Source organism: Haliotis asinina, chromosome 3, assembly GCF_037392515.1.
Source record: "Haliotis asinina isolate JCU_RB_2024 chromosome 3, JCU_Hal_asi_v2, whole genome shotgun sequence".
NCBI classification, from domain to species: domain Eukaryota; kingdom Metazoa; phylum Mollusca; class Gastropoda; order Lepetellida; family Haliotidae; genus Haliotis; species Haliotis asinina.
Window position 1 is genome coordinate 31,328,254 of NC_090282.1, and position 72,089 is coordinate 31,400,342.

General features: G+C 39.6%; 3 protein-coding genes across 5 annotated transcripts; 2 read left to right on the forward strand and 1 right to left on the reverse strand.

Moving 5' to 3' along the window:
• Positions 1-824: 824 nt before the first annotated feature.
• On the forward strand, positions 825-4,700 carry LOC137276725 (large ribosomal subunit protein mL65-like). The gene is made up of 4 exons (XM_067808357.1): positions 825-1,822; positions 2,493-2,607; positions 3,052-3,219; positions 3,644-4,700. Exons 1-4 carry the CDS (start codon positions 992-994, stop codon positions 4,021-4,023), a joined length of 1,494 nt encoding a protein of 497 aa, XP_067664458.1. The 5' UTR covers positions 825-991; the 3' UTR covers positions 4,024-4,700.
• Positions 4,701-7,151: 2,451 nt separating this feature from the next.
• LOC137276727 (coiled-coil domain-containing protein 87-like) lies at positions 7,152-26,929 on the reverse strand. Its single transcript, XM_067808358.1, has 31 exons — positions 26,780-26,929; positions 25,168-25,374; positions 24,666-24,738; positions 24,441-24,490; positions 24,214-24,327; positions 23,745-23,816; positions 23,488-23,584; positions 22,833-22,914; positions 22,455-22,608; positions 21,739-21,810; positions 21,246-21,336; positions 20,993-21,044; positions 20,691-20,733; positions 20,212-20,349; positions 17,633-17,761; positions 17,353-17,453; positions 17,126-17,189; positions 16,888-16,989; positions 16,484-16,600; positions 15,795-15,955; positions 15,613-15,664; positions 14,605-14,793; positions 13,274-13,464; positions 12,003-12,118; positions 11,541-11,658; positions 11,175-11,241; positions 10,838-10,972; positions 10,506-10,620; positions 9,578-9,639; positions 8,763-8,843; positions 7,152-8,293 (listed from the first exon to the last, which is right to left on the reverse strand). The coding sequence occupies exons 2-31, from the start codon at positions 25,312-25,314 to the stop codon at positions 8,135-8,137; spliced, it is 3,144 nt and encodes a 1,047-aa protein (XP_067664459.1). The 5' UTR covers positions 25,315-25,374; positions 26,780-26,929; the 3' UTR covers positions 7,152-8,134.
• Positions 26,930-27,124: 195 nt separating this feature from the next.
• LOC137276728 (tRNA (adenine(37)-N6)-methyltransferase-like) lies at positions 27,125-32,385 on the forward strand. Of its 3 annotated transcripts, XM_067808360.1 has the most exons (5): positions 27,143-27,212; positions 28,095-28,161; positions 28,929-29,103; positions 29,754-29,911; positions 30,084-32,385. In XM_067808360.1, exons 2-5 carry the CDS (start codon positions 28,155-28,157, stop codon positions 30,899-30,901), a joined length of 1,158 nt encoding a protein of 385 aa, XP_067664461.1. In that variant the 5' UTR covers positions 27,143-27,212; positions 28,095-28,154; the 3' UTR covers positions 30,902-32,385. The 3 variants fall into 3 exon arrangements, with proteins under 3 accessions (XP_067664463.1, XP_067664460.1, XP_067664461.1); XM_067808362.1 differs by lacking the exon at positions 28,095-28,161 and having other exon boundaries at positions 27,125-28,019; XM_067808359.1 differs by lacking the exon at positions 28,095-28,161 and having other exon boundaries at positions 27,130-27,212.
• Positions 32,386-72,089: the final 39,704 nt, after the last annotated feature.

Below are 72,089 nucleotides of genomic sequence, written 5' to 3' on the forward strand. Positions count from 1 at the left end.
TATTTTTCAAGAGAAATGTGATTGAAAGGACATTGTTTTTACTGCGTCGTTGACTAAAAGATAATCACTCCAGAATGTGCAATTTACAAGCTAACACATTGAATGAGGTCCATATTAATTATCTTATTCCATATGTTAACAAACTTCTTTCCGTATACACTGATCTTTCCATCTTTCTATTGGAGAAGTGTGATTAGACGGACTATGACTAAGTTGATTGGTATGTTTTTCCAAGACAGTCAGTGAGTTTTGGTGTACGCCGCTTTTAGCAATTTTCCGCAATATGGCATGGTGTACCCATATGGGAGCATCGAACCCGTGTGATCGGTGTTAACTGTTAACCACTAATCTACCCCTCCGCCCCATTTTCAACACATGTATGCCTACTGGAATCTATTATTTAAATACAACTATTTTCAGAAATATGTTTTCAGCTATTCTGGATCTTTAAATGGCACATATCTACCTAAACAATATTTTCATGAAAATCATGGAATATCTGTTCTTCTTCTTCTTTTTGTTTTTGTTTATTTGCAAAGAGGGTACATGTAAGCCATCGACCCATGGTACTTTGGTCACTGTCCACAGTTTGTTATCATGTTCCATTATATTATAAATACAAACATACAACGTTCCCCACACCGTTTCAATTTGGTCGCACGGTGTGTGCTCGGTGAGATAAGTTTCATAATTTTAACATTAGTAGACATATATCATTAATCAACAGAGCTTCAGTATTTTCTCGCAGACAGTACAATCATTGCAGCACGTTTCATAATTCCAACATTGGTATAGGCCATGGTACATACATCATAGACCACACTAGGGACAGTACATAAATCATATATCACAACGAATGATGCCTATTTGTTATGGTGCCTTTTTATATATTTGTAAACACCTGCGCGCCAGCTCTAAGGCGGTTTGGCAAGAAATGGGATAATGTTTCTGTACAAGCAAAGCTCATGTAGTTGATACTAATATTTGGGAGATGTCTGAGAGGGTAAATCATGTAGACCAATCAAAGCATTTGCTGTATTCACATCGGAGATGCAAAATGGCGGCGGCCATGTGTAGTCGTGTTGATTCGGCTTCGAGGATTTGTAAACGTCTGTTGAAGGTGTCTCGCAGATACAGTAGTCTGGTTCACCAGAATGTAGTAGTCGAGCATGAAAGCCGAGACCTTTATCCACCTGTCAGACCCAAGTTCCCCGAGGGTAGCTGGGGAGCAATGGATAGGCGACAGGCATGGGCCTGGCGGACCAAAAAAGAAAAGTTATCAAATGTCACGTCAGTGAAAGACAGGATAGACATGATAACCAAGAAGAAAATGACGATGTGGAAATATAAGGTAGCGGAGAAATACCCCCGTGTTTTGCCGTATCAACAGTATGCAACAAAAACTCACCTTGTGAAGGGAATGCCAACTGTGTACACTTCACTTGAAGTGGATGAAGTTGTGAATAAATTAAAACCAGTTGTTATTGACACTATTTGTTTAGAAAAGGAGATACTTGCCAGGGACAAATTAGTTACAAAGGCTCTTCCCTGGGATCGGCCGGCACTTAGCTCACAAGTACTACTGAAAAGCTTGTTTAATGCTCTCACAACCTGTCTGTCGGCTCACTGTGATCATTTAACCACTGCACAGTTTGATGAAAACGTTCGTGTGGAAGCCTTCTGGGATCGACATGGATTTAGTCGTCAGAAAATACTTGACAATGATGAGGATAACAAGAAATATGTGACAGTTAATGAAAGTCGATTACAGGCATGTCAGCAAGCAGATTTTGTCATCAGGAGTGAAAACCCACTGCCGGAGGTACTTTGACAGTTTAGTTTGTCTTAGGACAATTTGATTATCAATAATTATCTGTTGAAAAACTTCCACCTGTATCTACCCATAAATGTCATTCTACTGAAATCATAGTAAGACTTCCGCCCGTATCCCCACTTGAATTTGATGGTAAGGAAATTTATGTTTGAGTGGTATTTCAGACGTTCAGATGTTTCAGTATGTTCAGATACAGTTAAGGAAACACCTTAAAACTCATCCTTACCATATGAAGAATGAACATGGTGAATTATAGGGGAATGCGAGTGGAAGTCTTTCCCAAATCATACCTCATCTGATAAGTAGTTTTAACACGTTTCTTTAACTGTAATAGAGCATACTGAAAGATATATCCAACTTCTGAAAATGCCACTAAAAGAAATTTGTTCTTGTTAAAGTCTAGTGCAGATATGGGTGGAATTCTCACTGCATCTGTTAAGTGGTGTATTGCATGTCAGTTAAATAAATGATTGTGATTGTCATCATGGTAATATCAAAATGACATGCTGATGCCATTGAAACTGTATTGATAACACTTGCATATTTCTATTGTTAGTGGTTGTGTATTCTTTGTAACATCAGAAATATATGGGTTCGTGTGCATGGCATATCCTTTGTAAAATTTACTACATTTGTGAAGTGTTGCTTTTTGTTTCAGTTTTTACCCCAGGATGATGAATTTTGCAAGACAGCAACCTATCCTGAGCTGGAGTATCACCCTCTTACATATGGTCAGAACTTCCAGAGGAAACTTCAGCCTTCAGTTGTTGCTGGTAAGTTTCTTTCACATTTTTAGTTTGTATATTGTCAACTGAAAACAGTGCTCATATCCATGTTGACTACTAGTTACTATTCACTAACCGTGACTAGTATCAATATATTGAGCATTTGACTGTTTTCAAGCTCAGTGCTTGTTAATGTTCTTAACATTATAACATGGTTATTCAAACAAATACTCTGTCATCCAATTCATTATTATGATTATTGTGTATCATAATTAAAACATGCCACTAATCGTTTATAATTTTTATGACATATGCCACGTTCAGATAATTCAGTATGGACAAACTGCAATTACCTGCTCCCAATACTGATGATGCAGGTTAAAGCTCCCAGCATCTTAATGAACAAGATATGACCCCAGCTGCAAAATCTTCAGATTACAGATGATGTGTCCCTTGCCACCACTATCATACAGTTATACAATGTTTCTACAGGGCATTGGGTTGGTGATCCATGTGAGTTTGGCTTGCTGACAGTATGTACATCAAACGAGGTGCGTGAGGATGGCCAACAGTTTAATGATGTTCAGCAGCAGCAGCTGTTGACAGGCATGGGGATGAACACTTCATTTACAAGACTTGTTGCTGAAGCTCACTACCAAGGTAATATAGTTCACCTGACAATTGGGAAGAAATATTGTGTTATCTGTGTCAGGATATACTAATTGCTAGCATAAGTCAGTTAATGGCGATGACCATATGTGTATATGTTCACCAGTTCGGAATACTTCCAAAAAACTTTTCCATTTTTCGTTTAATGAACCTGTGAGACCCAGTGTCTTGAAAAAGTTTCATGCACCAATCCCGAAGATTCTTTTAGTATCTGGAAATGGTGGCAGTCAGTTCACATAATCATCGTGCAGGTTGACATGGCTGGAGTGTTGTTACATAACTGTCAGCGTTGCAAAGAATCTTTGACATTAGAAATATGTACTGTTCCGGTTAGAGGCAAGAGTAAATCAGCTTATCACCAACATGAACTACACGTAATTACTATTCATACAAATCTCTCTATTTCCTTTCACAGGTTTCAGCTCTGCAATAGATATCACCTACCCATTCACAACCCAAACGATTTTAAGTGATGGCCAACGTTTCACATTTTTCGCCTACCAGCTAAACACATTAGAGCTATGGAAGGATGATGATGGCAACCCCCTGAGGAACATCTGTTGGCACACTCCAGAGATGAAACTGTACGAGACTGTGGAGGCAGGAGAAGTGAAAGGTTTCAATGACAATGCTCTTAAACACATAGTCAAGTTTCTTATGTTAAAGCCTGGGAGACCGGGTGTAGATCTGCGACCGACATTACCAAGAGAGGAGCCTGCACCCAGGGAGGCCACCACATACATTAATGATAAACCCGTGGTGGTGGTTGTGGAGGAGGAGGAGAAATATGTGTAACTTCTGTGCTGTCATCATCTGTCAAACTGGGTGGAAACCTTCATGAAAGCCTGTTAATGTATACAGTTACAACCTTACAAAAATGAACACGATGAAAACCCAAGTTATAAACAGTGTTCAGAGGGAATAAAAATAATAATTCTTTCAACAGATTAGTGTACTATTGCTGCAGTTTCCTTCAGTTAAAGTGCTTCAGAGCAAGAAATAAGAAACAGAGTGAAATGTTGCATTCACTACATTCTAATTACATCTAGAATCAAAAGATTCCCTTTAATCTTTTCTTCTATATTTCATTCTGCCGGTACATTGTTGGTATGCTTTTGATAATGTGGAAAAAACTACTACAATTAATGACTTTCTGTCCATCGCTCTGGTAAGTGAAGAATTCAATGTGAGAAAATGTTCTGGACATGAGTGAGTCATTTTCACCTAGGTATCAAAGTTGTCCTGGTTGCCAGTCACGTGTTTCAGGATGGGTAGAAGTGTGCACTGGTGTTAGACACGTAATCCTGTTACATGGGTCTCTTCAGCAGTCATAATAGTTAGGGTGTTGTAGTCAGGAGTTACTTGATCTATGAGAGTTGAGTGTACATCTGTAATGTTGAGTGATAGTGCCATATTATGAGGATCAACTTGTGTGTTTGTATATGACTTAATAAACAAGCTATTAAAACAAAGTTTGATTTACTTCAGAACAGCAAAGACATGAAAAGGGAGCTGGGTTAATGTCTAACAGCTTCACTCTCAGAGCATGCTGAAAAAACTTACTTAAAAACTTACCACAACCAACAGAACAGTGAAAACACCAGTGCAGACACATGAATCTCAAAACATGCTTACATCAAACAGATAGACAGTGAAAGGGCCAGTGTGTGGAGTTATCTCCCTTAAAGGCACAATGTCATGCTTTACAACAGTATGTTGTTATACATACATAATAGTGTATATCATAAACAATATTTTTGTCTATAGTATATAAATATTGGGGCATATGCAATCACTTTAGCTTCCTATTGATACAGTAAGACCCTTATTATCTCTTACAACTTGCCTGAAATCGGTGTCCTCCCAATACGACTACTCTCCAACTGGACTACTTCCCAACTCGACTACTGTTGAAATACTCATTTCAATTAGGCACCCTTTATAATAATGGACTCATTCCACTGACTTAGTTAAGTAAAGAACATAACATTTAAAAAAAAATAATTAAATAACCAGGAAACAGGACGGATTGATAATCCTCACTTGTTTGATCAGCTATTTGTTTATACAAACATTAGTTTTATCTGATTGCATCTTTAAAGTTGTGTTTGTGATGATCCTTAAAAGAACTGATCAAAGTATTCTTGTATAAACAAACAAACAAGCTTCAATGCAAAACAAAGGAGTAGTAGCAAGAGGTAGTAGAGAGTTAAATGTCTCAACGTCTCAGTTTTTCAAAACTTAACTATATAAGATTGGAATGGAAATTTCATGTTATAACTATGGCGAATGTTCAGAGAGCAGAGTTTGTGATATCACAGAGAGGAGCCCGGCAGGTTATACATCAGAGCTATAGATACAAGCTGAACCGCACTGGAGATACTGCAGTCTACTGGAGATGTGCTCAGACTGGATGCAAAGGAAACATCTCTACAGTTGGCGAATTCATTCGTACTGTTACAGGAGCACACAACCACCCACCAGAAGATGAGACATCAATGAAGTTGATCAGCAACCTCCGCAAGCGCTCCCGTGAAGAAACGACTGCAATTCAACAAATCTACAACGACGAAATCAACAACATCCCTGTAGAAGCTGCCGCCACTGTCCCGCCCTTGTGCTCTGTGAAGTCTGGACTGTATCGTCACCGACGCAAGACAACGCCTGCACTTCCAAAGGACCAATGGCAACACTGCATTACATGCAACATATGTTAAATTTAAGACCACCCTTTCTCAGTTGTGATTCTATTACCATGATTACGTTTTTGTCTTGAGTCCCATCCGGGATTCAAATCCATAATCTCAGAGTGAGGCATGCAATCGCCAGCACATAAGGTTAGTGATCGAACCCTGTTAGTCACAGTTGCAAAAATGGAAGCCTGACAACTGGTTGTCCAGATCACATACTTTGTGTAGCTCCCTGACAAGTGTGAATTGGCATGACTCACATGACATAAGCTACAGGTACACAATGCGTTACTGAAAGCCTTCAAATACAACATATGTTATATGTGTAATTATCGTTTCTCAGTGGTAGTTTCATTGCAAAGACAAAATTTGTCTTCAGATCTGTGTAAGAAGTGATACATGGAGCAGACATGAGGTTGGTGTGTTATCTTCTTGGACTGAACTAGCCAAATTTAGTGCTAATTATTGATGCTTGATGGGCAGGCTATGTCCACATGTACATGGACTGACTGTTGGAAGCTTGTTTTCTATTTGGTTTGAGAGTAGCAAAAGATGTCTGTGGGTAAGCATTAAGTTGTGAGCAAGTGAATATTTGAGGTAATCCTTCTCATGTCAAAGAATAACATTGTAAATAAACATGGCTCTTTTTCACAATTTGTTCCATGTAATGCCAACTTGGTTTAACCTGTGCTTGTCGTAAGAGGCAACTAACAGGATCAAGTGGTCAGACTCGCTGATTTGGTTGGCACATGTCATTGGTTCCCAATTGTGCAGATCAATGCTTATGCTGTTGATCACTGGATTGTCTGTTCCAGGCTTGATTGTTTACAGACAGTTGCCATATAGCTCGAATATTGCAGAGTGTTGCGTAAAACTAAAGTCACTCCAGCCTGATTTGTGGGTTGTTTAAGGTGCACCATTTTATACAGATAATCTGGTCTGGACCAGACAATCCAGTGACTGACATCGACAGCACTGATCCTGGCAAATGTGAAACAGTGACAAGCAAGCAATCAAGATACCAGGTGTCACTCCTGATTCTTTTGTCACTACTAGGTTGCTTGGGATCTATATTCTTAAGAGAATCCCAACAGGTGTTGCATGCTGTAAAATATTTGTACCTCAACTTTATGACATGACATGCAACTACAAGTGTCTCTGGATATTGTGGTGTCACAAGATGACGATGTTAAGACCCTACTACAGAAAAGTTCTTGAAATGAGAAGAATCTGTTTATCTGTTCAGTGATTTATTCAGACGTGTAAATCAACATATCTATTACAATAAATTGAATAATATGTAACTGTACAAATACTGTTTGACCATATAACAAGAAAACTCTAAACAAAATAAACTTTTAAAAACTCAGCAGTGATGTAAATATTAATTTTATCACAGTTCATACATTCTTGGACGGTTGATCATATGTACTTGCATGTAAGAGTGCAAGTAAACTTTTCACATTATGTTATAACTGGTTTCCTTCGAAGTTTAGGAATAGTCACTAACCCTTCCATATATGGTTTAAGGCAAGACTCTTCTCCTGGAATGTTTCAAATTTTCAAGAGAATATGCAGGTGCGTATGAAGATTATATCACATTTCTACTAATCAACATAAAAAAACAATGCATTCAAACCACAATCACTTCAAGCAAACAATGTAATGTTGATTTCTTTTCAAAAGAAATTGTGAACTGTAAAACCATATATACAGTTCTATAGTTTAAAAAATAATGGTAGCAGATACACCAAAGATGTTGTTATTTGAAATACCATACATAACATACCGGCTCTCTTTTTCTCTGAAATAAGTAAATTCAGCTGGCAATGTTAACCTACTTTGACAGAAACAGGAATATTTTCCTCTTTTAAAAATATTGAAATTCATCAATGTTCATATCACCTGACTTACCAATGCACAAAAAAACATTCTAGATATTAGCATTTATTGGTTGGCATTAAGAATTTTCAAGGCTTTTTGTAAACCTATAAATACAAAAACTAATCAAGCCTTCTTGTGAATATAAGGATTAATAAATTAATCATGTATCAAATACCTTCTTGCTGCACACACAAATACTAGGGTTCAGAGTCAGTGTGGCAGTAATGCCCAATATACACATTTGACCATCACTTGCAGAACACGTGTGTAAGCCAGGTATGCATGTAATTCTGCCCGACAAGGTGAAGGATACAGCAGTATGGCCCTGTCCTTTACTTGGCCTGCAGCTGTATGGGCTCCAGCTGGGCATGTTTGAGTGGCAGCTGTCGTGTGAGAGCCTCGTATTGGATGGCATGCTGCTTCCTCTCCTCTTGCAGCCAGTACAACATTTCTACACGGTCCCACTTCATCTTGTCTTCATATGGTCGACCCTGACAAATAAAAAGACATTGAAGTATCCTTGTTTCTAACTAGCTTACAGTTCTATTTACTTGTCACCTGTGAAGGTCCAGGGTAGAATAGGCCTTCAGCGACCCATGCTTGAAATAAAAGGCGATTAAGCTTGTCATAAGAGGCAACTAACGGAATTGGGAGGTCAGGCTTGCTGACTTGGTTGGTACATGGCATCAGTTCCCAAATGCGCAGATCCATGTTCATGCTGCTGATCACTGGATTGTCTGGTCCAGACTTGATTATTTACAGACTGCCACCATATGGCTGGTTATTGTTGTGGCGTAAAACTAAACTCACTCACTCTATTTACTTGTTCAGTCTACAAATTTAGATGTTGCGAGATAAACATATCTCATAATAATTTTATCATGATAATGATCTGTGTATTCATCTAAAATCAATCAAAGTACTACCAGTAGTTGGGACTCATTGCTACTATTCACCCACCTGAAATGTTATGCTGTCCTGGAACTTTTCCTTGACATAGTCAAGTTCAACTTTAATTTCAACTTCCAGGGCATCAATACTCTGAAAGAAATAATGTAAAAATGTTTTTAGATTATGGCCCCTGAAAAGTGGTACAACCCCATCTAGGATGCCAGTGTACCCTTGTCCATTCAGATTTTGTCTGACCGACAAGACAGGTCACAGTCAAGTGATGGGCACTCCCATACCATCAGCGAAGCCCTGCCTAAGGCAACCTGCTCCAAGATATTTTGATGTGCGTTAGCAGTGTTTCTTTGTTGCCAAACATAAGCACAGCCATCAGTTATGAACAAAACAAATCAATGTTGTCTGACCAGAATACCCTTCCCCATTACGTAAATTTCACTCATGTCAGGCTAGTCATGATACCTAAATATAGACAATTTCAGACAGTTCTGTAGCACAAACGATGATGTGGTAGATACTTTGTTTTTGATAAACCACTTGATGCTGAAGTCGTGTGATTCTGAAAAGGGCTATATCCTAAGAGACAAGAAGCATATCCTGCAATTGCCCTCAATGACGTACCTGCATTCTGCACACCATACTGCAATATTTAAGCCTTTGTCAGTATTTGCTTATCAACAACAAAATCAAATTAATTTTCCAATTCTTGAGCAATCAGAACAGTTTACTAAAACCTGGTATGTGCTTAATGACAGGTACACTCCTTGCATGTGATGCTTGCCTCACATCATAGAATTATGCATCAATGTATAATGTGCCCAAAGGGTTAAAATAATAACTGCCTGCGCAATGGCCATTACAAGTGTTACCTTGTAGTAGAAGCTCCTCTGTCTGGCCTCCTCCAGCCTCAGCACTGAGCTGCCCTTGTGTCCTGCATTATCCCAGATTAGACATTTTATCTTGTGAGTTGAGCAAGCGAGTGAGCGAGTGAGATTTTATGCAGCTCTTAGCGATCTTCCAGTAATATCATGGCAGGGGATGCCAGAAATGGACTTAATACATTGCACCCATGTGGGGATTGAACCCAGGGCCCTTATTTTGCAATGTTGGTTGCCCTAGAAATTCTTTACTTTGATGTGTCAATGTGTTAAGAATGGGCTCAAGAAGTTCGTAGAGCTACGAACATTTCAAGAATAGGTAGTCAAGTCTTCAGCAAGATGAGCTAATGCTTGAAGCACTAGGCTACCCCACTGTCTCTTGTCTTGTGCTATCATGCATAACCTGTGTTATCATTCATAGGTTGGTGCCAATCATAAAGAGGTATTGGTAAGAGAAGTCTTACTTCTTTCAAACAGTCTCTTTACATCATGAGAAATATTAATACTAGACTTAATAAAGTCCTTTAGGCAAATAACATTAACACAAAAATGTTTTATTGTTTCACTGAAGATAACCTTTCACATTATTCCGTTTAAATCACATAAAACATCCTAAAATCTCTTTCCATACTAGAGCCATGTTTGGTCAGACTTAAGGAGGCATAAAAAGAGATCTGTTAAAGTGTCTGGGGTGCCCAGTAGTGTTAAGATGGTTTGGTATAGTGTTGTACTTTGTGTTGAACAGTCAATATCAAAAGGACAACAGAGGTCCAGTAAAAATCAGTGATAAATGACAGAAACACTTGTATTCCTGCTCAACCAATGACGTTTTCCTTCCTACCACCTCAGTTGGAAACTTTTTAAGTAAAACATTGACAACATAATCCCCATGACATACATGCACCTAACATACTCTAACCTTTCTCAAAGAATCTGTTGGGGTCAGAGGCCCTTCGTTCAAAGTTTTCCAACTTCTCCAGCAGAGCCTCTCGTTTGAGAATCAGATCTGCTGCTGTCTCCCACTTCTCCATAACCTGGTGACCCAAGAATAAAATCGATCACGATTTATTTTTCCTTGTTTGGATTTAGAACTGTCATACAAAGCATTCTTTTTAAATCAACATATTTCGAATAGAACTTAAACCAATTAATCTCATAAATGTTTTGAACTTGATAAGAAGAAGTAAATGCCACATATAGATAGATACAGATACTGTATTGCTACTAAATGATAAAAAAAAGAGTTCTTACCTCATTAAGTCTGTCAAAGAACTCATTACAGCTATACTTGATGGCCATATCAAGTTTCATGCTGTCAGTCATCTTCAGACACGCCCACACATGCTCCAGGCGTTCTTGTGGTGTTGCTGGCTTCTGGAACTCTGCCTGCATGTGTAACAATCCAGAAAAAAATATTTGTCAGGATTCTATACATCAGACTTTGAAACAAACAAAGAGAAGAAAAAGTAACATTGATGTAAACTACATCTTTCAAAATCTTGACAAGACTTACACAATGTTGTGATGGTGATATGTACATGATAATTTTGTTAATAGCTTATCTATGTTTAACTGATAATTGTCCTACCTCAGATGACTTGGATGTTGCAGAGTGGGTTGTGCTTGATAGTCTTCCTGATGCTTGAGATGTCACTCTAAATAGAAACAAAGGGACAGAATTATGTGCAGTTTTTTATTTCATGATGTCCTAACCTGTCAATTCTCACATCTTTGGTGGGAGTCTCACATTCCTTTAATGAAAATCATGTTCTCATGGCCAAATTCTCACATTTTTTCGTAAAAGTGCTTTCTAAATATCACTATATAATGATTTTACTTCGATTAATGACCAAATTACAGTAGAAAATAACAAAAACTAAAGATTCTAAAGGGAGGACGCTGTTGCAGGAACAGATTATGGATTGACTGTAGCAGACATATTATGGTAGCTCACCTTGACTTCTCACGTATCAAGCGAGCCTGTCTGGCCTGTGCTGCCCTCTCAGCCAGTGTCTTGGCCGATTTACTTGCTTCAACAGGCTTTTGTGTCTTGTTAGCTTCTTCCTCATCAACTAAAAAAAGATGCAGAACACCAGTGTACCAATCCCCCACACATAGTCTGTAGAATATGTCAGACTGCTGATAACAAACCTACCTTAGAGTGAGAATATACTAACTCAGAGTGTGGCCCTGTTTGCTTGTTATACTTCAGTGAATGTAATAACAAATCTGTAAACACTGATTGTCTCTCATGCTGTCAACCACTTGTTTGTCTGGCCCTGACTATTATTAAAAGTCTGCTGTGATACTACAGAAATAATATTTGGCTCATGAAACATGTTCACTTCCACTTCTTGAATATGAAAAGGGCAACATACATTCTGACATCATTAAAAAGGATGGAACTACATTTTACCTTCTAAACCTGGGTCTTTGCCAAGGCCACCAAGGAGGACAGAGTTAACATTCCAGAAGCCTTCCTTGTACTCTGTCTTGAGAGCCTTCAATTCTTGGACCTTCTTGTCTCGCTCTCTGGCAGCAGAACAACATCATATTAGTTATAAATGTATTACATACCTCATACTACACTCACCGACCCAGTAAAGACTAAAGGCAGAGTTGAGTGAGTGAGAGAGTGAGTTTTACGCTGCTTTTAGCAATATTCCAGCAATATCATGGCAGGGGACACCAGAAATGGGTTTAAGATATTGTACCCATGGTCTTCAGCGTGGCAAGCAAATGCTTTAACCACCAGGCTACCCCACCACCCTTAAAGAGTAAAAACTCCCATAATACATATCTAAAGTGTGCTTCTCACTATATATTAGGTCAACCGCCTTTGAGGTTTTTGTTCTGGAGGGACAGGTTTTACTTTTCGTTAGTAAGAACCGCAGTTCTCTCATCCGTAGACAGACGCTCTACCGCACAGCCACCGGGCCAACGAAAGTGGTGGGGTTAAATTATCTACTTATTGTTACTGTCAATAAATTTATTTTACGAGTGCTTCAGTCATTGTTACGTAGCTTCATTAAATGATCATCTACATTATAAGTTATCACATCGTGTCAAGGGAAATACGGGGTTTTATCAGTCCCTCGTAAGGTTGTATTCCCCAAGCCGTATTTCCCTCGATACGATGTGAAAAAGCATTTATCTAGCTGAATGTTTTCACTAAATCAAAACAAAACAACACGCATCGAATTGATTTGCAGCCATGTTGACATCAGCTGTTCGTTTGACCTCAATGCACCACCATCCTGGGATTTCCCTCCCCCTCCGGTTTTACACTGTCTACCAAAACCTCAGAGGTGTGTTTTCTCCTATACATAAAACATTACAATAATATGATGCTGTTGTGATAATGTGGCATTCTCTTCCAGCAAACTGATGTAACTGTAGGCTATTACCCAATATTACAGAGAAACTATGTTTCTGCCATATTGCTCCACTGATTCTACTCATAAAAACATAACATAAAATGTTCATTTCTTTCAATTACATAGTTATTTCTCTTGTAACTCAAGATTAAAGTACTTGTTTGTCTCCAGAACTTCCAATAATGTAGGCATTACATGGCTTTTTCTTTGATGTGAACACTTCAAATAAGGGCAATGAAACTAAAAGATGTTGGAAAAAGTTAGAAACAGAAAACACTTTAACATCAGTAGGAACCTGTCTCTACTTCACCTTTGTTCTGTAGCTTTGATGGAGTGAGAGGACCTTGTGTTGTTCCGCCTTGGGGGGCGTGGCCTGTTTCTGATTCCTATGGTTGACCCTCCCCCTGTCCCTCCTCCAGAATCGCCATCATCATTTTCATCTTCACCATCATCATCCTCAGAGTCATAGAAATGGAACAGCACTCCCATGAAATCTGTCTCCTGTAACGGAATGAAACTAACTGAACACTACATAATTAGAGAATATTATATTAGTGCCTAATTGTTAGTATTTCACGAGCAAGAGTGAAAGTGAGGCATATACCGATATTTAGGCATGAGTGTTGTAAACATAGTACAGGCTCAAACATAATATTCTATTTATTTCTGACGTCAAATTGAGGAAAGTAAACCCAAATTTACTTTCAAACAGAGGCTTGAGGAACTGATTCCCTGAGACTCAAAGTTATGATGTCCTTTGTGATTACAGCTTTACTGGTGTACCAAAATGGAGAGAACACAGTCTTGGATTTTGATTTTGATTTTTTGCCAAAACTAGACATATGACACGTCATCACTGTCAGCATGCCCCTATACTGTCATCAGCAATTGCTCCATTCTAGACGGTGTACAGCAACAGTCCTACATGAAACCCATGGGATGACCTTTGGCACATGGACACTGTCTAGGTTTCTCTGCTGAAGATGGGATATGAAATACCTGAGGACAGAGTTAACCTTGACCTACAAAACTAGATGTCCAGTGGCATCCCAAATTACTAATTCAAGTGGCCATACAGGAAATATTAGTGTCTGGTAAAGAGTGAGTGAGTGAGTTTAGTTTTACGCCGCACTCAGTAATATTCCAGCTATATGGTGGCGGTCTGTAAATAATCAAGTCTGGACCAGATAATCCAGTGGTCAACAGCATGAGCATTGTTCTGCACAACTGGGAACCAATGACCTGTGTCAACCAAGTCAGTGAGCCTGACCACCTGATCCCGTTAGTCGCCTCTTACGAGAAGCATAGTCGCCTTTTGTGGCAAGCATGGGTTTGTGAAGGCCTATTCTACCCCAGGATCTTCACGGGTCTGTCTGGTGAATTCAAATGGTGTAGCATACAGTGCTGTAAGATGTTATGATTACTTTAATTACAGGAACTTTATTTTTCTTGTCAAAAAAATGATACATTGAATATGTTTGTTTCCTATATCCTATACTATAAGCGTCCTACAACAAAGTGTGTACAGGACAGACTTGTCTGCATACAAGCCTGTCTCCAGATTATACTGACAGCACAAAGGGAAACAGTTATAAAGTATCATTTGAAACAGACACAAATAATAAAGGTAAAACAACTAACCTGTGTGGAGAGGAACTTCATGTAGTCATCACTGGTGACGGTACTCTTCCACCACTGCAGCCACGATGCATATGTCCTGGCCATTTTGTCTGCCACCACACTCGGCATGTTCTCGGATGATGTCAGCGGCTGAGATGTCTTCGACGGTTGGTTGTTGAAGGCTGCATGGATCTTATCTGGGTTTGGAGTCTGATATGAAGCAGATTATTACCAATAGTTACAATGAACTGTTAACTTCAGTACTCATTGATGCATATGATACAAACATCAGAACATATAGTCACGGTTCTCACAAACTCATGCTTACAGTGTAGACAGAAACATGAAGACATCAACATCCACCACAATGGCAAATTCTCTCCATGATTATGTCAACTAGTCATGACTATGTCAAATGTTTTAGTGAATGAGTTTAGTTTCCTGCCACAGTGCAGTCTGCAAGTAATAGAATCTGGACCAGATAATCCAGTGATCAACAGCATGAGCATTGATCTACACAGTTGGGATACACTGACATGTGTTAACCAAGTCTGTGACTATATTACAAAAGTGGGATGAGGGTACTGAAAGGGTATTCTGTTCTGGAAAAGAGCACATCCAGCAATTTCAGTCAAAGACAAACTTGTTGCCATGGACAAATATTTTATTCACTCATCCAGAACTACCAAAAGGCACCAGTTCACCACCAGACCTATCTATGTGCTAATTTGGTGAAGAAATACTGAACGTTTTAAAGTTCTGCTCCGGAAAAGACAAATGTGCACAGATGAAGGGACAAACAAGCTTTCATGTTGCATAAGTATAGACAAGTTAGATACACCTGTATTAGATGTGAGTGAATAGGTGAGTTGGATATTACATCCGTTTCTTGCAATATCAGAGTAATATCAGTGAGGAACACTAGTTATAGGCTTCACACATTATGCCCATCTGGGGAATCAAACCTAAGTCTTCATCATGACACTTTAACCACTAGACAAACCCACATACTGGCATCAGCACACTTACTAAAGGTGTAAATGTGTTGTCTCCTTGGAAATTCTTTGGCGGACTTGAAGGTCTGAAACAAATGAACGGACATGACAAAGAGTGGTACACATAACTGTCTGGATCAAATCAGAATTTACTGCTAAATATAGCATCACACTAAAATGTTTGATACATTAGGGTAATATTTGTGCTGTACTCACGTTCTTGCCCAATTTTTGGCATCCATTTCTCCCCAGGGAGGGTCATGGCCTTTCCGGAGTTGTGGGTTTATGACTCTCTCATTCGGCTTCTTGGCCAATGTTGTTGAAGCCATGGCGCCAGCCAGAGAGATGTTCTCTGCTGCAGGTATTACCATCAAGTCCTGTAAATATCAGAGATTTCAAACATCCAATCTTCCAGTACTTACACGTAATATCGATTTAATGTAGTGTCTTCATTTATCATAACCTTTATGTATTATTGTAAAGAAACACCAGTGAAGATCCGGGTTAGAATTGACCTTCACTAACCCATCTCACAAGATTTGACTAATGTGATCAGGTGTTCTGACACGCTGACTTGGTTGACCCACATGCCCTCATATTCCAAGTGTGTAGATCAATGCTCATGCCGTTGATCACTGGATTGTCTAGTCCAGAATCAATAAAAAACGGACTGCCATAAAGCTTGAATATTGCTGAGTGTGGCGTAAAGCTAAACTCACTCACTCACTACTATATTCCATCCATTTCTTATGAATGTGACAAATGAAACATACTGATATGCTTAAAGCTTTCCTATATTTTCTGCTGTAACTTATCTTAGACAACCTAATAAGACTGTCTTACTCAAAATAAGATAAATATTATTTTGGGTTTCAGAATGTGTTTGCTAGGCAGTAAAGTCTCACATCGTCTAGGTCAAGATGGTCCTGAGGCACAGTCTTCATGATCTCACGGTACACCTCCCGGATCTCATCTGAGAGGAACAGGTTCTTGTCTAGACCCTTCACAGTAGCAGGATCCACCTGACACACACACAGGACAATGGTAGATGCAACAGTTTCACGTTAGGTTGAATATCCATCAAATATGTGGTCTCCATGACATGGCACCATGTTCCACTGTCTGTTCAAATTATATGACAGTTAAATATTGGGTGATTTGAATAACATCTACATTCATTCTGGGAGACATTGGTTTTTAAACCTTATGTTACCAGCATGTCTAGCATTGTCATATCAAAGGTTATATCTACTATTTAGACATATTGAATACAGGAAATAGTGACAACAGCATTCATTCAGAAACTTACCTCTTCAATCAGGTCGTTGTAGACCGTGGCAAATCTGTTCAGGGTGATAGAGGACATGCATACCCGTTCTGACACACGGATGTCGGATGTACGTACTGTCAGCTGCAAGCAGAAACATACATGGATAATGAATCTAATTTGTCATATGTGAAATACTGAATGATGCTTTAACAGTATATGCACAACATGTATATGATAATATCTTTTCTGTTTCAACATGTATATTTGACAGTAGTACCTCGTTTGAGAGCTTGCTGTTCACTGTCGCAGGCTGTGGATGAGTAGGGGCTTCGACAGCGATGCTGCAAAAGAGAGGTTATGTTCTGAATGAAAAGCACTCTCCTGCAAGATGGCATGAGTTATTCACATATTTGTGGAACTTGTGAATTGTGAATTGTCTCCCTAACACTTCAAGATGGCAAGGTTTAAAAGATGGATACATGGTAGTTAAATAGCTGCACTTACTGTTCGTCCTCAATCCTCTGTTGTTTCTTCTTCTCCAGTTCCTCCATCTTTTCTGCCATCTTCTCCTTCAGGCCGTCATGACGTGCATTACGGACAATAGCCTACAGTCGTAAACACAGGCATATAACTCATGGATGTATCTCAGCTTGACAAGATGTATAATGGCTGACACTTTGCAGATGGATGGGATAGGTTATTATAAAGCTGTAAATAATTCCTGAAAGATTCCCTGTCATGTTGGAATTCTGATAATGGTGAAGTCAACGAGAGAGTGACTGACCTGTAAGAGAGGAGGTAGATCTTCATCTACCTCCTGGTGAGACTCATCCTTCCTGTCCACCAACCTCCGCAGATCCTCCGCAGCATACTCCCTTGACCCAATTTTAGGCTGGTCATCCGCGACCTTCTCCTGCATGAGCAGAATGAATAAACATTCCAGTCGCTGATGGATATACTCACTGGTCTGTGTGAATATGTGTATGTCTTAATGCCCACTCACCAATATTCCACCTATATGAAAGCTGTGTTTCCATCTTAACCCATACAAACCACCAAAGACTGATATTGAGAACAACAATCCTGGCAGACCATGGCACACAATCAACGAAACCTGTCCCTTTTTACAAAGCTGTTTAAGTGATACGACTGTTGTAACTCCTATAATTTAACACTGACTTCAAAAAGCCGTAATGGTGAGACACCTTTGTGAAAAGGAACCCTTGTCTCCATTCCTCAAAGTGATAGTAGTGCTAAGATGATCTTAACTCCCATACTTTAACATGGACTTGGGACTGTCGTACCCCTACAGTTGCTTTCAGGAATGGGGCCCCTTTTAGAACAGCATTGATTCTCCAAGACCAGTACTAATATATAACCTTGAGTACCCAGTTCATAGCCAGTTGGGGGTATTCATCAGACAGAATTATCAGTGTGCTGATATAACATTCTTGTCACATTTATCTACATAGATTATATCCTTCAGTTAAAGTGTGTATATCAGAAAGTATAATGTGTATCCTTCAATGTCAGTTTTTCCCATGAAAGATAAACACTTACATAATAACTTGAATTGAAAACTGCATACAAACCAGAATAATTTTGTCGCCTGAATAACAATAGCACATAAGACACTTTGAACTGGCCTGAAATTGTACCAGCTATTTTGAACCAACAGCATAAGACAAACTGATTCTGGTTCCTAAAGAGCAAGAGCTTTGGATCCCGGTATATAACAAGCAGAACCTGGTTTGACAAGGAGACCTGAGTGCTATGACTGGGTGTTACGATTACCGCAAAACTAGGATTGCTTGGTACCTTAGAGGCCTCTAGCAATTACAGAAGGAATGCATGCATTTTCACCATTACTAGTGCCTGTGAATATTTTGTGAAGAATACATAGATAATATTTGTGGTGCAAATCAGAACCAAAAAGTCTTGGAAAATAAACTGTTTGCACAAAGAAAAAAATTACGTTTTTGCAAACATTCAGTGAGCTAGATAATGCTTGAGTGTATGACCTCTGTTTGTGTGAACATAGAGATTTGTCTGGGTTACATCCTCTCTTTATACTGGAGTACAATGTTTCAGGGCTTGTTCTAGCCACATCAACAGGTAGAACTGAACAGTAACTGTTTACTCTGCCCGTGACATCACAGTGCTATGACAATACACATGGAAGTCAATGGATACAGTTAACAAGGCCAGTAGAAGTCAATGGATACAGTTAACAAGGCCAGTAGAAGTCAATGGATACAGTTAACAAGGCCAGTAGATGTCAATGGATACAGTTAACAAGGCCAGTAGAAGTCAATGGATACAGTTAACTGGGCCAGTAGAAGTCAATGGATACAGTTAATAGGGCTTATAGAATACATGTGTTTGCATGACTGCAAGGCTGTGCTGTGTGTGGTACAATAGTGAGTGGAGGACAACACTGTCTTACCTGGAAGTATCAACACCATCTGCACTAGAACGTGTATATACCAAGAATTCTTACTGTCACATGCCACGCTAATTCCTTTCAGATAGGATAACATAGTAGATATACTTGTTAATGCTTAAACATAAGCTTGCACTTACAAACCTATTGAGAGTAAAATATATGTACAAGATTGTAGATGCAGTATTGAGCAATAACCACTCACTCATTATATACATGCATTAACATGATTAAAGGCAGACACATCATCAATACGTAATAACTGTTTGATACAATTTACCATCTACATGTAACTACAGCCTCATAAAACATATAACACTAACAGAAAGGAAGTGTAGTCAAGCAAGTAAATTCAGCTTTGGTATGAGATGTTCATCCCATAAAATAACCAAAGACGATGTAAGTTCTGATTTTCTCTGCCCAAAAACCTGAGCCTGAAAGAACTATTCCAATGGAATTCTTTAATTATGTTGTACAACATAACCAGAGTATTGATCTACATATACATAGAGGATACTAAGTGACCCTCAGTGTAATACCATCTTTATTAAACGAGTGAATTATTAAGTATCAAACGAGCAAAAGCAAGTTGGCAATATCTGTCATATTTGGGATTTCACCTTCTCAGTTTGATGCTGAATCTTTCAAAAGTTTCACGGAAGCATGTATAGTATTCTGTTTATTACTTCCAGCACAAACTGATAGAAACTGCGGCTACAGTGTGCAGATTCCTGGTTTTTCTTGAGTCAAACAAGGTCCAGTACCACAGCGACAGCAGCATTAGCATTGTTATGTCATAACTCTGAACCCTTATGACGTCATACATCTAGCGGTATTACTCTAGTGTAACATTGCCATAAAAATATTACACTGCAGTATCTTCCACGAGCGAGTAATAATTATCACAAAGTCACAAGTACCTTAGCCATGATGTCCCTCTCCCTGTGTAGAACTTCCAACTCATACTGGTGAAAGGGGTCGTCACGGACACGCTCGCTAATCTCCATCTCCTCCAGTAGGGTCTCGCCGTCATGGAGGTTGGGGTCAGAACTACACCGCTGTAACACAAAATAAAGACATGTTAATTATACACCACATTGCATGGTGTCACACACCTAATGCTGTTAATTTCTGTTAGCCAAGACATATTATTGTGATAAAGGAATTCAATCGAAATGAATTATTTTCATAAGTTCTCATCATCATGTCATTGTTTACAATTCAATTTGTTAGCAAATGAGCCTCTGAAAATTCAGTAATTTCACTATGTGTTATCAAATATGATAGCTCATTTCAAGTGTATAAATGATTGGGTGGTTCTGGTCCTACGATAATACAAAGAAGAAACAGTGATTGACTGCTAATCATTAATCCGTAACTGCAGCTGAAACTATCTTACCTTCAATAACACTTTCTGCAAGGATGCCTCCTCTTGTGAGAAACTTTAAGAAATAAAAAAGAATAACATAATCAGAGACTGGCCATGTATTCGGAGGTTATTAGATATGGATGATGAGTACAAAAATATGTCACTGTTTAAGAAACCGTCACACTAACAATTAATTAGTTACTTACATATGCTCTATCGGAAACGAGTGAGAGAAATTGGAAAGGGAGGGAGGGAAATTGTGAGCATGCATGCATGTATGCATACACTTCTTTTATTACATAACAATCAAACAAAAGAGACATAACACTTACGTAGAAGTTTTGGACTCTCTCTCAGAAATTCTGCTTGCAAGAGATCGAGCATCTAAACATAAAAAACATTTTCAGAATAAAGCTAAAGTACAAAATATATCTGAAGCATGCATACACAAACAAGTCACCACTGTAGAGGTCATTCCTCTGTCAGTAATAATGGATCATGAGAAAGGCAGGCCAAGATCTAATACTTGCACTGAACTTTAGCATTATGAATCTGTGAAACGTTAGATCCCTCAGTACAAAGTACCTTCAGAAGGGGAAGCCATGGCCCTATCTGGGAGCTGGGCCACTAGATCCATCAGTTTGCTGGTGTCCAGGCTTGGCATGTTGTTGGTCATCTGTTGGAAAGATCATACTGTAGTCACCTCATTACTGTCATGCTTATTTCTGGGGCATACATCACACGTGAAAATCAGAACAGGCCTGAATGTCAAACAATTTGATGATGCGCATCCCACAGGACTTCTAATAAAGGATTTTCTGTTACAATACATACAAATTCAATATCACAACTTATCTATAGCCTGTGACTTATAGTGAAATGGTGAACTGTACTGGATGGATTCAGGCATAAACATGTCATGAAGCTCCATCATCAAACAATGGCTTCAGGTCCTCTTTTCAATCCGATTCATGACAAATTAACATATTTATGCTAGCATAATGCATGAATATTTAGCAACAACAACAACATTCCACTGCTATACTAATACAACTTGGTAATGCCCTACAGGACCCACCTCTCTCACGTCGTGGTCCAGTGTTCGCATCCGGTACTTCTTCACCTTGGACTTGGGACGACTTGTTTGTATCTGACAGAAACACACGTAAATCATGGTGTCTCGGTTCAGTTTTAACCTGGGGCAGTGGCTTAGCCTAATGGTTAAAGCATCCACTCATTACACTGAAGATTCGGGTTTGATTCCCCACATGGGTACGATGTGTGAAGCCCATTTCTGGTGTTCCCCATCATGCTTGAATATTGCCAAAAACCATAATCACTCACTTACTCCATTTTAACCTAGAATTAACCTTTAGGCAAATAAGGAAATATTTAATAACCAAAGAGTGCTGGCCTCAAGAACACTAATATCATGAGATCTATTTTAAGTGACTGATGTAATGGCATTTATTTGATTTGATGATCTTGATGCATTATTCAGCACCTACAACATTTATCTGCATACAGGTGGACTTTACTTTCACCTAGACATGACATAAGAATATGTCAATCATTTATGACAGATGCATGACAGACACAGAATTGATGGTTTAGGGAGCTGAATCTATGGTAGAAAGGTCTAGTTAAACCCTTAAAGACTGATGTAAGTAAAGTCAATGACTAGGACTCAAACTCACACCTGCTATTTGCTGATCAAAGGGAGATAATAGATCATCATTAAAATGCCTCAGTACCACCAAAGTCTGGATAAATAGTTGTCATTAGTAGCTTTACCAGTCCTTCATAAGACAGTTGAGCAAATCCTCCAACAGCAGTCTTAGCCTTAGTGGGATGAGAAGTGAAGAAGTCCTCTGAGGAGGCAGACTCAGTTTCACCTTGGCCTCTCATGTCAGCAACAATGTAGCGACGGATCGTCAGGATGGTCAAACTATATATGCAGATTAAAATGCAACTACATGTTACTGAAACCCCAAACCAACCTGTCCATCATCAAGCTACGACAAACTTATTGCAATACTCATGTAATATATACATGCACAGAACTTACTAAAATCCAAACACTCATGTATATACACTTTCATAATTTTAATTTACTCATGTAATAACATACTTTCATGAAATAAAAGATGAGTCAGTATTTTTATTACTTACAACTTGCTGGCTTCCAGGGCTAGCTGGGCCTTGAGTCGACTCATGTTGGCAGGTCCACTGAACACACCTCTGCTATTTAACACTGCAACAGCCGAGTATGAACTGATCACACAGAAGATCAAAGGGTATTAACAAAGTGTAGACAAGAGAACATGACATGAAATCTAAATTGTATCAGCTTTTATCAAGATGAAATTTCAGGAGCCATTACTGGTCTGTATGTTCAGGAGTACATAGCATCTGGTACACATGAGCTTGGGTGCTGTAGCCTTGTGCTTAGAGCAACAGCTTATCACACCAAAGTATACTCACTCACTCACCCTGAGCTTTGTCGAGATAATGAGAGAAGAGCTGTTTGCAGACAATCACAATGTACACAGACTTGTGCTTAGAGCAACTGCTTATCACACCAAAGTATACTCACTCACTCACCCTGAGCTTTGTCGAGATAATGAGAGAAGAGCTGTTTGCAGACAATCACAATGTACACAGCCTTGTGCTTAGAGCAACTGCTTATCATACCAAAGTAGACTAACTCACTCACCCTGAGCTTTGTCGAGGTAATGAGAGAAGAACTTTTGCAGACAGTCACAATGTACACAGCCTTGTGCTTAGAGCAACTGCTTATCATACCAAAGTAGACTAACTCACTCACCCTGAGCTTTGTCGAGGTAATGAGAGAAGAGCTGTTCACAGACAGTCACAATGTACACAGCGATACGACGGTTCAACTCCTTGTTCTCCTCAGGACTCTGTAGAGTGAAGGAAAATGTCTGTGATCAATACAGTGTTTTCATACAAGATATTAATCACAAAAATGATTAATTCAAATTACATATTTGTGATAACCCACATTTGACAAAGCTTCTTGCATCTTGTCTCAGTAAATCCATATTAAAATTATGTACACACCAGAAATGGATCATCAATCTGTTTCCTGATGTCTGGCCAGATCAAGTTCACCTCACCCATGATGATACCAGCCTGAAACATGAAGACATGCATGATCATACATTTGTGAAAACAGTCTGATAATGATTGGGTTTTACATAAACCTACAAAAGGTAGTTTGAGTTTACCACCCACAACATCTCTTTCAAGAACGATTTTTGTAGAATATAGTTATGACTTATTTGCTGAATGGTTCGGATTGAAATTGGAAACCACAGACAAATGAAGACACTTCAACTTAAAAAAACACATCAAGGGAGATAACTCAAACATGTAATTACATTTTATCAAAATGATTAATCGACAACATCTTCTCTGTTTCACCACACTATAAGGCAGTACACTAGCATGAAAATGACCTATATTTGAACAGTTTATATAATTTAGTACTGAAAGCAGAAATGAGATAATTTATTAAAATGTACTGTACCAGATTCTGTTGATCTTCTATAGAGAGAAAAGGTACATCAGGTCGTGCTGCAATCCGACGCCTCACAAATTTTGTGAGCTGGTCTAGAGATGATGGCTGACTCTTGATCTCTTGCTGTAAGTCAACAGAAAAGTATGGACACGTTAAAACAGAATAAAAGAACTCTTTTCCTTTGAACTCATTTATGTTCTCACACGTGACCCAAAATAATAAACAAGAATACCTACATCAATGGGAGTGACTGGGCGTTCTAATTCAAGTTCCACATGTTCTGGTTCTAGAAACAGAAAATTGAAATGATTCAAATCATAAGTGTTATATTTTCTACAGATAAACAACTTTCTGATCATTCAGCAGACTTGAATATAACAATCAAATTAAAAACAGATTCATCTAATATAAATGTACTGATATATGTGGATACATGTGTGAATATGAACAGTTCTTCCTACCATCTTCATGTGGAAATGGAGCAAATATAGACAGCGGGCCAAGAACTCCATCAATACGATTCTCAACGTCAGTCTGAAATGGAAAAGTAATTGCTCAACTCAATTACTAAAGAAAATATCACAAGTATCTTCTTCTTAACTGAACCTTGGTGGGCGGTGTCTTTGTCCACCAAATCAGTGAGTCAGTATTTTACCTGACTTATCAAGACAGTGACACACTTCATTCATCTTCATGACACTGTGGTAAAGCTTTTTCTTTCAACCAGTTTAGTAACAATTTCATACATATTGTGCATATGTTTGCAAAACTTTGAAAGAATAACTTTAATCAAATTTATGAATTTCAATCATAAACTAATAATGCACATATATGTAGAGATTTGAAAATCCTAGTTGGATTATAGAACAACTTTACATTCATAAAGGGACCTTGTTTGAAATCATATACTGATCAACAGAGCCTGACTAATCAAGGTACATCCTAGAGAAAGATAAAACTTACATTATCATATGGCGGCCATCTCATGGGATACATAGCATCATGTTTCTCAGGTTTCACAACTTTGACAGGCTGGTATTTCGGGGTGCGGATCTTTGACTCCCGCATAAACCCCTTAAAGCTTGATGAGTTTTTGACTTCTGTAGTCATGATGAGATTACTTATCTGCTATAGAAGCATTCTTAATGGAGACTGTAACATTATTTCAAGCTGAAACAAAAACAAGAGTAAACAAGAATTTTTGATGGAAGGTGTTTCACACACACTTAATACCAGTTTATTTCATCACGTGTGAAAGGTGGTAAACAAAAACACATTGCTCGGGTATAAAAACAGATTCTTTCGAGACATTTTACTTCTTGTACCAAACAATAAATACACATGAATGTACATTTGAAACTATGCATTTTTGACAGCACAAACATGGATTTAACCAGGACACTATGCTTATGAATCCTGGTCTCTCACTGAAATAGTTTGGTGGCTCAAGGCTTCATACTGGCATGTGATTTCCAAGAATTATACTGATGTTACATTTTTCTTAACCGATGTTCTAGAGTGCTGATACTATGTCTGAAATGAAACATTGTGATTAGGTAAGAAAGGGAGTGTGTTTCTCTCAAGAAAATAAAACTTTGCATTCCATCTTTAGATTGGTTGAAATGATAAAAACAGACACATTTTTGACTCTGCACAACTATCAACAAAAGGCATAATCAGTGGGATATTTTATAACTGCATTATACTGCCAAAGCAACATTTTTAATTGTAACTGAGAATCTTCAACGAGAAGGAAGGGGCACACTGCAGATGATTTAGCCTTTCTCAACAAACATTTCCCAAGGTTGATGGTGGATCAGAATTATGTTTATAGTTCATTCGTGAACGTTCTAAAAGACACACTTGAACACATGAAGAGTGCATGAGTTACACATGACAAAAAATAGTTTTGAACATAATCTCTAAATCCCTGTAGAGTATCTGTATCACATCAAGATACATAATATTTCCAGAATATCTATTGAACGAGCAGCATACAATAATCATTATGTAATAGACTAATAGGCAGTGTTGGCTCAAGAGAGGGTTTTGGAGTGTTTTGACTAATCAAATTTAGTGAGAACCCCCTCTATTTTACATCTGCCCATCTATTTAACATTGGAGGGATCCAGAAACATTATTTTCATCAATTTGGACTCACTCAAAATTTCACCCAAATCTAACACTGAATAGGGCCTGGATAGGATCAGTCTGTCTTTTGTGGAACGTCGAGAAATGTTATTCTGACCAATAGAGAGTTAAGAAAGGTAAAAACAATTTTGAATTGTATGCATACCATCTGTAAAAGCACTTGCATTCATGAAACCTCTCAGGCGCAAGAATATGAATCTGATATCCTGATACAATATTGATCCATACTTTCGTGTAAAGTTAATACCTGTACTTATTTTTTTCAGTGCTGTAAGGCATTCTCAAATACTCTTCTATATATACGCCGGTTATCATGTGGGCACAAGCAAATTCAGATGCTACAATGTACGATGTCCGCCATGACAGTTTATCTTCACGACGGTCAAGTCAGGATGAATCTTTTCACAGAGCTACTTCAACTCACATTTGTGATTGAAACTTCTTTAAACCCAACATTGTCGTATAGTTTCCATATTAATCAAGTTTCCTTATGGAGACATTTCCAGCTGTTGCAAAATAAAGCCTGTATTTCCTTTTGTTGCTATGCAGAAACTCGCTTCCGGTTTCTCAAGGTGGGTATTTTAGAAATGTATAAGCATTATTTTTAACGAACTAGAGATTTCCACGACTTCCCATGTAAATGTAAATTGATCTTTATATACCACCTTTAAACAACGGAAAATAAAAACTTGATAATATGGTTGTGGAAATAATCAACTTATGTTCTATTTGCATTTATAAAATATCAGAGACGTTATCAATTCGTTTTACATCCATTTTGGCTTTCGGTAACGTGGGCGAACTCGTGTCGGAAAGATAGGGCAGGAGAATTTACGATTAATACGTTGAGATGGGCGGTTTGTACATTTTGAACAAACTCTTATCAAAAATATATAATGCCGACCTGGCTATAGTGATCTCAGACAGTCAATTATGACGTTGAATTGTGAAATGGCCTCGTGTAGATCACTTTCCTAAGAATAAAATCCGGAAAATGCAAACTTGCGAAAATACCATGAAATAGTTTCATAGATTCAGCTTTACTCACAGAGATTGTGTATTGTCCTTTGTTAAAAAAATACGTAAGGGGAGACGCAATCAATATTAAACATATTTTAAAAGATGATAAATGTCTTAATCTTTCTTTCATTATTTCTGAATATTTTTAAAATCATTGATTGACTGAATGTCAGTTAGGCAAGCCAAATTCACCATGATGGTTCAAATTGTGGTTTCCATTTTTTCTTATATGATATATGTCCAGATATGTATTTAATGTTAAAAGTGGAACAATACTGAACACTGTTTCACATCACACCACACTCCATTAATACACTAATAATGCATTTATCTCAATAATACTAGTGCTCAGCCCTCAGGGTACCTAACACATAATTTATTCTAAATAAAATTACCTATTTAGATTACAATACTGAATTAAAAAAATTGAATGAACTAATTAATGCAGTGTTGCATTAAATTGACTCTCGCGCCCTATACAGACCGAATATCATTTAAAATCCGATACAGTTGGAGCGCATTTTATGAATATCCAATAACTCCTTTGGAGCCAGAACTGAGTCTTACACAAAATGGAATGGAGGTCTGGTGCAACATGTGATTGAAACCAGTTTCACTAACACAGACTAAACCTCATGCACCAGGTTTGGATATATATATATATATATATATATATAATTGTTTACATTCCATGGCAAGTGTTCTCTTATCTATTTCAGGCAAGTTGTAAGGGATAATAAGTCTTTCATAGCATCAATAAGAAGCTGAAGCGAGTGCATATGCCCAGTATGTATAATATAGGCCAATGTGTGAAATTGTGCCTTTTAATAGGTCTAGGAGAGCACACATGAAAATGTATACCAGCCAGTGCTACCTCACAATAATTCTCCAAAGTCAGGAATATACTTGCAGGTGTAACAAAACAAGTGTACCTACCTACTTTGAAAAAACAGACGTCATGATCGTAGTATTGTTGCTTATAGTCATGCCTGTAAACTGATAAACTGTCGCTTTAAGTGATACTCACTCCCTCACCATGTGTATGGTGATTACCATTCCTTTCTATACTACAGAACATCCTGCTATTTGTACATTTGAATCATTATGCAAGCTTATAATGTTGCAGACTTGTGAAGGTCCTGGGGTAGAATAGGCCTTCAGCAACCCATGCTTGCCATAAAAGGCGACTATGCTTGTCATAAGAGATGACTAACGGGACTGGGTGGTCAGACTCGTTGACTTGGTTGACACATGTCATTGTTTCCCAATTGCGCATGTCGATGCTTATATTGTTGGTCACTGAATTGTCTGTTCCAGACTCGATTATTTACAGACCACCGCCATATGGCTGGGATATTGCTGAGTGCGGCGTAAAACTAAACTCACTCACTCACTATAATGTCACAGAATGGTACACATAAAGTTGGCTCAAAGTATCGTTAGGCAGTGATTAATCTCCGATAATTGGTCACAATAATTATTTGTAAATGTGAAAAGTGATATTGTGGCCAGGTTGATGTCTTTCAGAAAACTTACCTTTATTGATGTTTCAGATTTATGGCACCTGAAACCAATTGGTTACATGACATCTGTGTTTCACCATAAGAATGGAACGCCTCGTCAACCAGCCATCTGTACACATGCTCAAGGCAGTATTACAATCGAGAAAGCTGTTTTTAACAACCCTGAACATTCTTTAGAAGACTTGGATAACTTCTCTCATGTGTGGTAAACTCACAATAATTATGCTCAGGCCCAACCAATTTAATTTCTTGTTTTACAGATATTTGTCCTCAGAAAACCCAAAGGCAGGGGGGGAAAAGACATAAAAATAAAATCATCAGTCAAAATAATATTCCTTCTGCATACTCAAAGTATTGTACTTGTGAAGTGTATATGGGGCAAAAAATAACCTGAAAAATTTATCTTGTAAATTTACACTTTTGGCCAATAAAAACATTAGGACTTTATTTTTTGAGTAGGGAAGTTAACTTTTATTTTTGGTCATAAGCTTGAAAAATTACCTAAAAAAGGAAATAAATTGGTCTGGCCTTACTATAACTTCTCTTAACTGTACCATACACTCAGTATACATTTTAATCTAAATCCTACACATACCAGATACAGGTACTGACGCACTCTATATACATTGCATGCCTTTATATTGAAATATATTGAATGCTTAGTAAATGTTTCAGATATATGCATTGTACGAAATTAACGTTAGCTAAGGACCAAAGCGGACTGAAAACCCCTTGGACTCACAGCTATTGTTTTATGCAGGTCCTTATGGCTGATAGCTTTTTCATTACCAATAACTAGTACTATTTTCATGTCAAAATGTAGGGCAACCCACATGAACTTCCATTCTTTTTCAGGATTATGTTTCTGTTCCATAAGAACAACAATGCCCACACCAAAGCCAAGGTGAAACCACCAAGGCTAGATGGAAGGAGGGTAGGGGTGTTCTCCACAAGGTCTCCATACCGACCAAATGCTATAGGCCTCACCCTTGCTGCTGTCGACAAAATACAAGGTTAAAGAATTATACTGCATACACTATGGTGCTTCCAGAATTATGTGTTAATGATAAAAATAATCGTCCAGCTGTTTCTAATTTAAATACCATTAAATCATATCCTAATGTGTAACACTTCAATGTAAGTCTGGTACTGAAACAATCACTGATGTTGATCTAAAATTTGCAGGTGCTACAATATTTTTGAAAGGCATTGACATCCTAGATGGGACCCCAATCCTGGATATCAAGCCTTACATCCCTGACTATGATGTTCCTGTTACCATGGTTACAAAATCTGACCAATATCTTAAGACAGAATCACAAAGACCTGACCCAACAGACATTTCACTTCAGGAGGATAAAAGTGTCGCCAACTCAATCAGCAACCCATGTTTGTTGAAGGGTTCCAGAAGTCTGGAAACTGGAGAGAATCAGCCAAGCTCTTCAGAAGTTGACATTGAAAAGACTAATGATGAAAATTCAGGAGGTATTGTGTTCTCAGGAAGTAAACAAAGTAATACATCTGAAAATAGTGTAAACACCGATGAAAGTATAACAACCTGTAATAAACAGAGTATGGTGAACCAGCAACATGGAGATGAAGGGGAGGTAACTCTTGACACCTTGTCGTCCAGTCTCCTTTCAGATTTCACTGAAACAAAACATAGTGACAACTCTGATGTGAAGACAGCTGACTGGATCAGAAAGGTCAGGAAGCTGAGAGTCCGGTTTACACCAACAGCTACTGAACAGCTTCGCAGGTTTTCATCAGATTCCCCAGACTCCAACTTCAGACTGAATCTGTTCAGCTGTGTAGGTGATGTTGAAGCTGCTATACAAGAAGTGCTGAATGAAGATCCTAGGTCAGTGTACCGGAGACAGAAGTGTAGGGACAGTCTGTACTTCTTCTCCATAGACATAGTACATGTGACTTGCTGGTTTGACGATGTCACTGCGGAGGTTGTCCGAATACAGCCAGTCACATTTGTACCACAGTGTTCATGACAGATGTGTGATATAATACTGTTTTCCCAGATATTCTCTGTTTGTAGTATTTATACTGATTATGTTTGATTTATAACTGCTTGACTGGGTTTGAATGACTGAGAGGCCTAGGGTGCTGTGGCACCTATACTTGTGCACTGGTTATAGGGTGAGTGGGGAGGGTGCTAAGATCGGTCTTTAGACTGTGCTATTTTTATAATTACAGTCTCCCTTCACACTCACCATTTAATGTCTCACCCTTCACTCATTGCTTGTTAAAAGAGATGACTAATAGTGACTAAACTGGTTCTTAGGCTAGCTGATTTGGTTGACAGATGTTATCATATTCAAGCTGTGTAGAATGAATCTCATACTGTTGATCACTGAATTGTCTTGTCCAGACCCATTTATTTACAGATCCTTGCCATTTATATGGATATTTCTGAAAGTAGGTTTGGGAATAACACTCAAGATTATTGCACTTTCATACTGATATGCTTATCATGATTGTCAAGAATCGTTTCCCTACACCTTCATTGTTCTAGTGCAACAATAGGTACCACGTGTCAGCTTTACATTCATACCCCTCTCACCTAGCATTGAAATAATTATGGGACATAGATGTAATATTTTTAATTCACATATTTTGGGAACACATTCACAATTTACAGCCTAATGTGTCCAGGGACCGTATAATAATTATTATATTATCTGGTATGTCGATGCTGATGTGTAGTAACATTGGTCACCAGCTGGCATGAAGAAGACTTTTTACACTGAACAGGCTCTCCTGACGTATGGTTGCCATTCTGTCAGAATGCCATCAAACAGACTTCCCATGTTAGAGAGATACAGCAGTATGGCATATTCCTGTACTAAAACCTACAGATGCACTTTGATATTAACCCCATTGGTAGTCTGTTCTGAGAAGAAAGGAAGACATTTGTTCATTAGGTTCAATCTGGTACTAATTGGTTATGCTTGTAATAATTGCCCCCCAAACCAGACCGCATGGTGTTGGGTCCAGCCCAGTATTAGCCCAGTGTCCACGATGACTAATAGACAGCTTCCCAGTCCTGCACACGCCACTAATGATACAGCCTGGACTGGGCCTGGCCGTCCACCCACCCTCCTTCCTCTCTCAACCAGCAATTAAGATGTCACCTAGCAATTCAGAAACCTTGGGGGAATTCATCACTTTATTGACACTGTTTATTTTATTAGGCCAAATATAGGATTGCCTTTTGTGACCGAGTGTGTGTGTATGGGTGGTCGGACTCAGAAACTCGGTTCATTGTGTGGATGTTTACTCACGATTTCGATCACTGGACTGGCTGCGTCAGATTTAATTACACAACCCCATAACAAATCACTGACGAGTGCGGAAAAACTGTTTATATCTGGTGGAACAGAACTGGTTTTGTTATGACCATCTCTTCACGATGTGACCATTGTCGATTTATAAATGTTGTCAGTGCTGTGCAAAATAACAAAACTAGCTATAATTTCTTTTTTATGTCCTTCCCTGTAGAATTATTTCATAAGACAATCATGATTTATGTGGCTTGGTCCACCAGCAATGGAGTTCTTAATCTCAATGTAAGTCTGACCCATGAAGATCCGGGCTAAAAATGCTCTTCGGAGGCGACAGACGGGATCGGGTGGTCAGACTCGCTGACTTGTTGACACCCGTCATCTTATCTCAGTTTCGTAGATCAGTGCTCATATTGTTTATCACTGGATTGTCTGGTCCAGACTCGATTGTTTACAGACCGCCGCCCTATACCTAGAATATTGCTGCGGCGAATATTAGTGCGGTGGTGACAAAACCAACCAACCAACCTTGTACGTCTTGGATGAACAGCAAGCGAAGCGACCTCCAGCACCAAATGAAGGATGCTCGGTTTCCAGAGCCAAACGAACAGGTCACAGCTTTCTAACATGATTCTGTTTCATTTCTCCACGATTTCTGTGACACCACTACTGCACACGGGTACACATACCGTACAAAACACCGCTTTCGGTGCAGATGCTAGGGTGCCCGGAATCGGCATCCTGGACCTCCTTTCACAAAGCAGAAAGGTGATCGGAAGCCACTAAGGTAACCTTGGGGCAGTGTTAAAGAATGGAAGTTAAGGTTAACCTTGGTTAAGGGTTCTTTGTGAAAGGAGCCAGAGAACTACTCGATTATGCTCGTTTTCGATATACAGTGTTAGCCCTTAACCCGGAATAGCTGCAGGTCCTAAGGACCCAGAACAATTAAGAGCTGTGGGTTCTGACCAGAATGTTTAGATCATGTATTTTAATGTGAAACTAACATTCTTAGTTATTTGGGATGAAAAAGCTGTCTGCCATAAGGACCTGCAGAAAACAAAGCCTCTGAATCCGAGAGGTTTTCGACCCCAAAGACCGACGTTAATTTCGAACGCTGTCGATATACGTCAAATTCGCTACTGCATGCCTCGCTCGACTCGAGAAACCCCCGGAAGTTGGCTGGCTTTATTAGACCGTTCACATGATCGAGTTGTCACAAGTTATGGCATGAGTTGTATGAGAGATCTGTAGTAGAACTGTACTGCTGTACCGTGCCCCTGATTCAAGATCAACAATAACGACCATTAAAAAACAACTAAAAACAAACAAAAACAATCCACACACAAAAAACTAAGAAAATATGAAAATCATATAAACAAACAGCAAATAATACAAAAAACAAAAGAAAAAAAACGAAAAAATAAAAAAAACCTCAACCCAGTCACACGCACCTGCAGAATCTGTGAAGCACCACACACGTCCACCCAACAAACAGAAAATGATGGATAAAAATTAACTATCACACACTATCACAAAACCGAAAAAAAACAACCCCAAGGATACCCAATGACGAAGAAAACAAAGGTCCCTGTGTATCTACAAAATGGGCTAGTACGATCAGGGTCATTTCGTCAGCCTATTATGTTATCGACGAAATATTTAAGGACTGACTCACTCGGTATATTCATTTATTGTCCGTCGGTGAGATACATAATAGATAAGACTGTTTATTCACGATTAAGGGTCAGATCGCTAAAGCCAATTGTGAAGTGGTAATTTACGACCCCATCTGGATTGGGGCAGGTGGGTGGAGTGGAGAATAAATAGTTTTATGTATATGTCAGCAACAGTAGCAACGAAAATGCCATCTACCCGCCTGGATGTACGTATGAATGGCCGAAGGGTGTGGTTTAATTAAGATATAGAATGAGTTCAGTTTATGTGCCCTAACCGTAAGGAGTTCGATGACTTAGCATGGCTATAACGAGGGTCGCTTGTATAGTTAATAATCTTAAACTGCTATGGCATGCATAAAACATCTGCTATTCAAGTGAAGGAATTTGAGGGCCCAAAGCATGGCCTTTATGACTATTTTTAGCAAGCGTTTACGGGCGGTTCCAGTATTAACAACCCAGTGAAGGCATAGCAGGTACCTGTAGACTCTTTGACGATTCCTTGTTTAAGTATTGGCATCCTCAGACCGAAGGGTCCGTGGTGGAACAAAGAAAGGCTGGTCTTCTCACCTGAAGTACAATACTTTCCTTCATGCCTAGCCCGCCCTGTAATGATAAAGCCCTAAACGAATTAAGTCTAGAGTTCCCATACCCGAATCACACATTGTACCAATGCGTCGTAGCTCTTGGTTCTTCATGGCTGAACACACGGCGAGAAAAAATGCCTTGTCAAAATTATAGTATAATTAAATCCTGTAAACAGGCTTTGTAACTGCATTACTAAAACGAATCATCGAACCGTCGATCGCAGCTCTTGATATCAGTCCCAGCTGCCTGGATCGATGCTCACAATGTCAGTCACTTGATCTCTCATCCAGACTCGATTTTTTTGCAGTGTGCCATCATATGACTGAAATATGGCTGAGATTGGCGTAAACAACAAACCGCGTTCATATGACTGGAATATCACTTCCTTAAACAACGTATATAGGCGACAAAGAAAGTAAACCAACAACATTAATGGATATATGGATTCTGCGGGAGTGTATCTGTAGAATCTAGTGGATTATAATGGTGCCTGGTTACCTCGTGGTTATGTCGAGTAGTCCCCTCCCCATCTCCCTTCCCCTCTACCGTTGTTGGTATGATGCTTGTTGAGTAGGGTTTTAATAAATTGGTCTTCAGTGTGACGTGCGACTTGGATAGCTTGCACAGCAGTAAATACATTCAAACACTAGCAAATATCACAATAATATATATAGTTATCACTATCAGCGGGTAATCAAGCAGTAACAGTTTTCATGTTTCTCTATACATTGGGACCATTTTCAGAAAAGAGGCTGCCATTCCAAATTGTGAACACTATGTCCGGATCCTGTATAAATATGATGTATATGGAATCAGACACATAAGGTTGTAGTACTACCCACAACCAGCTGGAGCGGCGATGGAGGGATATCAACATGAGGGAGGGATATCTGGGTCGGGTAATCCAGACTCCTTCTTGATCCGCTTATGTACAGGTACTTGACTTGAGGCACTAATGTCATGTACTTGACTTGAGGCACTAATGTCATGTACTTGACTTGAGGCACTAATGTCATGTACTTGGGGGTTTTCGAACAGTATAACACTTTATGGATGACAGCCTCTTTATTTCAATTATTCGACGTCTCGGCATGGCTTCTTATACCGTTTTCAAGCAAGAGTAAAGCAATACAGTACAGAACCGGCATTTATGCATATAACAAGACAACATAAGGGAGTGCATCAAAGGGATTAATAACAGTCTACATTTCCCAACGTGACTGAATGTTTAGAAAATGAACAAGGGAGAATGAAATTTTAAGCTAATTTTCAACTACTCGAAAAACCGTGACGACGGATGTCCTGTCAGATATGTGAAGGCCGAATGGCATGGAGAATTGCTCATCATTCGTGGAGCGTTCCTCGGTATGACGAAAGCGTCTTTAAAATCCCCACTGGAAGAACATTTTCTTCACCCAGCGCAATCCACTGGCGATGATGGTGCTTCCAGGCCAGCACGATGAGTCGAGAACGGGAGGATGGTGGCAGTGGGTAGATTCTTAACTGAATAGGGAATAATGTAACTCTTGAAGTTTGGAAAAGTTATTGCATGCTTTGATTTTGGAAAAGTTATTGCTTTAATTAAAGCTTTTACTGACAGCAATTCCCCCAGCAACTATGTTGCTGATGGTACGCCAATGGTTAAAGCGTTCTTTTTTTTTGAAAAAAACTATACACAGTCAAATCCTAGACGCGGTCTTCTTCCGAATACATGTACTTAACCTGTAAGCAGATACAGAAGGCTACTACAACGAAGCTTCCTTCCACTTCTACTATGGTAAAAAAGTCCACTGAGCGAGACACATCAGCAATATATCTGTAGGAAACTGCAGAATCAAACCCATAATTGAGTTAAATAATTATCAGCTAAGTTTAATTATTTCTTACTTTAAAAATGTGTGAAATTCAATTTTCAGGGTTTTTTTTCAAGCATAACAATATGCTTGAACGGAAAGTTCTTAATTTGCATGTTTATGTTTTTCATAAGCAAGGTGTGTGCATGCATTCCTGGGTGTTCGATTAATCATACCTTTATGATGACTTGCACGCTTTGGAGATGCTTTCGTGTAAAACCTGAGACAGTTTTGTGTGGACCGATAAACGACATCACGGACCGATGGATTCGTCACAAATAATGACTACAAACACGCAAAGGTGGGCGGGTACAATAATGCATTCCCCACATGTTTAAGATGCTTGCAATACTACACGATTCATTTCAGGCTGTCCACATCGACAAATTAACAAAGTATGTAGAGTAATAAAACTCCGCTCAAAGAGATGAAATTTGCAATCCACGCTGATTTAACTTTCAAAATGTCGATTCATACCTTCGACTTCCAGGCCCAAACATCAGCACCAGCAATAGTCCCACTTGTTTATATTCCAAGAAAAGACATTCTCAGATCATTACCCAGCATTGTTGTGTGTTTTTATTACCCAGCGCCGTGACAGAGAAATGAATTGACAAGGCTCCCTTCCATATGTCTGGTCGCTCGCCCGCCATCTTGGTCATTAGGGCTGCTATGCTTCATTTGCTCGGGATTATATTGCTCGACGTTTATTGGTTGTTATTTGGAAGTGATTTATGGCGTTTCTTTAACAAAACAGTGTTCAAACTGTGATTTTTGTATAAAAATCGCATTTGGGTGTATTTTCGTGTAGTGAAATATTCCGCCATGTTTTTATTAAAGTTTACAACACATTTCTTTTTTTATCGGCGAGGCAGGTTCACAGTATGATTCTATACTAAAACCCAACCCTATTAGTCAACGCGCATGTTTGTAGATTTTGTCTGTAATATACACATCTATGTGTTATTGTATCTGTTAAACATTCTATTTGACACACCGGAAACTGATGTTCTGTGGTTTTCACTCTGATATTAACTGGCCAGGAATAGGAATATTGTGCAGCACTGCGTTAAAAAGTAAAAAGAAATAAAAAAAAAAGCAAAAAAAGAAAACAAAATGAGAGAAGAAAAGTGCTAGAAAAAACACCCCAGTTATTACCTCAAGAATTCTAATTCCGTTGTCCGCCCCTTAAAGAGGAAGTTACTTTGCACACAACCTGATTTGAACTTTCATTCTGTGTTTACATTTTTCCAATCAAAAGTGTCGAATGATTTTATTTTACATCTTTAAAACACACAAAGGGTGGAAAATACAAACGTTACTATTCGCAGTGACTCCACTCAGGTGTAATATTAATATGAATATGATAACGGCCCCTGATGGAAATAAAATAATGGAAACGGGCGTGACATTGTTACCTTAAAATTCTACAACTTGAATATCTGAAGCTATGTAAACAATGAAATTATCTTAATACTGATGTTTTGTTGTAGCTTGAAATTTTCACTGACCTATTGAAAGCCTGTTTCCATGTGATGGACGACAGAAACCATTGTTCCAGTGCAAAAGAGAGCTATGAAGCCATATAAAATTTAATGTGGTAAGAGACAAGTTGCTACTGAATGTTGTACCTATATAGACATGTGAAAAACGTTATGATGAAACCAACAGACGGAACGTCTTACTGATGTCGTTAAACAGAAACCATGCGACGAAATGATGGAGTGATGTAGATTTGTGATAAGTGATACGTTGAAACGATAAAAAACTGACTAAGCGATGTAGATATACAATGAAACCATACGATAAAACGATGGGTAATATAGATATGCGATACAATAAAACGGTGTGACAAAATGACAGCACGGTGTAGATGTGCGATAAGCTATATTCGTTGAAACCAAATCCAAAAATGACTGCACGATGTAGATGTGCGATAAACGATACGATGAAACCATCCGAGGTTTCCAAATGATGGAGCGAAGTAGATATGCGACAGGCGATGCAATGAAACCATCCAACAAACAGAGGGAGTGATACAGTGAAACCATGCCGGGAAATGACAGAACCATGTAATCATGTGATGAAACGCTGCTACAAACAAATGAAGCGACATCGCAACATGCGATACGATTAAACAGCGCGACAGAATGGCTTGGCAATGATATAGTTCTGAGTTAAGCGACACGAATTAACCATTCGACAAAACGATGGAGCGATATAATCGCAAGTCTGTGGCTAGTAAAAATCCAATCGGGACAGTATATCTCCACAGTCACTGGCCCAACTGGCTAGTGAATGGTCGGGAGGTCATTTTATAAATATATCACCCGCCCCGGCTTCTTAAGTTATAATTCACTTTTAAATCATGCAAGATTGTCCTCTGATTGAAATGGTGATACGATACGGTCATATCTCGGGGCATCGATGGTAAACTGACCAGCGAAAGAAAGTACACAGGTTGTGTTTCTTCTAATACAATAAATATTACAAATTGATATGTTTTGAAGCACATTGCAGTACACGTGTTTATCAGCAAAATAACGTAACAATAGACAGCGATGTAGCGATGGCCTCTGCTGACGGTTCCTACCATGGCAGGAAGGTCAATGTCATTCAACGCAGTGGTAGGTTGTGCCAGCAGCACAAAGTCGTCCTGTCACTTGGAATCGACTCACGAGACGACCAAATGTGGGTTGCAGCTACAATTACACCTGTGTACTTTCTTTTGCTTGTCAGTTTATTTTTGTTGAGTGAATCTGACGATTTGGTGACCCTGCACCAGATACATTTCAGTGAATCTGATAATTCGGTAAACTTCAGAGGTCATGACCAGAGAGGGCATGAACGAATGTACATTGATATGTACATCCATTTTGATGATCTCAATAACGCTTTAATAGGTTTAGATTTTTTTAAACAGTGAAATATTGAATTTCATATTAATATACATATTATATATGAATATACAATAGCATGGTTATTGATTTGGTGGATGGAAGCAGAACAACATGTTTCAGATGATTAACCCCAGATGTATTCAGTAGAATTCATGGTCTGGCTTGTCCACTGGTCACGTGAGATGAGTTACAGAGTGGTCCTCACGACGTCGATTCCTGCATCGATGTTGACGTATTTGAGTTTCCCAAATGTATCCAAAAATCCCCTCAACCCCTCGACTAATATTGGGGTTGATAACCTTAGTTAATTGCAAAACTAATCCCAGTAATGTAAATGTATTTACCGCGCGACGAAATACAAATAGTGTTTTCCTTAGTGCTGTCGTTTAATGCCACTCTGGCCTCGTGTGCTATCAGTATACTCGATATTTGACGTTCTCCCAAAACGACAGCAGAGACAAACCGTACCAGTGTATTCCTATCAATGGGGTGACATTCGCAGTCTTCGATTGAGGATATCATGACTTGAATATGGAATATACTGAGACTGAGAACCGTTCTTCAACTCATAAAGGACGCAATGTCTGGCAATGCATGTAATTTATATGGTACGCATGAATGCGCGAGTCCCAGTTGGCGCATAGTTCGCTTCCTGTTTACGCATAAGTTAAAGTTAAATTGGCACGCTATGGCATGACTTACTTGCGACCAGGTCAAGTGTTGTTGGCGCATCGTATACGTCTTGTGTAGCACGATACGATACGCACGTTGTGCACAGTTCCAGTGTGGGCATGCATTGCCACCACCACTTCGCTCATGCCCGAAACAGTCTTTGTATCATTTGGTCCCGCTTGACGCCATGCTATATATATAGCAGGTATTAGGCCCAGCTTCATGTACTGCAGTGGGCCTACAAGATGAAGAACATCAGAGAACAAGCCCTTGTTTGCAAAATGTGTCTTTATGTTGCAGATGCAGCACTATGTGTTCTAGAAGACCAGCAAATGCAGCTAGAACAGGCCAAAGAAGAAGGCGTAACCCCAACTAGAAAAAGCATGGCCAGTTTGGGTGAGGAATGGTTGACTAGAAGGCATCACTTCGGACATTATGATCATTTAATGACAGACCTCCACAAGGAAGATCCGCGAGAATTTTCCCCGACTTGATTTCAAGACATGGTAGAGACGTTAACCCCTCATCTTGAGAAGAGAACCACATTCATGAAAGAACCGCTGAGCAACCACTTTTCGCTTCCTAGCCATTGGTAATTCCTTTGCAAGTCTACAGTACAGCTTCACAGATAAAGCTAGTACAGTCGGCAAGTTCTTACCAAAGGTGTACAGAGACATCATTGAGGTTTACAAGTACGATGTTCTCAGATGCCCAAAACTGACGAGGAGAAGAAGAATGTTGCTGAAGGTGTTAGTTTCAGGAACTTCCACGACTGTCTGGGAGCTGTGGATGGTAAGCACGTTGCTATAAAGAAGCCACCTAAGGCTGGATCATTCTATTACAATTATAAGTGATTCCACAACATTATACTTATGGCCCATGTAGATGCTGGATACAAGGTCTTGTATGTTGATGTTGAGTCAGAGGGTGGTGCTCCAAATGGTGAGGCATGGAAAAACTGTAGTTTGCACAAAGCTGTTGAGGACAACCGAGGCGGACTGCCTGGATCATCTCCACTTGCTAATGATGACCCGTTTGTTCCCTCTCATCCCGATGCCCATTATAGGGTCTTTGCTGTGACATTCAGTCAATCCTTCCGCTTCTTGTTGAACAACTGGGAGCACTGCTTAATAAATTCGACCAGCATCATAGTTCCTTCATCCGTCCATTTGTAGTCCGGTATATCTTTCCTGCTAACTCTGATCGTGTCGTGACATGCGCAAACTATTTGCGCCGTCCGCAAACTATGCGTCGTGCCATGACGACGTGAAGAAGTCGGGAAGAAGTCCTGCCCGCCCACTTCACGACAAGTTAGAAGACATGAACTCTGTACAATTTGTCGCGACCATGTCGCACACAGTTTAAAGCAGGCCAATGCGTGAAAATACGTGACAATGCGTGTCATTTCGAAAATGTCCAGAAATCGACACTCTTTGGTACGCACCGCCCACGGTGTTTGCGAGTATGTTGCACAATGTGCATGACTCCTCCATGCTTACCATAATGTTTGAACATTTCAAAATTTTCTGTTCGCACGTGTACGCAGGCCCGTACAGTTTATGCACACTTCACAATAGTTTACTCCGAATTTATTCATTGGCACGAAAAATTGGGTACCAACGCAGGGGACAAACATCGTGCAAGTGCTAGGGTGGCTTCAAGGTGACAGTCTGGCTGAAAACGGTAAACCATACTACATTGACTTCCGTTCCGGACAAAATTCGCACAATTAGAAAGAGCAAGCTTATAAAAGACTGTCATATTTTTATCTGCGAGTGACACACAAGCACACACGTCGTCCCTCTTTCTTAAACATTTTAGTTTGTCACAGACTCTAGCACTATTTCAGAAGGCAAGAGTACACTGTAATTATACAAGTGTAACTTACAGCCCACAGCAAACCCACAAATGCATGTGCGCCCATGTTGTACATGTCTGACACACGCTGCATAAGCCAGGAATCAATACATCGATATGTCATCAACATGCACACGTGCGCATCTTCTTTAGCAAGGTCCATTACGATCACTTTTCAATATAGACACACCGAACTTATGGAGTTATATCACACATGTTGTCATCGTCCATCACTCACTGCAAAGGGAACCATCAAAGTAGAACGTTAGCGAGCAACTTTATTAGAAAAACATATATGACCTTTGACAAGGTACTTGCCATTTGCCAGTGACTAGCGTACATTTTGTCTCTTGTTTTTACTGAACATTTCAGCTGTTACACAACTTAATACCGACTTTCTTCTTTACAAAGGTTTTGACAACGTGTTACACTGAAAGATGTTTTTGTTTAATAACATGTAACCATAGTAATCATTACATTTGGGATGGAAACCATCAATTTTAGATAAAACATTTCATGTGGTAAATGTTTTTTTGTTTGTTTTTTTCTCCTTTGTATTTTGTATTGTATTTATTGTATTTATCCCTCCGTAACGATTACAGATAGAGAAAGTTACTCTTTATGACGTGGACCGCAAGATTTGTAACAAAATTGTCTCTTCCATGTTGACCAGTTCTCTGTCGATAAAGCGTTTTCAGATGCCGCTGTTACTATGGTACCTTAATTGAGGGGCTGTACATCCTCTGCCAATGCCGTGTGTATTATGGCATATTGGATGTTTCAACGGGTACTTTACAGCCGACGTTTACAGACGTATGTACTGTTTTCTAAATTTACTTTTCTAAAAACCTATCAGGTTTAAAACTAATCTTTCGCAATCTATGCTTGTCGTAATTGGGCACTAAAGGTATCGGGTGATTTGACTGGTAGACGTGGTTGATGTGGTCGTATCCATATTGCATCCATCGATGCTCATGATATCAATCACTGGAATACCTTCTCCAGACTCGATGTTTTCAAACAACCGTCTTATAGCTGGAACTTGTGGCATTAAACAAAAAAACACCCCATAATTGCATGTTATTGTGCAAAGATGGTTGAGTACTAAGGCACGTTATAGTGCAAACATGGTTGAGTACAGATACTTTTTACATAGCAAACATGGTTGAGTATAGATGCTTGTTACATAGCAAACATGGTTGAGTATAGATGCTTGTTACATGGCAAACATACGGCTCCACCTCCTGAGCTTCCACCACATGTTGCCGATCGTTTCACCTTCGGAGGGGGCGACGACCCTCTGTCAGTCACGTCGCTGCCAACGACGGATAGTCCAGGGCCTGTCAATCTCTGATGACTATGCCCCGCTGTCGCTATCTGTCCTCAGCAAGGTCTGTAAGCGCCCAATAACCTGAATAGTAAGGTGCTCGACATTTTCTGACGATTGAGTGTTTGACCCAAGGCATTCGTCGCTGATGACGCCAGTGTCAGGAATTGATTCAACATACACAAAGTATGGAAGTATGTCTTCCTGTGGTTTGTCTGATCGTAGTATGTTTGGTTTCTGCCAGGTTTCCCTGTAACATTGAATCAGGTTACTCACAGCAACATGGGAGCAGCAATAACTTCTAGCAATTGTTTGAGTGTTAGTCGTGGAATTTATGTGGCGTTGTTTCTATCTCAGTACGTCTCTCACATGCCCTCCTTGTAATTCACAGGCCCCTAACGGTACGTGTTTTTCACATTTTCGAATTTCCTTAAAGTACTCCGCAAAGCTACAGCTACAACAACAACGACAACAACTACAGCAACAACGATAAGAACTACAGCTACAGCAGCATGACAACAGCTGCAACAACAAGGAAAACAATAGTTACATTAACAACAGATACAACAACAATGACAAGAAAAGACAAAATAACATTAAACGGAAAAAAGATCCGAAACGTACTGTTGACGTGTGCTACTTTCTACATAGTGCCATTTGTGTTCGGAATATCTGTTTTGGTTGGATTTATTTAGAATTTGTTAAATTACCTTTTGAAGCTTAATTTTTCTGGTGGTAAAGTTCTTTTGTCATTCTAACACGGAAGCCTTCATATAACCTTTGTGACTTTGCAGGGTTCCATGTCGGAGTTGGTACATAGCACGACACTGTTGGTGGGGAAGTGGCCGAGATGAAAATACACCTCACCCGTTTGTATATGTTTTGTTGTGACGTCTCCCATAGTGGCCACTCCCTGTATTGTCCGTTCGTCACCATTACAACTGAATTGTCAGCTGTCTACTATATAATTGTGCAATGCTTGAAGTCCCCAGTCACAGACATTGAGAACAACCAGATCCTTTCAGCACGTGTCAACTCTGTGCTAACATATGGTCTGCAGTGCAGGAGTGTGTCGTATCGTTGAAGCCAGTATCTCGGAATAAATACACAGACGTGTTTGTTGACCTTTTAACATTAATCGCTGTTCAGATTTACTGAAGGTCATGTCCGGTGTCTTTGACATAGTGCCTAGATATACGTCTTTCCCAGTACTTAATCCTGTCGTGTGTCCTGAACAGGGCTACGTCTCTCAGTGTATTGGAAACCTGCGGATGCGGTGGGATAGCCTAGTGGTTAAAGTGTTCGCACGTCACGCCGAAACCCGGGTTCGATTCCCCAAAATGATGCAATGTGTGAGGTCCATTTTCTGGTGTCCGCCAACACTGCTGGAATATCGCCAAAAGCAGCGTAAAGCTAAACTCACTTACTCAGAAACTTATAGGGTCGAATCCTCGTTCGCCCTTAGTAAATTTCTTGGTTTGTTAGTTCCATTCATACGGGTTGCACAAAGCATTAAGATGTCTATCTTCATTTCTTCCCTCATTACGCTCACATAAAAAATCCAAATACTGTTAAATTCGGTCTTAACCAAACTCGTTTGATCAATGGATGACGTTATCTATTACAGTTGTCAAAATTAGTTCAGTTATTTCAAATATTTAAATTGAATGAAGGGTTCATTATGTTGTATGTCATCACGTGAACTATAATGCAACATATAACAAACTGTAGACTGCAAGCCATCTTACAACGTCTTACAGCCTACAAACTGGAGTGAGTGAGTGAGTTTAGTTTTACGCCTCACTCAGCAGTATTCTAGCCATATGGCGGCGGTCTGTAAATAATCGAGTCTGGACCAGATAATCCAGTGACCAACAGCATGAGCATCGATCTGCGCAACTTGAGAACCGATGACATGTGTCAACCAAGACAACGAGCCTGACCACCCGATCCCGTTAGTCGCCTCTTACGACAAGCATAGTCGCCTTTTACGGCAAGCATGGGTTGCTGAAGGCATGTTTTACCCCGGGATCTTCACGGGTCGCCTATAAACTGGGAGTGAGGTAAAACTGCTTCACAAATGTATAGATAAATTCAGGTGCAGTGAGCGCTAAAATACTTATTTACACGTCATAATAATATATACAATATTCATGTATGCATACATTTCCTAGCCTCCCCCCCCCTCTCTCTCTCTGTATGTATGTATGTGTGTGTATGTGTGTATGTGTGTGTATGTGTGTATGTGTGTGTGTGTATGTGTGCGTGTGTGTGTGTGTGTGTACTTACAAGTCCAAGTTGTTTCAGTTAATGATGTAAAATGTCCAAGAGTGAAATAAAACTACGTACGTGGGAAATAAAACTAATATCATGCGCTGTTGTTGTATGGGCTTATGGTCGCTCTGTTCCAGAACATATGCTAATATTGACTGACATTGTTCCTGGCAGCGGGGGACGTTATCACGCCAATTCCCCATTTCATCCCCTCTTTCCCAAAAGCATGTCTGCATGACAGCCAACAGAAGAGCCTACCAGATGAATACTCAAATTATCGTTAACACCAATAGGACTAAATGGAATTTCTACGGCTGTCAAATTATTAATCCGGCATATCAGGGAAAACTATTTTATTATGAAAATAATGAAACTCGTCATATCTTCCGCTCGGCTTCTCTAAGTAACACTAACATGTGTTGAGACGGCCCCCAGGGGAGGTAACCCTTGCTCGTCTGATGTGTGTGTTAGAGACCACTCGGGTATTGCAAATAACTTAATCCCCCTAATGAAACTGTCAATAACCCAAGGGCAGCTCTCAAAACACTACTATCAATTAAGGCAACAAAACAATGGCCAACACAAACTAGTTTGTAGACTGTTGGACGACGAACAAACACTGAGCACGTCTACAAGCGACCACTCTATGATTCACAGAAAGTCACTCTCACCCCCACCCTTATTTAGTAAATCGTCCTCAGCACATTAAGTCGGCCTTACCCAACGCTATACAAGTCAGCCTCAGCCTCAGCCAAAGCTCTATGCTCCTTAGTAAAACAGCCTTAAGCCACGATATATAGTAAATCAGCCTCAGCCAAGCTGTACCTTCCTAAATAAATCGGCGGAAGGTAAGTCGACCTTATCAGTATGCTCTTTTCACGGTCATCACCTCAACACACTTTTCTCTAGGGTATGTAGTACCTCACCTCACGGTCTATGTGTCACCGTTAAGCCGACACCCGTTTTCACCTGTGTCGTGATGTTGCCTGTATAAGAGAGTTTCAAAAATATTTTATGATGCATCTGTTGCTGCAAATACCGCTTAATGCATAAAAGGCGATTGCATTCAGGTGAATGCACCCCTTTCATGTAAATTCCCAAATGAAAAGAAGTGATTTAACTAGCATGTACATATACCGATGCACTTACCCACTGTGATGATTTAACAAAAGAACCAAGCCCACGATATGATATGATGTAATTAATTGAGAACATATGCCGTCTGTCAAAGCATGTGTATAGCTTATCATAGTGGTAATGTAATGTAATATATAACTCTGATGTAATATAATATATAATATACATGAATGTAATATTACTCATATGGCCTTGAAAAAAATAAACGGAAAAGTGATGTAAATGTTATGTTATTGGAAATAACAATATGATATTTGGTCATTCGTGTAACAAATATTTCATCCTAATAAATCCAATGACAAAACCCATATATCTGGTGCAGGAGACCGAACACAACATCCCCAAAGAGATTGTGTCACAATTCAGTTAAACAGTGTTAGTATAGGAAGTTAAAACAGACGCGACACCGGCTGTACATTGAAGACACACGGTGAATGAAAAACGCCTAAGGATGTTGTTCCAAATGAGCTCTTAGCTAACACTTTCGCGTTGCCACAACGTTATGCTCTCGTTGTCACGACGTTATGCTTTTGTTGTCACGACGTTATGCTTTTGTTGTCACGACGTTATGCTTTCGTTGTCACAGCGTTATGCTTTCATTGTCACGCTGTTATTGGAGGGACTCCTGTTTGCATTCTCCCCACGCTGTGGCCTACGTGATACGTCGTTTTTACGTCCGTCGCAACAAGGTTACGTTAGTTCATGCCTACTTATTTTTAGCTGTCTCAACGTTCTATAACGTTAAATGTTGGATAGTTTTCCCAGTAGTGAGCAGTACATAAGAAACAAAGCAGAAAATTCACCTCGATGTTCATTCGACAAGTTGTTTTGGTCATGTGTTTTCTGAAGCTGAAGCTGAACAGTGAAAAAAGAATCCCAAAGTGAAGAAAGGTTTTACAGAAAACTCTGTGACAGCAAGTCACGCGGGGAAACAATAGCCAATGGTTTGGTCAAAGGTTTGTTGTAAAATGTCCATAGGGACGTTAGGGTATCTTCGTGGCTGAAAGTGTTCGCTCGCCACGTTCGATTCCCCTGATGGGTGCAATGTGTGTAACCCATTTCTGGCGTCTCACTCACTCACTCATCAATGGTACAGCGTAATTGAATTCAACGTTTTAAGGTGGCATGCGCCATTGAAATTGGCACGACCGTTATATGGATGCGTCCCCTATGTTTTGGTGTCACCTCATACCATGACTCTTTCACTCTAAAACTGATTCTCCACATGGGTACACCGTGTAAAGCTTATTTCTGGTGTCCCTCGGTGTGATGTTGCTGGGATATTTTTAAAACCTGTGAAAAACCATACTCACTCACTCTTGTGAACCTCAGACGCAGTCTACATTGACCCATACTTTCTTAGCAACATCGTCGACACAAATGTAAGCGTACCGCGGGACGTCCGGGTTGAATGTTGATCTCAAGTGTGCAAGATGTTAATGTGGCAGTTTGGTATCGATTCTTTGGATGCACAACTCGAATATCGTTGTGTCGTTGAAGATGGGTCCGTGGCAAGTCGTGATTTTTGCCCTGCTGTAGATAACGTCTCCAAAGAGGTATTATTGTATTTAGATAAACATTAAAATGTTAGGTAACGTATTTTTTCACCATTCTTGTTAGCAGCTAACCGAAGATGCGCAGACGTTGATTTTCAACAAGCCGCGACATTGCCCAAATATTACGTACTGTTAACAAAGGAAGTTTTATGAGCACCTGGCAGGTACACAACCATTGTGTTCCTTGCTTTAGCAAGACAATTGTGAATAAAGTCTTCATACTTGGGGAGATGTCTTTATGGATATGTATTGAACGATTTATTGTTTATTTCCAGTGACAACGTTATCTTTATGCAGTTACATTTCTATTTTTTCTGTGGGTATAAGCTTAAAAAAGGGAAAGTACTGTGGAAAGGTTTGTGTTCCTGGACCATGTCATTCAGACATTCCTTTGAAAGTCCGCCCGCCGGGGGACACCAGAAATATGTTTCACACACACTGGGAATCGAACCCGGGTCTTTGGCGTGACAAACGAACACCTTAATCACTGGGCTACTCCACGGTCGTAGTTTTTGCGCTGCTCCCATACAAATGCAAATACAGTATGCCCTCCACAAGACGTCATTTCACAGAAGGATGGAGAAACCAGACAGGGGATATGATTTCTTTAGGACCATGCTATTTTAACATGAAAAAAAAGAACCATTAAAATGACAATTCACAAAACATCAAAGTGTACTCCGTGCATTGCCAAGTACTTTTCTATGAGCTCTCATCACTCACTTACATTAAACTCTATACACCCTGTTCAAGATTATTGTAACGGTACATATATTTATGTCTTACAGTCTTGAAACTTCATTCTCATAATCACTTGCATCGCTAATCCTCATTGTGTTATGAACTGAAGTGAAAGAAGTTCGAATATTCTAGCCTTAATATGAAGGTAATTGTAAATGATCGCGCCCCGACAAGTGAGTGACATCACAAGTACCGATCTAGGCTATTGCTATACGATGACATTCGTTCCAACATAGTTCTTATGTGATCATTTATAAACAGTCGTCAGCTGCTTTGAAGGTAAGCAGTTAATATAATGTTTGGGAAGAAGACGGACTAACTGCAGCAGCCTAATAAAATAGAAGTGTCCCACACTCACTTTTTAGCTGAGTCGGGTCCGGATCCGCTAGTTACGAGTTCGATTGCGATATTCTCTCAGTTACATTCCTTGGGTTTGAGCCATACATGAATTCCTCTTTCAAGAACGTTACACTTTGCGAAGTCCATAAAGTTACGGGCTGGAGTAGTGCTAAACGCGGCCTAAACCTATACTCAGTCAGTCCTTAAGAGCCAAAATAATCTGCTGTGATATGAATGAATATTGCAGCCACACAGACAACTTAAGACGTCAGAGAATCCGTCAATACCAGTCTGCTGACATATACGCTGAATTCAAAACATATTCCAAACATTTTCTGGGGATAGGTAGTTGTGTCACTGTACTTAAATATAACTTGACATATAAAAACCATTTTGGGGAATGACGCAAACAATATCTCCGTCAAGAGTGTAGCTGTGTATAACTTGTGATTGAATATGTACTCAGTGTTACAGTATATAAGTTCAATGCCGACTTTAATAGATACTCTGCATGCTGACATCTGTTGACATTATCGTTACTGAAACGAACGGAGCTATACCACAGAAATATATGTTGTGTCATATTAGACAAACAAACAGCAAACGTGTTATTGCCTCAAACACCTGTACTTTGAGTCGCCTTTCATCCTCGCCGCCTCTCAAGTATTATGTGGCTAAGTACAAATTAGAGACAAGCGGTGTCATTGTTGCAGTGTCATCGAGACGTTAGATCCGGCGGATAGAGTTTCCCTGGCACAAATTGTCCCACTCCCGCCGGTGACTCTTCTATGCACCTTATGTTAACAAGAGCCACAGAGAAAGATCCTGGGATCTTTAATACCGCCGCGACAATGAGGAGGGTAATTTGATAACGCTTTCAAAAAAGACAGAACAGATTTTTAAGCATCTTTAAATTCTTGGCGTGCACGTGGGGCGTAACGAGATCCTCTTATACCACCACAAAGAAAGAAAGTTTTCTTTTTTCAGCTTTTCCGATATTTGCCGCATTTTGGTGGGCTCGTCCCACTTTAACACATCAATCTCTTATAAATAGCTGTCTGTACTCGTCCATTCAGTGTAAAAGTATTTGCAAACAAAATAAAGACTTTCGCAGGTGTTACGCCTTCATTCAACAAAGTGGGACTCGTATGTACAATTGAACAGATGCGCTCAGGCGAAACAGCCAGTGTGTTACGCAAAGCAGAAATTCCGCTCCCAATCCACACAGGCAATGCGTGATAATATAACTTGTCTAAATATCTACTTGTTTTGTGCTAGACACCAATAAAACGTATACACTTGAGTAGACAAGATGGTAAAACTGTCAGAGAGAACATAGTATTGGCGATAAAAGCTCCTAGACAGGTGAGATGGGTACCTCCCACTGCCCTTGACAGATGGAAGGGGGAGGAGCACAGATCGATATTCATTATGAACACTTTCTGCTCTTCAATCGACTAATAGTTTGTGTAGATTGCTCTCAACCACTCAATACCTGCGCTTGAAATGCAGGATAAATACATTAAGTTTTTAACATAGGCCTTTGAGTATTGTATACACTGGGAACCGGAGGCCATAAACATCAGAGTAAGATACAAAGGGCTGGGTGTCACTGCGGTGTCAGAGGCGAGGCGTGTCATCAGATGTTGGACAACAATAGCTGACAATTATTTGTTGAGACAGGTAGAACACGATCCCACAATTACTAGTTATTTGATTACATGTGACGCGCGTTGGTTAAAGCGAAGACGGGTCGTGATTTATCTAAATTAGTTCAAACTTGTCAAAGGTTTATGCTACATTTCATTTCGATAAGAAATGTAAATTAGTCTGTGTAATTAGTAATTTTCACTATGGTTTGAGAGTGACAGGTATTTGCTTTATAGGATTTCTCAGTTACATTTCGTTATGAATAACTAACAGTATTTTTCACCTGAAATGATGAAGCGTTGTGAGGCTGATGTTCATGGCTACTGTGAAATACATCCATCAGCTGGGAATATTTTTGTATCTTTTCATGTAATCGGTTTGCTTAAATGTGCTTCAATAACTCCTTTGAAACAATCAAAACAAAACAGAATTCAGCTGAAGCCTAATGAAGCGTCAAACAGGGGTTGCGTTTAATAAGAACTCCAAGATGTACTGCTCTGGAAATATTAACGAGAATCTTGTTGTGACGTAGACTGCACATCCATTCTTCCGGACTGTGTTTTTAAAATCAAGGGATTTGAATAAATCCCAATTTCCAATAAAGACAGACGTAAAATTTGTGTTGAAACTGTACACAAAAACTAATGTCTTTCCAACAGTTTGGCTGATCGAAAAATTCATTTCATTTTCACCGTTGCACAGGCCTTTGTTTGAAACGTGAAAAAGTACAATATTTAGTTTTCCCCGACAGTGATATCCGCCAAACGTCAGCTTTCTATTAAAAGACAAATTTCTTTCATAAATCTCGAGTGGTTTTCATTTGGAAGAGCGACCACTACTTTCTAGATCCTGATGATATATATGACCACAATTGAGTTACCCCGTTCGTTTTGAAGGCTATCATTATGCTACAGCGCCTAATTGTATGTGATGTTAAACAGAGCAAGTTTTCATTACTGGTGGCCACGGCGGGATTAATGTATCGTCTAGTTACACACTTGCCCGGTAGGGGGCGTCTCGGCGCGATATTAAGAAGTGTCATTTTCAAATTGATACAGCAAGATTGATGCGTGTTCAATCTTTCATGCTTTGCTGCAGCTCATGAAACAAAAACAGAACGATAGTTAAGTTAAAGTAACACTGACAAATAGTTCATACATTTGGTTTTTTTTAAAACGAGGATGTTACAATAATTTGATACCCAACTAAACCTGAATTTTGAAAAAAAGGTGCAGCACATAATGAGGTCCTTTGATCAATGTTCGCCGCCGTATGTATGTTTGTATAAACGCCTATACGATACCGGTGAAAAGAAAGTCTTCATACTTATTTGATTTGTGCCTATACATGAAACAAATAGGGGGTTTCACTGTTTCTTATATTGATATCATAGTGGTGTATATGAAATTTCTTTTGCAGGCATTATTTTGATAACGTTTGTAATTCGTTTTGTGAAATTGCGTTATCAAGTGCTTACTTTCTTTTATTCATGTCAAGAGCGATATTATGCCGGTGATGCATTATTGGAATTTGATTCTGAGAGACTTTGCTGTATTTTCTGTAGCCGTTAGCTTTTCTGAAAACTTTACTCTGGCAAAACCCGCGAAATGCAAGAGTTTATAAAGCAAAGTTCCCGGGGTGCTTGAAACGAAAACAATAATCTGTTTTGTCTGATTTTTATTCTATTCCATCGTTTCAAGGAAAGTTCACTTGGTATGTTACACATTTTAGTCACTAAAATCACTCGCAAGTCAAACTACTTCAAGAAACATGCTGTCTTTCATGTTTGTGGATTAACATTTTTATTTGACAAGAATTAATATAAAACACCCATAAACGATGCTGTAAAACGCACATTTCAACAGCTATCAAATCCCGGAATCCAACAGGTTCGCAATGTAAATCCCATGTCGTCCCAAACGTAGTCTTTGCTTTATATTCACTCAATTTCCCTCTATTGAGGCATCGGATTTGATAAAGAATGTATATATTGATACATTTGTTAGGCAGTGGTGGAAATCAACATGGGAGACACACCCCCTTAGAAGAGGCCGTTGAGTGATCTTGGACCCTGTCCAAAAGATCTAAAGAAAAATAGCATAATGAAACCAGTTATCGCAAATTTTGCGATGAATCATTTTAGATGGTGATATCGTTGTCCACAATGCAATTTGCAATTCTCTCTCGAGTAACCGGATTTGATTATTTGTTTGAGAAGACGCCGAAATGAGCCATGATATACACCAGACCCGTCTTGGACGGCCCTTTGTGACTATTAGCCCAAGATCCGTCCGGGTCTAGCGAGTTCTCTCCGCCTACCAACACAAATAAGACGAAGTAAAATTGATGTTTACTTTCGCCGTATCTAATCAACTTGGGTTTAGTTTGATTTAGTGAAGGAGAAGGGGTTTTAAAGACATTCACTTCGGCAGATAAAACTAAAAACTGACACCCAAATGACGAGTAAAAAGTTGCGTTTCGGCAGAAATTCTCTGACAATAATCATGAGATTGTTTTTTGTTGGTTCTTCAATTTTCAAATACCCCCTTGGGACCAGCGAGTGTTTTTTACAGCTTTTTCACGGGGATCATTCGCACCTAACAAACCCAATTTTAGGATTCCCAGACAAATACGATGATTGTCATTTTGCATGCTCTCGGTCATTCCAGCGTCTCTGATCTCCATAGTTTGTGAGATAGAACATGCTTCACTGGGTTAAAATAACGCGTTTCTGTTTTAATTACCATCAGCATAAACATCAGAATAAGTCGGAGCACTCTTTGAATAAAAGTAGATGCGTTCATTGAAGATATGTTTTTATTAAAAGATGGAGAAAGTTTGAAACACCACGTGCTCACATGATGACGTTAATTAAATTTGATGAAACAGTTCTATCTGATTTGATGATATAGCACGTTCAACTGCAGTCTGGATATAACCTAATAAACCCATATTCAATCTTAAACTGTGTTGGGACTTAAAACTGAAATAACACGGGGGTCATCTGCTCTATGCAAAGCCTTTCAGCAATTAATATCAATTCTGACGTCAGAGAGGTGTTGATAATGATCCGTGATTATGATGATGATGATGATGATCCCGACGATGATGTTAATGGTGGTGGTGTTGACGATGGAGCTGTGGTCTAGACGTTGAGAATTTATGATCCTTCCATCCAGTGGCCACACGTCGCGCTCATATTATCGCCAGCTGACACAGAACAAGGGCGATCGTGGCTCTTCCTGTACCACCTCCCCACAACCCCTGGGACGGCGAACTTCAACGGCCATTGAAGCGCTCAATGGTAGCAGGCACGTCGGCACTTCACTTGATCATACAGACACTCTACCCACAGTTGCAGTTATAACCAAATCACCACATTTCAAATACGATTGATAGTCAACATATTCAGAACAACTGAAGGTATTTATTTACGCAAATGCCGCTTCTCTTCCGTGTGTCTGCAGCACAGGCGATTTTTGGCAGTTGGTATCCGGCATTTATGAACGGAGTTTGTGGTATAAAGCTATGATGAGAAATGTGTGGTTATAGAAGTTTTCTTTTTTTGATGAAAAAAGTGAGTAAGAGCTGTCAAAGATTTAGAATAGTGTCTTGCCCAAGTGTATGAAGAAAGAAATGCATTGTCAAAGGCCTAAATGAATATCAAGGAGGAAATAAATGAATATGTTATCAAAGAGGAAACTATGAAACTGTTGTCAAAGTGGAAATAAACGAGTATTTTGCCAAAGCGGAAGTAACTGAATATGTTGTCAAAGCGGAAATGGATGAATATGTTGTCAAAGAGGAAACTACGAAACTGTTGTCAAAGTGGAAATAAATGAACATGTTGTGAAAGGGAAAATATGAATATGTTGTCAAAGAAAATATTAACGAATATCTATATCAAAGAGGAAGTAACTGAATATGTTGTATAGAATGTCAAAGAGGAAATAAATGAATATGTTGTCAAAGAGGAAATAAATGAATATGTTGTCAAAGTGGAAATAAATGAATATGTTGTCAAAGTGGAAATAAATGAATATGTTGTCAAAGTGGAAATAAATGAATGTGTAAATATTGTGTGTGCTGTAAAGGAGTTAAGAAACTGTGATTTTCTTCCAAGGTAGTGTATTTTACGCATGTCATTTTTGTGGTTTAGGCGACTGTTTCAGATCAGCAACGTCATACCAACGTCAGTGATATGTGGGTTTAAAGGACACTGAGTAGTTCGTCAGTCTGTTATAGTCTGAATGTGGTACCGTCTATGAAGCCTGCCATGGCTCTTTGGAAGCAGAATCTCTCCAGAGAACCTAATATAAACATTATATTTTGTGACTGACATTGCTAAAAACAACATGATGATTTATGTGTCCTCCTGATATGAGGTTTGTGAATTTTCCACGATGTTATATCGCAGATGAAATAAATACTTTCGAAGTTTCGATAGAAGTATATTAGAGTAGAGAAACTTGCAATTTCTTCTTTACTTACTTTCTACTGACTTCGATAACTTACTTAAACTATGAGTTAAAATTTGATGCAATACATTTCAGAGAAAAATGATTTCAATGAAATTACCATAAAAAGTGCGTATGAAAACATGATTGGATAAAGCGCCATAAAGAATTAGGATTTCTTTGAAGGGAGAGCTCATGTTTGTTTAATATTTTCAAGCAGCTTTCTTTGAGATGCTGAAACATTCTTTTCGCAGAATCTTATCAACGAAATGAGTTCAGCCAAACAAGACAGAGAATTATCTTTCAGTTGAAAATGGTCAGATGGTGCGCCAGTTTCGATCCCCTACTTTTTCAGAAACAACATATTTGTTGTTAAAACAAACCTGAAATGAAAAATAACACCCGTGATTAAAATTCAGAAAATGTCCGGAAAACGGCCATGCGGGATATCAATAATTAGATGAGCTGGGAATAAAATGGCGTTGCTTTGCTAACATTGTGTAACCCAAGATTCAGACGTCGGGGATGCTGCCTCAACTCCTTAATCCGATCACAGGTTAAAGCTACGTTGAAATGCAGGAATCAAGCGGTTTGTATAAATAGAGTTCTAAAACGTGTTACAATCCGGAAGAGAGCAACGTTGAAATGATGAACGCGGGAACGGCTTAAATTCAATGGAAACGCTGAAATCTAAGATAAACGCGGTCGCACCCAAAGTACTGAAAACATTTCTGGCTAATTATCGCGAATGTAAAATCAGATGTAGTATATATAGAATGTGTTTCACAGTGTAGGAGGAAGTGGGTGCGGAGTTTTGCGTTGGAGAAAGGCCTTTCAGTTTAGAAAACAAACGCCTAGGTATCAAATTAAAGTAATACACTGCTGAAACCCCGTTACATGTGGCGTAACTTCAGTCACACACTGACGTGTTGAGTATTAAGCGACTTACGTAAATACCTCTAGTTAAAGTGTTGACACATTAGGTTAGTGAGTTTAGTTTTACTCAACACTCAGCAATATTCTAGTCCTACGGCACCGGTTTGTAAAAAATGGAGTCTGAGAATCCAGTGATCAGCAACATGAGCATCAACTGGGATAGGATGACATATGTCAACCAAGTCAGCGAATCTGACCATCGATCCCGACATGCATGGGTTGCTGAAGATCTCCACAGGTTTCGAGACATCACAGCTCGACACAGAGTTATTTGAAGGTGTAGTGACTTTCATTCTTAAGTCGTTGAACTTAAACACTAGAACTGTAACACACCTTACACTCCTTGGACCCGACTTGCAAAACATACATAGCGTTACGACATTCCTAAACACAAAATAACTATCAACTTACGACAAGTCGTAACGTTACCGACGCTTCATAGATCGTTTCCCGGGGACAGCTATTCTCACTGTACTGGATATTCACAAATCCAAATATATGGCAAATACAGTGAAACTCCTTTAATCCAGTAGTACAGGAATTAAGGAAGCTTTGACCTAGAACGGCTCGACGAATGCAAGAGGACATTCCTATCAGTAGTGGGTCGGATAACAGGGTTTCTCTGTACATTGTGTTATCCTTTGATATTACTACAAATTCATAGTATACAGCTACTCGTTTATTAAGATACAGTTTAGTAATCATAATGATGTACAGTGTTGGTTCTGTGTCACACAGGGGCTTTGTAGAATTTTTCATCTCGAAAGTATACTTTTACAGGAATACTTCACTTTTCGATTTTTCATCGTTGTGATTGGCGTAACTGCAACACTAGTCATTTAACGTCAAACAATCTTCAGAACTGAAATGTTGTTTTGGACACATTTCATCTATACAGTGAAGATAACCAGCAGATATTTATTTGTTGCTTGTTATTTTCGGTATATGTTTGTATTTGCTGTATTTGTAAACAAGCATTTCGTAACATTTGACACTTTAATATAAGAAAAGTTTCTTCTTTCCTTCTTCTAAACCTCAGATGGTTTGCTGGAACTAATTAATCGTTCCTTTCATAGTAAATTGGGTTCTCTTTGTCCAGCCAAATACAGTGGCCATCAATCCTAATTAAACTATTTACTGTACGCTTGTCGGTTGAATACAGTTATTAACCCCGTAACTACTTGACACTTTTTTTTCTCAGTACAACGATTTGTAGTGTTGTATGCACTTGAGACACGGGTTGGGTAAACTGCAATCATAGCAAGTGTGAATCAAGTTTATTTTAATAACTTGTAAATAGGTCTGGCAGATACCATGCGCACCAGGGCCACGTTCCTCATTGGATCGTAGCGCCAAGACAGTCTTAAGTCTATGTTAAAGAATGGGAGTTACGATCACCTAAGTGGTACGATCGCTTTGAGGAACGCGGCCCAGGTTCGGGTGTTGGTCTTATTCGCGGACCATTGGCCATAACGGAAGTTATCTACCCTCGTAACTCCACGGTGATACTTGGAGGTGGTGTGCAGCCCTGTGCATAGAACGCAGGTCACAAGTCGGTTGTAGATAAGTAACGACGGACACGAAGGGTCATTGGATGGGTGACCGTGTTTGGCAGCTTGACGCCTGAGGGTTTCTAGGACTCCAATCCTGCTCCATAATATAGCACCTATTATACATGTGACCTCGCCTTAGGCAGGTGAGTTTGTTAATAATTGCTTCTGTTCTTCCAACAGAAAGTGGGTACCCGGTAGAGTAGATCATGTGACTATGAACGTTCTAACGCCTCACCCGTTGTTTGGGTTATCCGGGAGAGCAACTACAGAGCTTTTGAGCAGTGCTACTTTGGAAATAAGCGCTGTACAGATGAGTATCATTACCATCTAAAACTATCTTCACTGTGCAAAACTTTCTCTGTACGACTGGCCTGCGAAGAAAAAACTACACTCATGCTGATTTACAAGCTAAACTCCAGATTCTCATTTTACTTTCATTTTTTTGCAAACGCAAACAGCTCCAGAAACACTCCGCGCTAAGAAGTTTGGAAAAGTAAGCATAAAAGGACTGCTGTCCATTAAATAACCCTGTTACGTGCTCTAACGGTGAAGTAAAGGTACACGGCCAGTTGTAATAATCTCCCTCTGTGTATGACGAGGTGCCGGCGTTAATGGGGTTGATCGATCTGAGATCCAGACAAATTCTACCCTCCCATCAATATTGTGGTAATATGAGAACTCTCGCTGTTAAATCGAAAATCACTGTAAGCAGAGATACTTTAATGGAATGAAAAATTCATGTCTGTCGGCAAGAGTGACTTTATGGGATAATTAGTCATATCACTTCACAGGTGACTCTTAAACAATCTTATTATACAATCGTAAAGCTATATTGTTTCTTCCCGTTAATCGACCACCCTTGTGTAGCACCTATTGATTCTACGCCTTTGGTGTTAGCATTTACAGATTTACACACTTTGTAAACTTTATAAATCGACGGAGTTTCTCTTTAATCAACGTTATAGTTTCCAGGCCCGCTCTAAACAAATTATGCCACTTAGATTACACGCGTTGGAGAAAACAGACACATTGAGCACACGTGCTGGTTCAAACTCATTCATCTCGGTTGCTATTAATTTGTGGAATGAGATAGGACTCGGATCGGGAACACGCGCTCCGTAACTTAATCAAAAGAAGGAGATGCCAAGAGCAACAAAGGTATAACACTGTTAATGGCATGTTGAATTTTGCCTTATTGCTACCAGTCGGTGTGCCGCTACACATTTACATTACGGTGGCGACGAAACAGAAACGAAATTGAATTAGGATGCCGGAGCCGCCCGCCAATCCTAACTTTAAGGTTGTGTGATCATATAATGGCGGATGAATTGACACTTGGGGAGTAATCAGGCCTCAAATTCGAGATGATATAGTCCATCATTGTAGCACGTTTCTGTCGCTTGAGTTACCACAAGGCATCGGGGGAAACGCAAAGAAAATTAAAAGTGTGATGATCTTGCTTAAAACAAATTGTTTGACGAAATCGCGTGCTCTGGTATACCCCTGAAGTGCTTTCAGCAATATAGGCTGATAAAAATTAAATGTATATCTTTACAGTCTTTTTTTTGGTCTGTTACACTCCCCAGTAGCAAAAACTAGGCAATATTCCTAACGGGTCACTACGACCTATGTAGTATCTACTTGGAATTTTTTCGTGGTAACGGAAATTGGTGTTCTTGATAATAAGTCTCATTTCTTTTCTTGCTAACTCAAGTTGGTGTTCTTGACAGAAGACACCTCCATCCGAGAATTACGATGATGATATTCTACAAAAATTTCCAAAGATAAAATATTAACTAACTCTTTCATAAAAAGACCTGCACCACGGAGTGTTAAATGCGGACCATATATGTGACAGTCAGTGTTTGCTTTCTAAATTCCACTTGCAAAATGTTGTTATGATGCTTAACACATGCTTACTTCAAAGTTGTTTCATGTCTATAAAACACCAACAACATTAATTTTTTGTTCAAATTTCCGCCAGCTCAGCGGGAGTTCCACCCTCACCATTTAGCGTTAAACGAAACCTGAATCGTAAAATTCAATTCTGTTTAGAATGAAGAAACTTATTATAGTTTATGTTTCGGCTGACGCCATCGAAACAATTTTGTAAACCATTTGGCCATAAACAAGCAGTTTATATCAACTTTCCTGTTAAGTAGTTATCAAAAGGCGTTCAGAAAATTGGTTTAAAAACACCGAATATAAAGGGTAATTATTTACACGATTTTCTAGCAGGCCAACACAACTGTGTCTCCACTTCGCATCGTAAAACATGATCTTCAGGCTAATATGGTAAAAAATTCCAAGTTTTGAATTGAAGTATGTACGTTACTTCACCAAACACGGTGGCCGTATGTAGTCATATTACCTATAAACATTTAACACGGTATATAAAACGACAGATTGAATGAGGGGAGCTAATATTTCAAAGAAGCACGGGCGCATCTAAAACCATTTCACTGGCAATTGCTGTTTAAATTTCTTTCTGAATCGAAATTAATCATCTGTTTACGTAATTAAGTGTTCCGCGAGCATTCTTTCCTCCCGTAATGATTCGTCTCACGGTGTTTAAATGGGGGAATTCATAAATAATTGGGTGTTAAGCAGGAGGGGGTGTACTTGCAGATATTAATACTACACAGTGTGTTCACTTCGTCAATGACGTTATTATATTCATAATCCGTTTCCTAAGTTTGAAAACTATTAATTGTTGTGCTTATTTCGTTCCCCACACATTTCGAATTTTATATGCGGTTGGTGCAACGTGGGGAGTAGGTCGAAGTATGTAACACGTGCAGTTGTTTTTCCAATGAAGCCCGTTGAAACGTGTAAGCCAGCTTAGCCATTGAAATTAATGGAAACTTGTTCAGATAATTCAACAGTAGTACAAAAGAGAATAAAGAGTCGTTAAATTTGTACATCAGAATTCAAAAGACAACTCAACTCTCGTTTTCACCTTTTCAGAGTGTCAGAGGTTACAGGACTGCCAATAAATCAATTGTAAGGCCGGAAAATCTCACCCAGCATTCATTATTGGAGACTGAAACGCGACGAAATGGCAAATTAATTTTACACTGTAATGATTGCAACAACCAAATAACCCTATTTTAACTCATCGAACACAATCTAGCCTACATGGGATCCCTTTGTATATTGTTATGTAGCGAGGCTAGTGTGTTGGGAAAGCAAATGAGATATCGACTGCACATCAGCTTGTCAAAGCAAGGGGACACTTAATAAGAAAAAAGTGTTTCAATAGAAAAGAAAGACGAAATGAATACAAGTGTCACGACTGGGAATAATGCATTTTGATGTGACAACAGAAGCATTCGGGCGGGTGGAATTTAGGAATAAAATTCTCCGTGTCGTCGCCATCTTGCTTTTCATCAGTTTTGCACGTGCCCAAGTCTCGTAATGGCGCAGATCACACGAGACAACGCACATCAGTATCCGGCGATTGTGCACTTGCAGTTCGCGCGTTTGTCGTATAATTCGAGAGAGCAGGATGATAATTCCATGTACAGCATTCAATTTGAGTCGATCAGTTAGAAAAGTGGCTTATGATAGCCCGTACCGCCCATACATCTTCACTGAGGTGGAATCATTGGATGACGAATTGGGGCAGTTAGAGTCGCCGGGTAGGCCTAATGACACGGGGGGCGACGGCCGGCCATTCACTGTGACTGAAAATCCGGAAAATTGTCTGAAAGCATATTCAGATCCAGTCGAACACCCTTACAAAACACCGGGCTGCCTTTCAACGAGCCAAGTAGACACCGGCGCCAAATATTTGCAGTGGTTTATCTGTGTTAACTATGCCAAAAATCCCCCTTGACTACAGTACAGACCCTCCATCATGGCATATTTGATTAATGCCTTCGAGATGTCTTAATTACGACTGCAGAGGGGGTATGGAGAGATCTTCACTGCCCCTCTTTGGGACTTCTCTCACAAATTTAAGGCCTTGAGACGCTCCTCTGACTTCCCCCGAACCATGTTGATCTCCAAACGAAGACTGCCTGATTCAAAAGGATAGGCAAAGAATACAATTTGCCACGCGGCTGAACATTCTTTTAAAGTGTGCTTTGAAGTGGTTCCTATTGTCGATTCAATACAAATATTTGTTTCATCAAATTTCAGACCAATTGAAAAAGTGAAAAATCAAACGAATTCCTAATTTAAATAAATTTGTAAGCTCTTTGGAAATCGGGATATTGAAAGAATTCTTCACTGTTTCGATGTTCCTGCTTCGTTGCTTTGTTTAAAGAAATATTATAAGAAGGTACCCTCGTTCTCTCACGGCAATAGATAATTGTCTGGGTTCGTTATTCCGAATGAACTATTCATTAATGTTGTTGTTTTTTTCTAACTCGAAATGAAGTTAAAGCTTTCATGTAAGTTTGAATGCTTTGACAAGTATGATTGTGTGCACGGATACCAACCGCATGCATAGTGATTGGTGTTTGGGCAGAGACACAATGAATGTTGAAATTACTTCCGAAAGTCATGTTATGCCCAAAACGACATGTGGTTATATTCCGATACTTTGTCATCTCAAGTGCGTAAAATTGGTTTGAATCTGAATTTACCTTTGCAATGCAGTAACATAAAGTGTTTTAGGAACATTTCGCATTTGTTGTAATTGCCGTGAAATGCTGATGCAATGAATTGTGTTGCATGAGGTAACTAATATATTAGTTTCAAAACATTTCCGAAGATGTCATATGAATAAGAAAACTGTCAAATTGTGTAAGTCAAAAACGAATGAGGGCTTTACAGCTACTTTCGTTTAGCATAACGTTCCATGACATCAATCCAAAATGGAACAATCCCATGTCTAAGGGTGTATACATAAACAATAAAATGGATCAGTCCCATGTCTAAGGGTGTATACATAAACAATAAAATGGATCAGTTCCATTCCCAAGGGTGTATGCACAATAAAACATATTGGCCAAACATACAGCGTAGACTAAGTCTTTGGGTTTTATCAATTTAATGACACACTCAACACTATACCAGCAATATGAGTAAGTCTGTGAATAACCGAATCCGGACCAGATAGCCCAGTGATTGACATCATGAGCATCGATCAATGCATCAGTAAGCATCACCTCGGTCAGTATTCCTGACAGTTCAATTCCGTTAGTCCCTCTTTATGAAAAAGATGGGTTGCTGAAGATCAATTCTCACGAGGATCTTCATGGAAGAAGACACACGGATTGATGAAGACCAATGGTAATCGGGATCTTCTCATCCGGATCTTCATAGGAGGTGGCAAACGTCATTGCGAGGTACTTAAAGGGAACATAAAAAACTTTTTAATATTTGAGATCGCCATATTATCCCTGTCTGACATATATAGAATCAGCTATGTAGGATCTCAACCACGTAGCAAAGCCATTTTGCGTGTAAACCTGATAGGTTACAAAGCTTTATATCCAAATAGTATTGAGGGCTTCCCCAACATTTTTGCAACCACGTGTAAGCCCGGGCCTTTTTATATAATGGTAGCTACTCCCGTGACTGCTAGTTCAAAAATATAATTAGAATCAGCCAATATATTTGCAGTCAGCAAGACTCACAATCCTTGCGTTGCTCTGCATGACCAATAACTGAAGTACTTTCAGTGACACTGCGATATGTGAAACATTGTCCCTGAATGGCACTGACGGGTATCAAAACTGTGAGGCAGCAAAGACACCTCGCCGATCTCGAAATACTGATACTTCGAGAATTGTCCGATGACCCTCAGATCCTCGAGTTAACAAAGTTTCATTGGAGCCAGAGCAACAAGTCTTCATGAGAACATCTGATAAACTTGTGCCTTTGATAAGCAGTCACCCCACCCCTCCACCTCCACCCCCACCCCACATTTCTTCATTGACATTTTTACATAAAAACATCCTATTTTCAGGGGGTTCGTGTGCCAAACAGAAACATAAATCATATATGCACTAATAGGTAAAATCCAAAAGAAAGACATAAGTCATCTTTTCAATTTCATATTGTATGTCAGGTTTAATGCTGGGAAGAGGGGGCGATCAGGTTGCTGTGTCCAGCCTCGTATCAAGGAGACACACTCCAATAATACGCGACTTACGGCGATAAATTATAGTATCACTATCTAACAGTGTACTGAGGCCAATGATGTAAGAGAGACGTTGCCATGGGATATATGGACACCAGGTTAATCCAAGATATATAATATTTACTAAGAAAGATGTTATGGATGCGGAGCTGAAAAAAAAAGTCTTAGACATATTTTCGGAGTTTTATTTAGTGGAAGATTGAGTAGTCAAGTACATGATTGATAGTGCACTGGAAACATGAAGCCAACGGGTACTTGTAAAAACATATGTGTCAGTTTGAAAGGCAAACTTTAACTATAGAGCCTTTGTTTATTGTTTAACATCGTACTTAGCGATGTTCCACCCATATGGCAGATTGTAAACAATCCAGTCTGGATTAGACAATATATCCAGTGACTGATATCATGATGATTGGTCTGCGCCAATGGTTCCGGTGACATACGTGGTTGTCAGGTAATGCATTCACTGGATGAGGTATTACTTAAAGGGTTGTAGATAGGGAGAGGAGAGGCGCTTATGATGGGGGTATGGATCCTTTAGGCAGAAGGAACGTGGACTCCGTGTTCAAGTTCCTTCACTGCATTGGTTAGAAGTGATCTTTAGTCATCCATGCTGTCATAAGAGGCGACTAACGGGATCGGGTGGCTAGGTTCGCTGTCTTCGTTAGCACATGTTATCGTATCCCAATTGCGTAAGCTGATAATCATGCTGTTGATCACTGGACTGTCTGATCCAGACACGATTATTTACAGACCGCTGCCGTGGGATAAAACAACAACCACCCAGCACACCAACCCTGCACTGCTATATTAGGAGATGACCTTACCAAACCGTTTGGAAGGCACCGAACGTTCTGGAAAAAACAGGATGTTTTGGCATGTTTAAGGAGGTTGCATACTAAATATAAAAAATCCAGAAATTGCAATATTTGGTATCATTTTGTAGAAAAACGTGTCCGGATCTAATTATGTAGTAACAACAGCTAGTCACCTTGGCATGTTTTGACAAGTGGTGCCCACTTGTGGCACCGTCTGTAAAATGTAATATGTCAGTAAGAGTAAATTGTTTACTTTTAACAATCAGTAAGCATTTTTTATGCAGATATTTCAGTATTGATATGACATAAAGCAGAAAAATTAATTTTCAAGGCTGTATGTCGGATTGACACTTTAATTAACTTCTAACAAAACCCTTGCATGAAAAACAAAATGTATTGATTCATCAAGTAAAGCAAGATTTTCATAATAACAAGAACTTTTTAAAAAGTTAATTTTACATTGTAACTTCACACTAGATTAATATTCAACAATAACAAAACCCATGTTACCAGATGGTATCACTATTATCGCCAATTGAAACAGCATACCCATATTAAATTTGACAGGGGGAGATAACTCCAGCCCAGGTTTACCTCAGGATAAATACTTGTGTGGCCACAATGTCATGAAGTATGATTAGAAAGATAAAGGGAAATAACTGCGTAACATAAATACGCGCTCCTACTGTAACATCCCGTCGCACACACTATGCGCACAAACTACGGTATGCAACCTCTTTAAGTAGACCCATGATCATGGTGTCACTCATCACACTGTTTAGTCCAGCGTCCAGCGTCCAGTGTCCAGTGAATATTTACTGACCTCAGTCGTTAAGCGGAATTGTTGTTGAATCCGTCGAAAACTAAAGACACACAAAAGTGTTGGCCCTCACTTACTCTACAGAACAGGATCTTCATGGTTTTCTCTCCTGACAACTGTCGGTATAATATACATTTTAAAAACAATATTAATTCGAAGCGTTCTCGGAAATTCACGATTTCAACAAAGCGCCTGTTACTCAAATGCATTAGGTTCCGACCCGAAGTGTTTCTCCAGTGGTGAAATATGGAACAAAAATCCATCGGGAAGTGTGATCGGCAGGAAATCGTAAAACACATGTGTTCTTATGCTTCCAGAAACATGGACAATAATCCAAGACGAATTTTCTAAATGCCAATAAAAGGAACCATAAAGTGCGTTCCACTTAGAAAAAAAGTGCGATGATAAATTCGCTTTGAAATATTCAGCGGTGTTAAAATGTCAGATCAGTCAATAAAACGAAATCGACAAAATTTAAGTAAAAAGAAATTTCATGACTTTCATTTCTGCTGTAATCAATGAATATTAAATTTCGGCACTGTTAACACGTGGTTGCGACACACGCGGAAGTAAGACAGATACAAATCCCGTAACACTACATCTCTACAGGACGTTTCCACACAACCCTTGACAGAGAAAACAAGCAGTCCTGTCACTTTAGTGTCTTCTTATCGGGAGTCACTTCGAAACTTCCTGATGTAATTAAACAATAGTGGATGGGTGGTCGTTTCAGTCCCTGATAGCTCCATTCAACATGGAAAAGGCACCGCAGATACACGAACCCGTGATGAGAATCGAACACGATCGGTCGACGTGATTAGTGAACGCTGACATGACTGAACTATCCTGACGACCCAAACGCATACTACATGAGAAACCGACTAAATATATGTTTTACAAAATGATACTCTCCTCTTTAATTGTTTCACTTTTAGCATAAAAGTATGTTCTTACTTTTGGAAACCCGGTTCCACTGTAAAGACAGAAGATATCGTACTTTGGTTCTTGCTTTGAAAGTTATTATGTAATATTTGCGAAAAACGACTGTGCTTTGTGATGTCTCCTATACTCACACACAGCGAGGGAATGGTACATACTCTTTCATGTCGGTGAGGTGAAGATAGGTAGTTAGTGCATTATCCCAGTCTAAGGGGAACACGGGTACCCAAGTCGTCTCAGGTGCCGCAGTAGGCCATCCAGACGTTGCAGGATCTGATGGTCCTCCGTTCGAATCAAATATTAGTTTTCATCACTATCCTTGGTTTGACAGGGCTAAATCCGATTGTCCTCGGTTCGAAACCCACATTCACCTTCATCACTATCCTTGGTTTGACAGGGCCAAAATCGATCTCGGCAGTATGTGAAAATGTCTATACCTGCATCTGCATCAAGACCTACGCTTCTCCAGTGTTAGGTCACCAATATGTAATACAAGGCATATGCAGCTGAAATCACTGTTAATTCCGAACCCATTATTATCATAAATCACGAATACATCACCAAACAGTAAAATGCACAATAAATAGATGGAGAGGACAAAACAGATATTTGAGAAATCTCCATCTCCAAGTTCCAAAGACAGTGATTAGACGACACTTAATTTGTTCAATCCAGATGGAATGATTTTACATACGGAACCAGGATCACCACAAGAGGGCAGTCCGTCCCTTCCACCATGCTCGATAATCCCTCCATGTATGTCAATACAAATAGGGAATATGCAAACCGCCTTTCAGTGATGACTTAGGGCCATTTTCAAGCTAAATACAAACATGTCTACCTAGGATATGCTACATCATTTTCCGGTCCCGTGGATGTATACTGGATGTAATCTAGCCATTGTTCCGGGGACAGTACAGGGATCACGTCCACACACAGTAGGTTGACGGCATACAGGTATGACCCTTGGGCAAGTAATCTGACTGTTTACCTATATTTATCATCAAATTACCACGACGTATATCAACAAGGGGATTTTATTTCCCATTAGAATCCGATACCCCTTCTTGAACCTACACTGCTAGTCTATTTGTTGAAGTAATATGGTTTAAGAAGACCAGAGCTGTGCGTTAATGAGTTACCTTCGAAGTATCAACTGGACTAAAACCCTTCCCCTGCCGAGCTTTTTCTTCCGACCGTAATTAAATGAAGACGTTATTGAATACCCCCACAGGGGCTTCTCAAACAAACCAATTACTTCATTTACAGTGCCATTGTATTCTGGACTAGCCATTTCACCTTCCATCGCATCGTATGCTGCTTTGAAATTAATATTCTGAGCGTTAGATGAATCGCTCCACGTCCCGCAATTGGATTCAATCCCATCCAAAGCTTTCCGTCGCGGAAGGCCAGAGATCAAAAGAGCGAAGGCGTTTTCGGCGTAAACCCGGCACCCTGGGTTGTTTACATTTAAGGATTTTTCTTCACCCCAGGGTGTCATACCCAACCCAGCAATCCGATATAAACATCAGCAGCTCCCGTCCTCCGCTACCCGGGGATGAATGATTATGTAGCGGGATTCCATGCAGGTGCGAAACATATAAACAAGCCTGTCACTCATATTTGGTAGGGGAACAAGAAAAAATAGCAGAGTTAATCCGGGAGTCAGTCGTGCGGAAGGATATCATATTCAGGTGTGTGAAGAGGCCAGCGGGACGGCGGGTGATGACTCGAGAGGCGCAGTGTAAGAGCGGGGCTTTCTACGTGGAATTCCGCACAGGTGTTAGAGCTGCTGGCGTGAAGCAAGGCGATACACTATCCCCCTATCAATCTATGTCGTCTCACACAATCGACCGGTCTCCGCCGCTTAGCCAGAGTTGAACAAGGATCACATTTCTGTCCCTTTGTACAAGACTTTGACAATCAGCTGACTAAGTACTGAGGGTTTCCGTTCCTAAACATGTTTTCTATGAAAGCTAACTTTGCAAGGTCTGCAACCTTCGACGCTCACCTTTAACAAGCTTGTCTCTGACAGTCATGCAGGTGTGCGTGTTGGTTATGAAAATAAACCGAGGGTTTGAAACCAAATTTGTATCATTATTTCGTTAAACTCTTTTATACAGTTAGTGATTAGGAACAGATTTTCAAGAATTTGTAAAGCCGTAACTATTTAGATGGCAATTACTAGCCGTCCAACAGACTCTCAGTTCAAGCCTGATCTCCTTTCATCAAACATTAAGGCGCATAGGGAAGCGATTATAAGTGGTAATCCTTCCACCTTTCTTCCCTGAAATATAAACATCATTCTCTGTTTAAAGATTCTTAGGGCTATTTAATACTTTCTGTGATTCACAAATGTTTCCTTTAATGTAAAAACAAGATTTAGCAAGAATCGAAAAAAAACCCATTGATATCGCAAGCTGTGAAACAAAGAAGCATCAGTATTATATGCACCAGTTTTTGCACATGTGTTTTGGGCCTATTAAAAAAACAATATTGACTGTGTAGTAAAAGACATATGGTCTGTTTTAGGTGTCAGGAATATGTGTATATATTCTATGCTCGGGGCAGTAAGATCCTGAACCAATATTTAATGAAACTACATAATAAAATGTATGTTAATGAGCAATGGTAAAATAAACACCCCCGATAGTACAGAGTAAACACAGGTGATTAAATGTAAATATGTTGACTGTGATGATGATCGTGTAGTTAACAGAGCGTATTTGTTCTATTTGATATCGAAATGAGTGTCGTAATTGATAACATCGTGTCTCATTATTGTATGTTGAAATTATGTTTGGAAACAAATGGTTCGCATTAAAGGGAACACATTCACATGCTACGATATTTTGCAAACGTGTCTTTGTTTATTAGTGTTAACATATCCATCTGCTTATAAACTTGGGAGTTTTCTGACTGTTTCTCTGGTCCTGTGGATAGCACGCCTGTCCGGACGATGGCTGTTAGCAGTTTCGAAACACTGCCGGGTCGTACAATGTGCTGTATAACTGCACACATTTGATGGCGATGTTAAACATACTTTCACCTTTCTTGAAAGTTATTTGTAAACGTCGATACGAAGCGAGTGAGTTCAAGTTTGAGCCGCAATCTTCAAGTTATATGGCGGTGGTCTGTAAATAACCGTTTTTTGACCAGACAATCCGGTGATCAACAGCATGAGTATCGTTCTACGCAAATGGCACACGCTGTGCCAGTCAAGTCAGCGAACCTGAATTCGTCACTACTAGGAGCAGACTGAGGGAGTTCGTCATCACTAGGAGTGGACAGGGAGTTCGTCTCCGCTAGGTGTGGACAGAGGGAGTTCGTCACCACCAGGAGCGGTATGAGGGAGTTCGTCAACACTAGGAGTGGAGAGAGGGAGTTAATCACCACTAGGAGCGGACTGTGAGAGTTCGTCACCGCTACGTGTGGACAGAGGTAGCTCGTCACTGCTAGGTGTGCACAGAAGGAGTTCGCCACGGAAGTGTGTGGACAGAATGAGTTCGTCACTGATAAGAGCGGACAGAGGGAGCTCGTCCCCATTGATATCGCAAGCTGTGAAACAAAGAAGCATCAGTATTATATGCACCAGTTTTTGCACATGTGTTTTGGGCCTATTAAAAAAACAATATTGACTGTGTAGTAAAAGACATATGGTCTGTTTTAGGTGTCAGGAATATGTGTATATATTCTATGCTCGGGGCAGTAAGATCCTGAACCAATATTTAATGAAACTACATAATAAAATGTATGTTAATGAGCAATGGTAAAATAAACACCCCCGATAGTACAGAGTAAACACAGGTGATTAAATGTAAATATGTTGACTGTGATGATGATCGTGTAGTTAACAGAGCGTATTTGTTCTATTTGATATCGAAATGAGTGTCGTAATTGATAACATCGTGTCTCATTATTGTATGTTGAAATTATGTTTGGAAACAAATGGTTCGCATTAAAGGGAACACATTCACATGCTACGATATTTTGCAAACGTGTCTTTGTTTATTAGTGTTAACATATCCATCTGCTTATAAACTTGGGAGTTTTCTGACTGTTTCTCTGGTCCTGTGGATAGCACGCCTGTCCGGACGATGGCTGTTAGCAGTTTCGAAACACTGCCGGGTCGTACAATGTGCTGTATAACTGCACACATTTGATGGCGATGTTAAACATACTTTCACCTTTCTTGAAAGTTATTTGTAAACGTCGATACGAAGCGAGTGAGTTCAAGTTTGAGCCGCAATCTTCAAGTTATATGGCGGTGGTCTGTAAATAACCGTTTTTTGACCAGACAATCCGGTGATCAACAGCATGAGTATCGTTCTACGCAAATGGCACACGCTGTGCCAGTCAAGTCAGCGAACCTGAATTCGTCACTACTAGGAGCAGACTGAGGGAGTTCGTCATCACTAGGAGTGGACAGGGAGTTCGTCTCCGCTAGGTGTGGACAGAGGGAGTTCGTCACCACCAGGAGCGGTATGAGGGAGTTCGTCAACACTAGGAGTGGAGAGAGGGAGTTAATCACCACTAGGAGCGGACTGTGAGAGTTCGTCACCGCTACGTGTGGACAGAGGTAGCTCGTCACTGCTAGGTGTGCACAGAAGGAGTTCGCCACGGAAGTGTGTGGACAGAGGGAGCTCGTCCCCGGTAGGAGTGGACAGAGGGACTTCGTCACCACTAGGAGGGCTAGTGGACTGAGGTAGTTCTTCACGCACTTGAGAGGACAGAGGGAGTTCGTCACCGCCAGGAGTGGAGGGTGGTGAGGGTGGTGAGGGTGGTGAGGGTGGTGAGGGTGGTGGTGGTGGTTTCGTCAATACACTGAGCGGACAAAGGTAGTTCGTAACTCCTCGAAGAGGCCGGAAGTAAGTTTTACTGTAAAACGCACAGAGTGGACAGATGAGTTCGTTAATGTATGGGGTGTAGCGAACTGTTACGCGTAAGCAGTGCTGTGCAGCTTGCGCATGACAACAATGGAATGTACTGCATGACACATGATGCGAGAATTAAATGGGTGTTGCCAATGCCTCGTGCTCCGTAACGAAGCAAGTTACTGCACTCATTTCCATAACAAATCGGAAATTACTGAATCATCACTGCATTATGTACGTTCAGTACATGTTTGTTAAAAATAACGATAAAATATGGTCGTTGTGTTGCTATAGAGCTACCGCTAAACACGAAAGGACAAGAAAGTAACCAGTGACCTTAAATTTGATGGGCATGATGTCGGCTCGGATAACCTAAAATTCCGAAATCATCGAGGGCCATTTTGGTCATGATACCAACCTTGGATTTACATGGGGCACCGGATGTGATGCGGTCTATGTCGTCAACGTTCTCCACTTTGATAGACTCATTAAAGAGGAAGAGCGACTTAAACTCCGGCTCTATCGACTGCTTATTCCATTGCTTCCTTCCTCCATCAGTGCTGGGATGAAGACTGAAGGGAGAAGAGTGCATGAGCGAGTGTGGTTTTGGAGTGACATTGCACCTCTTTTACCAATATCCCGGCAATATCACGACAGGGGACACCAGACAAAACTAGACAAATGAGCTTCACACATTGTACCCACATGGGAAATTGAACCCGTGTTTTCGGCGTGATGAGCGAACGCTTTAAGCATTAGACTACCTCCACTATCCGAATATTCACAAAGCATATATAATAACATTCCTCTTTCTATACATTTAATGTATTGATGCGC

Bases quoted from the DNA above. Each gene is read 5' to 3' on its own strand.
- LOC137276728 (XM_067808359.1), top strand. The intron at 29,104-29,753 runs GTAAACTCACAA...ATTCTTTTTCAG, and splicing joins GATAACTTCTCTCATGTGTG to GATTATGTTTCTGTTCCATA. The intron at 29,912-30,083 runs GTTAAAGAATTA...TAAAATTTGCAG, and splicing joins TGCTGTCGACAAAATACAAG to GTGCTACAATATTTTTGAAA.
- LOC137276725 (XM_067808357.1), top strand. From the start codon at position 992: ATGTCTGAGAGGGTAAATCATGTAGACCAATCAAAGCATTTGCTGTAT. The intron at 1,823-2,492 runs GTACTTTGACAG...TTTTTGTTTCAG, and splicing joins GTGAAAACCCACTGCCGGAG to TTTTTACCCCAGGATGATGA. The intron at 2,608-3,051 runs GTAAGTTTCTTT...ATGTTTCTACAG, and splicing joins TCAGCCTTCAGTTGTTGCTG to GGCATTGGGTTGGTGATCCA.
- LOC137276727 (XM_067808358.1), bottom strand. From the start codon at position 25,314: ATGACTACAGAAGTCAAAAACTCATCAAGCTTTAAGGGGTTTATGCGG. The intron at 11,659-12,002 runs GTAAAATGTAGT...ATCTTTTTTTAG, and splicing joins CAAAGACCCAGGTTTAGAAG to TTGATGAGGAAGAAGCTAAC. The intron at 10,621-10,837 runs GTAAGAACTCTT...TTGGGTCACCAG, and splicing joins TCTTTGACAGACTTAATGAG to GTTATGGAGAAGTGGGAGAC.